This window comes from Oncorhynchus mykiss, unplaced genomic scaffold, assembly GCF_013265735.2.
Source record: "Oncorhynchus mykiss isolate Arlee unplaced genomic scaffold, USDA_OmykA_1.1 un_scaffold_390, whole genome shotgun sequence".
Lineage (NCBI taxonomy): Eukaryota > Metazoa > Chordata > Actinopteri > Salmoniformes > Salmonidae > Oncorhynchus > Oncorhynchus mykiss.
The window spans coordinates 6,283-76,835 of NW_023493837.1; the positions used below are offsets into that span (position 1 = coordinate 6,283).

Below are 70,553 nucleotides of genomic sequence, written 5' to 3' on the forward strand. Positions count from 1 at the left end.
ACTGGGACGAAGACATGATGCACCTGACCCCACCTATCAGGTGTTGTACCATTGGGTGTGGCCCAGAGGGGGTGGCAGCACCGGTCATCCTACGATCAAGGAACCTCCATGCACCCCTGGCCTGGACGGCTGAAGCATCAACAGCCATAGCACTCCTGAAAACAGATCTATCAGCGGCAGCAGCTCTGACTGCACCTGACTACAAGAACAAGTTCCATTTGGATGTTTCTGAAAGGGAAGGATTCACCTCATCCGTCCTATTCCAGAAACAAGAGGGGGAGAGAAGGGTCTTGATGTACTACTCTTCAAACTTGACCACATTGAGGTAGGACAGTCAACATGCTCCAGATACGTTGCTGCAGTAGCAAAGCTATTGAAAAAACAGCTCACCTCGTGATGTCACCCTTCAATCAGCCATCATCCCTCAACCAGCATCGGCCAAATTAGCTGAAATCATCGATTGACGCAGGTCCTCATCAGAGGAAAAGGAAAGACTGAATATCTATACAGACTCAGCCCATGCCCATGAAGCAGGCCACACTGATGGACCAGAACTTTTATGAGAAACACATGGCCCCACACACGAAGGCAAACTAAAGACCCTCCAAAAGGCCTCGCACATCTGGTGGCACCCTCACATAAAAAATATGACTGACTTATTTTATGACGATGATTTATTTTGTGACGAATGGCAATGGTTGTGACCAGACACAACCCAAAGACACCATATCAAACACCAATGGGCTCATACGTAATACCTAATGCATGTTTTCAGGATATTAGAATAGACTACACCGACATGGGCCCGAAAATGTATCTAAAGGCAAACTCTATCTCCTAGTCATAGTAGATAGGTTCTCCAAATGGGTAGAGGCAATAATAACAAAAGGGGAGGATGCTAGGTCAGTCTTTAAGTGGCTACAAACCAAACTAATACCCAGGTATGGCATCCCAAGACAAATCAAATTTGACAAATGGCTCACATTTAACAAACACCTGAGACAGGTGGAAGAAAGATTTGGCATAACCCACAGATTTGGATCTAAGTACAGGCCCCAATCCCAAAATCTGGTGGACGTCAAACCAAAAGCAAAAGCTAAGATAGCTAAAGTATGTGCCTCATGGGATAATGACTGGTAGAGTCATGCATGGTCCACCAAGGGAGGGAGGTCATATGCCCGCCCTTGATGTACAACAAATTGTAATGTCTAATTATGTGAAAAAACTGACGGTTCTCTCTGCAGCACTCTCTACCCAGGTTCACAAGGTCCAGGAGGGGGAGCTGCCGGGGGACACGCCACTACTGAAGGTAAAGGTTGGTGACGGGGTGAGGGTTACAGTCCACAAGAGAAAGTGGCTGGAACCCAGGTGGACTGGACCGTACGAAGTGAAGGAGGTTACTTCACACTCAGTCCAGGTCAAAGGTAAATCAGGCACACCTTGGCACCGCCTTACACATTGCACCCCAGCCCCAATTCCTTCTAGAACACTGACTTGAAGTCAGAGCTGATTTGAGCGGCCTAAATTCGATTCCAATGAAGACACTCCTTCCTCAGGTGATGCGGCATCAAACTCCGCCTCCCCTGAGAAGGGAACCTCGCCCAGTTAGAGGGAAATTTCTCCCTCTCTGGGTGAGGCTGGGGATATCTGGTCCCTTATTTGTGATATTCCTACTGATATTTGAGTAACCCTAGGACTTTCACATGGTTAATTGAACAACTATTTCACCCTGCCACATCACATACACCAACCCCTACACATGTCCCTAACTCCTTTCCTGATATCACTCCCTCCAATCACTCCCGTCCCAAACGTAGCACTACACCTACAGACCCACCATGCAAACCAGACAAGGTTAGGAGCACCACCTTATGTATACCCACGATTGCAACCGCCACCTTTCTGCTATAGTTTTCACGTCTAATAGACGTGAAGAGGGGGATTTGTTATATAAATATTCATACACATAGCTCATATAAACAAAGACTTCCGTCGCACCAATGGGGCCCGCTCTGGCTAGAGCAAGGCCCGCCTCCAACCCTCCGACCAGTCAAGAAGACCGAAACGACAAGACTCCACCTACTTTATTCTATGTATAAAAATGTATGTAACCATTGTATAGGCCTCTTTTTCACCTGCTCCTTGCCGAGTTATGTGAACTAGGTCCGTGCACGTAAAACTGCGGGACAAGATATCTCTGACTCATTAAAAACTGTCTTTTGTTACAACTGAAATCCACTCTGTCCAGTGTCCGTGATTTGGTCTCAACTCTCCAGTATTTGAACACTAACAATAGTAATCAAAACTAATTTCACCACGAAAGGAAGTGCAATCGAAATGAATGAAGAAGACAATGTAATTCTAGTGAGTTAATAAAATGACAAGGTGTTTGCCTGTCAGCGTTGTAGACTACTGCCTCACAAGCCCGGGCTTTAGTGGCACTGGCATACGCGCTAGCCTCTGCACTGAAGGAGCCACCGAACGCGTCCGCGTTGCAGATCTCACTTTCTCCCGCTACAGTATGTCCTACAATGACATATTTGGTGGGGATTGGCAGCCAACAATAGGATTGGATTGGGACTAAATCAAAAAATAAAACGACATTGAAATGAATATTATTAACAAATATTTCCCAGCTGATTTTGGGTTCAACCTAAGGCTGACTAGGACAGATCAATCAACTTGATCCGACACAGTAAGCCTACATGTCATACGTAAGTAAACCACAAGAGAGACAATATTGCAAAGGCAGGACCATGTTCGATGGAAGGCGTAGGGGTTGGCAATCGAAAACGTTTGACGGGGAAATTTCTGTCAATATTAGCTAGTCCTACTGAGTGGGCAAGTAACCTTTCCCGCGCTCTTCCTAAAAATACTATTTGTGATGTCATAAAGGTCTAACGTTCCATGACGTAGCATGTAGCCCTAAATTACAGTCCCTGCTTGCAATATTGTCCTCACTCTCGACCTGAACTCAACTTGAATGTAACCAACACAGACAAGGACATGCTTTTTGAGATATAAAATAGCTTGAATGGATGAAGAAAGGGTAAGCCTAAATTACTTCATGCAATATTGGGGGAAAGTAAAAAAGGGTACAGCAATATAAGCGGATATTTCTTGTAAAAAGCTATAACATATTGTAAAGCAAATGTACCATTCTTTATAAAGTCACCAGCTTAGCGCTGATATGGCTGTAGCTCTATTTATGATGTCCTCTGCACAGATCTACTCTGACATTGACATATTATTACTTATTGGAATGTCTGTCCTTCAGGTAGCACAGAGGGAGGATGGTGATCCTCAGAGGGAAGGAAAGGAAGTTGTTGAGGAAGAACCGGTGGCCACACCCAAAGAGGAGGCCAAGAAGGGAAGGAAGGTAAGATAGCAGTAGTGACAGAGCACATAATAGGCCTACTGGGTTACACTCTGTACCTGATAGCAGTCATACCATAGATATCTATATATCTCAGATAACAACATACGTAGTAGCTGTTTTCAAAACGTGTTTTAAGAGCTGCTTTGACCTGGCCCATAGCCTATTCATAAATTGTCTCAGAGTAGGAGTGCTTATCTAGGATCAGTTTTGCATTTGAGATCATAATGAATACAATTATTTGGGCAAGGTTGAGCCCACACCTTATCTGATGAACTTTATGTATACGGGCCCTGGTGTTACATGTCTGCCATCATTTGAGCTCTGGAATCTGTTCTGTTCTATCCTAGGCAAAAAGTAAGAGGAGTGGCAAGAAGTCAAGGAAGCTGGGCACTGACAATGATGCAGGTCAGAGATTTACCTCTGTAGTACTACATTGTTTCTCTATTCTGTCTGTGATGTGCAGGTTGTGCTATCCATTTTCAATGAAACTGTAGTCTACTGTAATCAGTAAGAAAGGTCACATAGATAGCTTTATTAAAATAGGCCTATTCTAAAACCCTTAAACAATGAAATCAGAGTATTAAGAGATAAAACGTCTGATTTCTCTTTAATTTTGTTTCTACTTCCTCTACGGCAATCACATCTTTAGTCTCCAGGAATAAACACCTGGATAGAGGATCTGTAATTGAGCTCCTGGAGAAGAAAGCTGTTAAGGCTGCATTCGGCCCAGGCAACAAGGATGAGATGGAATACTCCTACCCAATCCTCATCTCATTCCTGCGCAATCTTACTGATGAGTATGTTAAAGGTTTTTCTGTAATGTTCAACATTTATGAAATATTGTGCAGTGGGAACTAAACACTAACTAAAACACTTATTTTAAATTGTCTAGGCAGTGGCAAGTGATCTACAAAGGACTAAAAACCCTGTAAGTTTCCCTACCTGCCTTTGACCTTTGATGTGTCAATGATCTGTTGAATTCAGAGATTAGCCATCAAGTCATATTCTGTTATTCATGTTCTCTGTCAGACTTCATCAAACTTTGAATTCAGTCACAGACAAGAATAACAATGTTGATCAAATGCATTCTGTTCGATCTAGAATACTTTACATCACAGTTCCATTGAAAAGACTGTTTTTGTTCTGTTTGTTCAAAACAGATGACGAAGGAACAGCTTGCCAAATTGTGCAAGACAATTGTAACCTTCATCGCACAGACCACCCTGCAGATCCTGCTGCCAGCCCTGGCCCGCGTACTTGGGGTAAAGGACTTTGCTGACGACGACACTGACTCACCCAAGAGGGGTGGCAGTGCAAGATCCTTTGCTGCCTTTGATCAGGAAAGGACTGGAGCTCATCCAGGAAGTTAGATATCTGGCGAAAAAAATGTATAAGGGCGGCACAGGGGCTCAACATCTCAGGTCCCTAACACCCTCTTCTAAGAGGTATGTTCCCCTCAAGGTTTTCATGTATGGATTTCACCGAGATCATCTATCCCAGTGTTAGCTAATGCAATTTACTCTATCTGATGTAGTACAAAATGTAATGTATCAGCCTTTGAGCATATTCAAATGAATGAGCATGTAAAGCGATCAAAAGGACATGTAGATATTTAGAATACTAAAATTACAACGCTTGACCGATTTGCCAAGTTAAGACAGGAATTATCATGCTTTGCTTGTTCGTTTTAAAGTTCCCAGACCTCAGTGAAAGTCCTCCTGGGAATGACAGGACAGAATCATCAAAAGTGTCCAGGAGCAACTGTCTGATCATAATATCCTGTCCTCTTGCCCACCTGAGCTGACTGTTGGTCTTATCAAGGTGGTGGTCGAACAGCTTAAACTCTGCCCTCTCTGCGACCATCAGCAGAGCTATTTCAGGGCGGTCCTCCCCTATTTCTTCTGGTACCCAGGCCGCTGAACAAATGGTCAACATGGTCCTGAAATGTTTTGATGATCACACCACCCCAGAGGACCAGAGCTCTACTCTGTATTAGAGTCATGCATTCCACCTGCAACAGAAGAAGTGATGACTGTTATCGCAGAGATGGTGGGTGAATTGGAAAAAGAAGATCTGGAATTGGCTAAGGTTTTTCGAGAAGTGGCTGTGAAAGTTAAAAATGTTGGCATCTGGCAGTGACCTTGTAGTGGAGCACCTGGATGTTGAAGACTCTCCTGTTCCAGAGGAGCTGAACATAATATGTACATCTTGCAAAGCAATGATGCAAAATCTTGGCACTCTGTTTAGTGTGAAGTTCAAGACCAAAGCCTCAAAGGCTGTGAGTGAAATTCTTGTGAGAAGGTTAATGAGCGATATCTCTGGTATGGTTCAACCTTCTCATTCGTTAGTACCACTCCAAGCTTGATGAATGCATCTAGCCCATCTGACAGGATCCTTGATTCTGCAGCCACTGAGCTCATACAGACCAAAGTAGAATCTGAGGCATCACAAATAATTGATAACTTTGTTGAAGATGTCAAGGACATTGTGCAGTATGCTGAATTAGATCAGCCAACAAGCACCCAGAGAGATACCCAAGTGGGACACTGTACGACAAAGCGGAAACCCTTCCATGCAGCTCGTAGACTCTGCGAGAGACTTCAGGCAAAGCTGGAGACATTGTTCCTCAGAATGGGTGGAGCTCCAGTCCAAGGGGAAGAACTTATGGAAAAAGCTGACTCCAGTGCTGTGCTTCTGGAGCATACTGACTCCAGTGATCTGCCTGTTTCAATCCTGAGCTTGCCTTCCCCATGTAGGAGTGAATCCCCTATATCAGAACGTAGTTCATCTTCTTTATCTGATGGATGTGATTCAACTGACTCTGTAGGAGAGAAAACACCAAAGCAACCTGAAACCAGTAAGAGTGAGGCAATACTGCAAGTGGTCAACTCAACAGGACTTGGTTCTCTCCGTCAATGCCAAAGTGAGAACTCTCAACCATTACTGTCTCTCTGTGATTCCAACATGGTGCCCTGCACCAAAGAGGTCTTGTCCCAGATTGTGACCATGTATAGGTCAGAGGTGGCAGATTTGGAATGCACATCATCTGTTGCAGAGGGTTCCTCTTACAACTCCCTTGAAGTCTGTGGCTTTTTGGACAGTGTCATGTCTTATCTAGAAGACATGCCTGTGTCTGGTTCTTCATGGTTGGAAGGATTAAGAGATACTCCAGCCTCAGTCATTGAGAAACTCTCCAGTGAGGAGTTCCAGATGAACGCTACCAACGAAGTGCGAAAAATACTGATCAAATCAGTCAGTAGCTTTCCCAGCAAAGTCAGTTCCAGCCAGACAGATTCTCAGATGTTGCCAGCAAAATCAACAATTTCCTTAAGGCATACAGATATAACTGCTTTTGAAATCGTTGGATCAATTACAAATGACATGAAGAGCCTTTTCCCACCCACAGAGTCTTCTACTACTCTATGGCAGGCAGACTCTATGCTTCAACAGAGTGATGAGAAAACCTCAGAGTACACTGAGGCCACACCCAAAGGCTCACAGTCTGGTTTGGAAGTATCTGAGAAGAAGATCTGGACAACTGCAAAGACTATTTACCACAATGTGAAGACAAAGATGATGAATTATTTTACATGGCAAAATCAAGTCAAAGCAACAACGGCTCAAGCCAAAAAGACCCTCAGCCATATTCTGGTTTTAATTCAGAAAGAGCTGTCAAAATCTGACCAAACGGTGACTGCGCTTTCACAAATAGAGAATGTGGTTGGAATGATGCTGAAGGATGTTGAAAGGGTAAGCAGTGAATGTGGTGAGGAACTGATCTATCAAGCGCCACAGCGTTCTTCCTCCTCGTTGTCATCCTCATCTGCCAGATCAAAGAAGTCAGAGTGGGAATTTTCACTCCCTGGCACTCCCATCTCTTCTGATTTACCAGAGAGTATTACTCAGCCCATTGTGAGAAGCTCAGTCATCGACATGGGCAAATCTACTAAGCCAAAAACATTGGTGTGTGATGCCAGGGAAAGCATGTCTGCAATAGTGGATACCATCATAAAGGAGGTACATCCAGAGGAAGAAGGGGAGGTTGCATTCCACCCTGATCTAACAGCTGCAATAGCAAGACTGGAGGAGCTCATATCTCAGGGTAGGATTGGTGCTCTCTCACGTGATCTTACTCACCAAGTCAACCGCATCATTTCTGAGAGCAACTTGACCCCTCTGGTTCTGACAGTGGCGGCTGGAAAGAGTGCATCCGATACAGTCCTTACTGAGCTGAAGAGGAATGACAAGACGGTGGGGAAGCCCACAGCTTACAAGCTGGTTCAGCTTTTTGCAGAGGAGTCTGTGAAGCGCCTCTTGCTTCCTAGCCTTGTGCCCTCTACAGCTTCAATGAGTTTGGCTCAGGGAGTTAGTGTGCCGGCTAGCGTATCTGAAGATAGGATTTCATGTTCTTTTTCTACATCAGCATTTAGTGACACAGTCAGCCTGTTTACCAAAGTAATGGTAAGTCAGGTCATGGACTCTGTGGTTTCTGGTGCACAAAGCAGAGGGTCATCTCCAACCGGAACTGTAACTGATATAGGCAGTCTACTGAGTGGTAAGTCCTACCCTCTGCCATCTTTTCTCTGCCATCAGCATGACAACAAGTGGGACATCCAATGCTGCACAAGGCTTTGAGGCCAACATAGATGCTGAGGAAAGTTGTTTCGGTGTACCTCAGAGCATTGTTTGTGATCAGAATTCAACCAGCCCGGATGTTGCCTCGCTTTCAACCCCATCCACTGACAACTTAGTCGGTGATGATGACTTCACCGGCCTCATCAGCATGTTAGTGGTGAGACTTCTGTCAAAAATCCAAACCCAAACTGATCTGTACCCAACTGACGTCACACGCACGTCACAAGACCTGATTCCAAAAGTTATAGCTGCCTTCTGTGCATGGTCAGGCTGCTCTGAGACCCAAGCTTATCCCAAGAACCTGAAGAGTCACAAAGTATACAGCACCGTCTACAAACATCTGTTGAAGGAGTTTGGCTCAGAGAAAATACTCCAACTGGCCGTGTCGACTCAGGACTCCACTTTCAATAGGATTCTTGTGAAGTCATTGAGCAAGGAGCTTCTCCACAGTTGTAACGAGGCATCAAGAGCAGCCTCAAGAACATCTTTCGAAGCCACCAGGCCAGAAGCTCTTCTCATGGCTGAAGATGTGAAGGCTACCAGAGGGAAGCTGTCTTTCCTACAAAGGCTTGCCAGACTGAAATTCAACTTAAAGGTACATCACACTTATTTAAGTTAACAATTGTGTCAATGTGAGTAAACAATGTTATTTAGAGAAAATGTAAAACCATCCATTAATTCCAAAACCATTTATAAATCTTGTTGTGCTGGTGTGTAAGATGTGATCGTTATTACCGTGAGATTGTTCTGCTGTGACAGTTGTTTTGACATGTTTTTGTTTTAGCCATTCATGATGGGAAACAAGAAGAATTCCCGCCATTCTGAATCCAAAGACCAGACTACTGCTGAAGAGATCATGTGTAAGTCCATACAGCAGGACATTTACTGTTTGAGATATTGGTGTACAAAGCTGCTATTGCAAAAATATTAAACCCTATATACAGTACATTATATATTATCGATAGTAATCTCTTATGTAAAATTATTTATAGTTTCCAAATCTCAAGATTCTGGTTCTCATTTATTTGTGAAAGTAATAATGAGTTGAAACTAAGAATACAATATACCATCATTTCTAAATGAAAGTGCATGTCAACTCTCTCTCTTCTGTCGCCCAACATAGTGGCACATCCTGCCACGTTTGGACTCCCAGAGGGTCTTCCCTCCACCTCTCAACAGGAGAAGCCTCGCAAACGTCCCCTTCTAATCAGGATGTTTTCCACCATCTCCATAGGCCTATCCAAGCCATTCAAACGGTTTTCAAAGCAAGCTTAATACAACAATTTCCTTTAATACAGTAATATTTGCATTGAATTGATGGCGTTTGTCTTCTTTTGTGTTGCCCTGTTAACACATTTGATTAGAAAATATATAGTATATTTAGTTTAGTTTATTATGCAGTCATAGTCACGGTGTAGGCTAAACAAAGTAATGTTGTCCTGAATAATGTATAGAACATGCACCCTCCCACCCCACCACCCACACACACAGTGTGATTCATTCAACACACACACATAGTACTTCAGTTATGTCCCACAACCAACATTCGACCAGATATCAATGATTCAGTGTAAAATACATGTACTGTAAAATAAACCGTATTTAATTTACAACCAATAAAATAATACATGATGCAGGACACTCAGTTATAAGGGAATTAACTGGTTTAACTTCTCAAACAGAAACACACACATTTCCATTTTCTGTGGATCGCCCATGTTTACGTTTTACTGAATGCCAGTCTGACCTTTGACCTGTAGATGCCAGTAAAGGTCTACTTTTGCTGCAGATCCTCTTCTAAAGCTCAAACCTCTCTGGACAAGGAGCCAAAACATTTGACCCTAGTGAGAGAGAGTGTGTGTGTGTGTGTGTGTGTGTGTGTGTGTGTGTGTGTGGCAAGAAAAGGGAATATTGCACTACACTTTTATGATACAGATACATTTTGCATTCGGTAGCATAGCACAGCTGTAGTTTTTTCAAATGCCAAATGTACATGTAGCATGCTTCTGCCTACAGATGCTTTTCTGAGTGACTTGTGTTGTGAGAGAACCAGAATTCAAACATAAACTCCTGGATTACATTTTATAATATTGTCAGCTCTTTTTAGTAACATATGGTAGCATACATGTTTCACACGGTGGCAAGTCAAGCTAGTTAGTTACATGTAACAACATTACATTATATGGTCAATGTTTGTGTGTATCCTCTTAGCTTTTACCTTCGACATCAACAAGCGACGCACGGGCTGGTCCTGCAGACTCCCACGCCCATGGCCCAGGAGAAGGCTGGGGGCCACCTGCTCACTCACGTCCCAGCCATCTCCTTTGAGACCGACTCTACTGTGGAGTGCACCTCCAAGAGGACTCCGGAAGAGAGGGACCGGGTGACGGTTAAACTGGCCAACATGGCCTTGATGGGAAGGATCAAAAGTCTTGGCTGTGAAATGCCCATTATGTGTGATTATCGAATTGATCATTTTCCACTTTTGAAACAACAATGGGAAAGACAGGGTTTATAGCAAAGGTTGCTCAGATTGGGCTTTTGGAAAAATTGGGAGAATGAAAGTGCACTCCTGATTCAGAGAGAAAGATCCAGCTTAATCATCCATACCATTGTTTAAATTACAATAAAAAAACATTCAAACTGTTCCTGAGTTTCGAAAGACAGAGAAAGGAAAACATCATTATCTTCAGTCTGTTCACACCTGTTCACACAAGTCCTACTGTCCACAATCTCAGGGTTCTTCAATACAAACACACCTGTTTCAGAAAACCTGATCACTTTCACATTCGAACAATGTTTGTAGGATACTTTTCAATAACTCAATAAATGTAAGTGTTGAAACCATACATAGCTGGTAACTTGAGCTCGGCAGAGTAGTTTTGACCTGTGTCCAGATGCAGTCATTTATGTTGTCTAAAGGCAATTTGTCTCTTATAACAATGTTATTTTTCTGAATAATCTAATTTAATTGACTGGTAGGTAGTCACTAACTATTTGTAGCATGTGTTCCTCTGTTTATTGATATTTACATGGTGTGTATGTGTTAAGATGTTAAGTAATTAATGTTGATATTATCCAAAGGGTTTTTAACTGAAAAGTTAAATGTATTTCAAAAATGGCAGAGTCAAACAGTATTGGAATAGTGACTTGTATTTTGCATCTAGAAGTGTAAGAATTTTAGAAGAATGCTATTTCATCAGTCAAATGTTGCACTGTTTGATAAGACAGGGTAAAGAAAACCTCAATTTTAATGAGTTTAGTTGTGAGTTTGACATTTTACCACAAGAAGTCACTATAATACTATACGTTATCAAACAGGATTGTGCTGAAAATCAAATGAACCACAGCCAAATTAATTATTTGCAACTAAGAGTAAGATTAAAAAAGACATGTATAACTTACTTTCTTGATAAAATACATTCTAAAATGTCAATATATGTGATTTCTGAGTATGTAGTGCACATATCTTTTTAAGGCCCAAAGCAGACGTTTTTATATCAATATCAAATCATTTCTGGGTAACAATTAAGTACCTTACTGTAATAGATTACGATGAAAATGGTCAAAAATGTAGTTTTTGCAAAAAAAACTTTCTCAAGCAATAATTTTGCTAGGACTGTCTGGGAGTGGTCAGTGTGGAGGGGAAATTAAAACTAGCTGTTATTGGCACTCTCTTTGTCGTTGGTCTATAAACCAATTTACACATGGTGATGTCGCCATGGAAAGCCAAAACTCTCGCCCATGCAAACCTGCTGATTAGAAGGTGAGAAACTCTCTTTTCATGGCACTTCAATATCGAAGTGAATTTTTCGTAGCAGGTTAGGAAACTGAGGTTAAGGTTAGGAAAAGGGTTAGGGTTAGTGAAAATGCTCTCCAAACCTTCTACGAAAATTACTTTGCATTGAAGTGCTGTGAAAATAATGTGTCCCTGCTCAGGTGTTGCATGAATCAGCCAATGGTTGTGTGCCAAGTCATCCATTGTGTCATCGACTGACAGATTGCTATAACATATGATGTGGTTAGCTGACACACAAAATACCTATCCAGGCAGTGTAAGATCTGGCAAGTGTCAGCAAGGCCTGGGCAGAGGAACATGCTCCGTATTTTCAACCAGAACTATCAGGAAGCAACCCCGATCACATTTTTGTAAAACACATTTACAGTGTTAGTTTCATAAGCTGTTGTACAATATGAAATACAATTATTTTGACTTCACAGGGCCTTTAAATGTAGGCAAACAAGTTTTCGGCATTCAAACTAATCTACCCAGCCAGATTCAGCACCATGGACAGTGAAGATCAGAATACCTGCGATCTGACGATTAGAACAACAGTGCTATTTTAAGTGATTTTTAAGACACCCAAAGTCAATTTAAATCCACAACAAAATCTGCAGGATAAAAAGCAATATTATCAAACATTCAAATAAGTAAACAGGCTATATTAAAGTGCACTAAACATAGAGACAGATTAACCATGGAGAACACGAAACATGATGACAGATTAACCAGGGAAGTGAATTTAACAGAGGTTAAAGCTAAAACAACAGAATCTGTGTGAAGAGGTGTGGCTTTAGTGTGGATTTGAATAGTACACAAGTAGGCCTACGCTATTTTTGCACTGTAAAACTTTTTTTTAAGTGTTATGTTTTCCCAGATTCATAGTGTTATGCAGCCCAGGCCTATCTAGGAAGGCTGGGCATAAATTGTTTGCTCACAGCATCACATGATGACGTGGGCAACATAAACACTTAAACTCTGTAGATTAAAGTTAATAGTAATCTAAACTAATTTCACCACGAAAGGAAGTGCAATCGAAATGAATGAAGAAGACAATGTAATTCTAGTGAGTTAATAAAATGACAAGGTGTTGCCTGTCAGCGTTGTAGACTACTGCCTCACAAGCCCGGGCTTTAGTGGCACTGGCATACGCGCTAGCCTCTGCACTGAAGGAGCCACCGAACGCGTCCGCGTTGCAGCTCTCACTTTCTCCCGCTACAGTATGTCCTACAATGACATATTTGGTGGGGATTGGCAGCCAACAATAGGATTGGATTGGGACTAAATCAAAGAATAAAACGACATTGAAATGAATATTATTAACAAATATTTCCCAGAAGATTTTGGGTTCAACCTAAGGCTGACTAGGACAGATCAATCAACTTGATCCGACACAGTAAGCCTACATGTCATACGTAAGTAAACCCACAAGAGAGACAATATTGCAAAGGCAGGACCATGTTCGATGGAAGGCGTAGGGGTAGGCAATCGAAAACGTTTGACGGGGAAATTTCTGTCAATATTAGCTAGTCCTACTGAGTGGGCAAGTAACCTTTCCCGCGCTCTTCCTAAAAATACTATTTGTGATGTCATAAAGGTCTAACGTTCCATGACGTCGCATGTAGCCCTAAATTACAGTCCCTGCTTGCAATATTGTCCTCACTCTCGACCTGAACTCAACTTGAATGTAACCAACACAGACAAGGACATGCTTTTTGAGATATAAAATAGCTTGAATGGATGAAGAAAGGGTAAGCTAAATTACTTCATGCAATATTGGGGGAAAGTAAAAAAGGGTAAAGCAATATAAGTGGATATTTCTTGTAAAAAGCTATAACATATTGTAAAGCAAATGTACCATTCTTTATAAAGTCACCAGCTTAGCACTGATATGGCTGTAGCTCTATTTATGATGTCCTCTGCACAGATCTACTCTGACATTGACATATTATTACTTATTGGAATGTCTGTCCTTCAGGTAGCACAGAGGGAGGATGGTGATCCTCAGAGGGAAGGAAAGGAAGTTGTTGAGGAAGAACCGGTGGCCACACCCAAAGAGGAGGCCAAGAAGGGAAGGAAGGTAAGATGGCAGGAGTGACAGAGCACATAATAGGCCTACTGGGTTACACTCTGTACCTGATAGCAGTCATACCATAGATATCTATATATCTCAGATAACAACATACGTAGTAGCTGTTTTCAAAACGTGTTTTAAGAGCTGCTTTGACCTGGCCCATAGCCTATTCATAAATTGTCTCAGAGTAGGAGTGCTTATCTAGGATCAGTTTTGCATTTGAGATCATAATGAATACAATTATTTGGGCAAGGTTGAGCCCACACCTTATCTGATGAACTTTATGTATACGGGCCCTGGTGTTACATGTCTGCCATCATTTGAGATCTAGAATCTGTTCTGTTCTATCCTAGGCAAAAAGTAAGAGGAGTGGCAAGAAGTCAAGGAAGCTGGGCACTGACAACGATGCAGGTCAGAGATTTACCTCTGTAGTACTACATTGTTTCTCTATTCTGTCTGTGATGTGAGGTTGTGCTATCCATTTTCAATGAAACTGTAGTCTACTGTAATCAGTAAGAAAGGTCACATAGATAGCTTTATTCAAATAGGCCTATTCTAAAACCCTAAAACAATGAAATCAGAGTATTAAGAGATAAAACTTCTGATTTCTCTTTAATTTTGTTTCTACTTCCTCTACGGCAATCACATCTTTAGTCTCCAGGAATAAACACCTGGATAGAGGATCTGTAATTGAGCTCCTGGAGAAGAAAGCTGTTCAGGCTACATTCGGCCCAGGCAACAAGGATGAGATGGAATACTCCTACCCAATCCTCATCTCATTCCTGCGCAATCTTACTGATGAGTATGTTAAAAGTTTTTCTGTAATGTTCAACATTTATGAAATATTGTGCAGTGGGAACTAAACACTAACTAAAACACTTATTTTAAATTGTCTAGGCAGTGGCAAGTGATCTACAAAGGACTAAAAAACCCTGTAAGTTTCCCTACCTGCCTTTGACCTTTGATGTGTCAATGATCTGTTGAATTCAGAGATTAGCCATCAAGTCATATTCTGTTATTCATGTTCTCTGTCAGACTTCATCAAACTTTGAATTCAGTCACAGACAAGAATAACAATGTTGATCAAATGCATTCTGTTCGATCTAGAATACTTTACATCACAGTTCCATTGAAAAGACTGTTTTTGTTCTGTTTGTTCAAAACAGATGACGAAGGAACAGCTTGCCAAATTGTGCAAGACAATTGTAACCTTCATCGCACAGACCACCCTGCAGATCCTGCTGCCAGCCCTGGCCCGCGTACTTGGGGTAAAGGACTTTGCTGACGACGACACTGACTCACCCAAGAGGGGTGGCAGTGCAAGATCCTTTGCTGCCTTTGATCAGGAAAGACTGGAGCTCATCCGGGAAGTTAGATATCTGGCGAAGAAAATGTATAAGGGCGGCACAGGGGCTCAACATCTCAGGTCCCTAACACCCTCTTCTAAGAGGTATGTTCCCCTCAAGGTTTTCATGTATGGATTTCACCGAGATCATCTATCCCAGTGTTAGCCAATGCAATTTACTCTATCTGATGTAGTACAAAATGTAATGTATCAGCCTTTGAGCATATTCAAATGAATGAGCATGTAAAGCGATCAAAAGGACATGTAGATATTTAGAATACTAAAATTACAACGCTTGACCGATTTGCCAAGTTAAGACAGAAATGATCATGGTTTGCTTGTTCGTTTTAAAGTTCCCAGACCTCAGTGAAAGTCCTCCTGGGAATGACAGAGGACAGAATCATCAAAAGTGTCCAGGAGCAACTGTCTGATCATAATATCCTGTCCTCTTGCCCACCTGAGCTGACTGTTGGTCTTATCAAGGTGGTGGTCGAACAGCTTAACTCTGCCCTCTCTGCGACCATCAGCAGAGCCATTTCAGGGCGGTCCTCCCCTATTTCTTCTGGTACCCAGGCCGCTGAACAAATGGTCAACATGGTCCAGAAATGTTTTGATGATCACACCACCCCAGAGGACCAGAGCTCTACCTCTGTATTAGAGTCATGCATTCCACCTGCAACAGAAGAAGTGATGACTGTTATCACAGAGATGGTGGGTGAATTGGAAAAAGAAGATCCGGAATTGGCTAAGGTTTTTCGAGAAGTGGCTGTGAAAGTTAAAATGTTGGCATCTGGCAGTGACCTTGTAGTGGAGCACCTGGATGTTGAAGACTCTCCTGTTCCAGAGGAGCTGAACATAATATGTACATCTTGCAAAGCAATGATGCAAAATCTTGGCACTCTGTTTAGTGTGAAGTTCAAGACCAAAGCCTCAAAGGCTGTGAGTGAAATTCTTGTGAGAAGGTTAATGAGCGATATCTCTGGTATGGTTCAACCTTCTCATTCGTTTAGTACCACTCCAAGCTTGATGAATGCATCTAGCCCATCTGACAGGATCCTTGATTCTGCGGCCACTGAGCTCATACAGACCAAAGTAGAATCTGAGGCATCACAAATAATTGATAACTTTGTTGAAGATGTCAAGGACATTGTGCAGTATGCTGAATTAGATCAGCCAACAAGCACCCAGAGAGATACCCAAGTGGGACACTGTACGACAAAGCGGAAACCCTTCCATGCAGCTCGTAGACTCTGCGAGAGACTTCAGGCAAAGCTGGAGACATTGTTCCTCAGAATGGGTGGAGCTCCAGTCCAAGGGGAAGAACTTATGGAAAAAGCTGACTCCAGTGCTGTGCTTCTGGAGCATACTGACTCCAGTGATCTGCCTGTTTCAATCCTGAGCTTGCCTTCCCCATGTAGGAGTGAATCCCCTATATCAGAACGTAGTTCATCTTCTTTATCTGATGGATGTGATTCAACTGACTCTGTAGGAGAGAAAACACCAAAGCAACCTGAAACCAGTAAGAGTGAGGCAATACTGCAAGTGGTCAACTCAACAGGACTTGGTTCTCTCCGTAAATGCCAAAGTGAGAACTCTCAACCATTACTGTCTCTCTGTGATTCCAACATGGTGCCCTGCACCAAAGAGGTCTTGTCCCAGATTGTGACCATGTATAGGTCAGAGGTGGCAGATTTGGAATGCACATCATCTGTTGCAGAGGGTTCCTCTTACAACTCCCTTGAAGTCTGTGGCTTTTTGGACAGTGTCATGTCTTATCTAGAAGACATGCCTGTGTCTGGTTCTTCATGGTTGGAAGGATTAAGAGATACTCCAGCCTCAGTCATTGAGAAACTCTCCAGTGAGGAGTTCCAGATGAACGCTACCAACGAAGTGCGAAAAATACTGATCAAATCAGTCAGTAGCTTTCCCAGCAAAGTCAGTTCCAGCCAGACAGATTCTCAGATGTTGCCAGCAAAATCAACAATTTCCTTAAGGCATACAGATATAACTGCTTTTGAAATCGTTGGATCAATTACAAATGACATGAAGAGCCTTTTCCCACCCACAGAGTCTTCTACTACTCTATGGCAGGCAGACTCTATGCTTCAACAGAGTGATGAGAAAACCTCAGAGTACACTGAGGCCACACCCAAAGGCTCACAGTCTGGTTTGGAAGTATCTGAGAAGAAGATCTGGACAACTGCAAAGACTATTTACCACAATGTGAAGACAAAGATGATGAATTATTTTACATGGCAAAATCAAGTCAAAGCAACAACGGCTCAAGCCAAAAAGACCCTCAGCCATATTCTGGTTTTAATTCAGAAAGAGCTGGCAAAATCTGACCAAACGGTGACTGCGCTTTCACAAATAGAGAATGTGGTTGGAATGATGCTGAAGGATGTTGAAAGGGTAAGCAGTGAATGTGGTGAGGAACTGATCTATCAAGCGCCACAGCGTTCTTCCTCCTCGTTGTCATCCTCATCTGCCAGATCAAAGAAGTCAGAGTGGGAATTTTCACTCCCTGGCACTCCCATCTCTTCTGATTTACCAGAGAGTATTACTCAGCCCATTGTGAGATGCTCAGTCATCGACATGGGCAAATCTACTAAGCCAAAAACATTGGTGTGTGATGCCAGGGAAAGCATGTCTGCAATAGTGGATACCATCATAAAGGAGGTACATCCAGAGGAAGAAGGGGAGGTTGCATTCCACCCTGATCTAACAGCTGCAATAGCAAGACTGGAGGAGCTCATATCTCAGGGTAGGATTGGTGCTCTCTCACGTGATCTTACTCACCAAGTCAACCGCATCATTTCTGAGAGCAACTTGACCCCTCTGGTTCTGACAGCTGGAAAGAGTGCATCCGATACAGTCCTTACTGAGCTGAAGAGGAATGACAAGACGGTGGGGAAGCCCACAGCTTACAAGCTGGTTCAGCTTTTTGCAGAGGAGTCTGTGAAGCGCCTCTTGCTTCCTAGCCTTGTGCCCTCTACAGCTTCAATGAGTTTGGCTCAGGGAGTTAGTGTGCCGGCTAGCGTATCTGAAGATAGGATTTCATGTTCTTTTTCTACATCAGCATTTAGTGACACAGTCAGCCTGTTTACCAAAGTAATGGTAAGCCAGGTCATGGACTCTGTGGTTTCTGATGCACAAGGCAGAGGGTCATCTCCAACCGGAACTGTAACTGATATAGGCAGTCTACTGAGTGGTAAGTCCTACCATCTGCCATCTTTCTCCGCCATCAGCATGACAACAAGTGGGACCTCCAATGCTGCACAAGGCTTTGAGGCCAACATAGATGCTGAGGAAAGGGATACCATCAGTTGTTTCGGTGTACCTCAGAGCATTGTTTGTGATCAGAATTCAACCAGCCCGGATGTTGCCTCGCTTTCAACCCCATCCACTGTTAACTTAGTCGGTGATGATGACTTCACCGGCCTCATCAGCATGTTAGTGGTGAGACTTCTGTCAAAAATACAAACCCAAACTGATCTGTACCCAACTGACGTCACACGCACGTCACAAGACCTGATTCCAAAAGTTATAGCTGCCTTCTGTGCATGGTCAGGCTGCTCTGAGACCCAAGCTTATCCCAAGAACCTGAAGAGTCACAAAGTATACAGCACCGTCTACAAACATCTGTTGAAGGAGTTTGGCTCAGAGAAAATACTCCAACTGGCCGTGTCGACTCAGGACTCCACTTTCAATAGGATTCTTGTGAAGTCATTGAGCAAGGAGCTTCTCCACAGTTGTAACGAGGCATCAAGAGCAGCCTCAAGAACATCTTTCGAAGCCACCAGGCCAGAAGCTCTTCTCATGGCTGAAGATGTGAAGGCTACCAGAGGGAAGCTGTCTTTCCTACAAAGGCTTGCCAGACTGAAATTCAACTTAAAGGTACATCACACTTATTTAAGTTAACAATTGTGTCAATGTGAGTAAACAATGTTATTTAGAGAAAATGTAAAACCATCCATTAATTCCAAAACCATTTATAAATCTTGTTGTGCTGGTGTGTAAGATGTGATCGTTATTACCGTGAGATTGTTCTGCTGTGACAGTTGTTTTGACATGTTTTTGTTTTAGCCATTCATGATGGGAAACAAGAAGAATTCCCGCCATTCTGAATCCAAAGACCAGACTACTGCTGAAGAGATCATGTGTAAGTCCATACAGCAGGACATTTACTGTTTGAGATATTGGTGTACAAAGCTGCTATTGCAAAAATATTAAACCCTATATACAGTACATTATATATTATCGATAGTAATCTCTTATGTAAAATGATTTATAGTTTCCAAATCTCAAGATTCTGGTTCTCATTTATTTGTGAAAGTAATAATGAGTTGAAACTAAGAATACAATATACCATCATTTCTAAATGAAAGTGCATGTCAACTCTCTCTCTTCTGTCGCCCAACATAGTGGCACATCCTGCCACGTTTGGACTCCCAGAGGGTCTTCCCTCCACCTCTCAACAGGAGAAGCCTCGCAAACGTCCCCTTCTAATCAGGATGTTTTCCACCATCTCCATAGGCCTATCCAAGCCATTCAAACGGTTTTCAAAGCAAGCTTAATACAACAATTTCCTTTAATACAGTAATATTTGCATTGAATTGATGGCCTTTGTCTTCTTTTGTGTTGCCCTGTTAACACATTTGATTAGAAAATACATAGTATATTTAGTTTAGTTTATTATGCAGTCATAGTCACGGTGTAGGCTAAACAAAGTAATGTTGTCCTGAATAATGTATAGAACATGCACCCCCACCCACACACACACAAACAGTGTGATTCATTGAACACACACACATAGTACTTCAGTTATGTCCCACAACCAACATTCGACCAGATATCAATGATTCAGTGTAAAATACATGTACTGTAAAATAAACCGTATTTAATTTACAACCAATAAAATAATACATGATGCAGGACACTCAGTTATAAGGGAATTAACTGGTTTAACTTCTCAAACAGAAACACACACATTTCCATTTTCTGTGGATCGCCCATGTTTACATTTTACTGAATGCCAGTCTGACCTTTGACCTGTAGATGGCAGTAAAGGTCTGCTTTTGCTGCAGATCCTCTTCTAAAGCTCAAACCTCTCTGGACAAGGAGCCGAAACATTTGTCCCTAGTGAGAGAGAGTGTGTGTGTGTGTGTGTGTGTCTGTGTGTGGCAAGAAAAGGGAATATTGCACTACACTTTTATGATACAGATACATTTTGCATTCGGTAGCATAGCACAGCTGTAGTTTTTTCAAATGCCAAATGTACATGTAGCATGCTTCTGCCTACAGATGCTTTTCAGTTATGTCCCACAACCAACATTCAACCAGATATCAATGATTCAGTGTAAAATACATGTACTGTAAAATAAACCGTATTTAATTTACAACCAATAAAATAATACATGATGCAGGACACTCAGTTATAAGGGAATTAACTGGTTTAACTTCTCAAACAGAAACACACACATTTTCTGTGGATCGCCCATGTTTACATTTTACTGAATGCCAGTCTGACCTTTGACCTGTAGATGGCAGTAAAGGTCTACTTTTGCTGCAGATCCACTTCTAAAGCTCAAACCTCTCTGGACAAGTAGCCAAAACATTTGTCCCTAGTGAGAGAGAGTATGTGTGTGTGGCAAAAAAAGGGAATATTGCACTACACTTTTATGATACAGATACATTTTGCATTCGGTAGCATAGCACAGCTGTAGTTTTTTCAAATGCCAAATGTACATGTAGCATGCTTCTGCCTACAGATGCTTTTCTGAGTGACTTGTGTTGTGAGAGAACCAGAATTCAAACATAAACTTCTGGATTACATTTTATAATATTGTCAGCTCTTTTTAGTAACATATGGTAGCATACATGTTTTACACGGTGGCAAGTCAAGCTAGTTAGTTACATGCAACAACATTACATTATATGGTCAATGTTTGTGTGTATCCTCTTAGCTTTTACCTTCGACATCAACAAGCGACGCACGGGCTGGTCCTGCAGACTCTCACGCCCATGGCCCAGGAGAAGGCTGGGGGCCACCTGCTCACTCACGTCCCAGCCATCTCCTTTGAGACCGACTCTACTGTGGAGTGCACCTCCAAGAGGACTCCGGAAGAGAGGGACCGGGTGAAGGTTAAACTGGCCAACATGGCCTTGATGGGAAGGATCAAAAGTCTTGGCTGTGAAATGCCCATTATGTGTGATTATCGAATTGATCATTTTCCACTTTTGATACAACAATGGGAAAGACAGGGTTTATAGCAAAGGTTGCTCAGATTGGGTTTTTGGAAAAATTGGGAGAATGAAAGTGCACTCCTGATTCAGAGAGAAAGATCCAGCTTAATCATCCATACCATTGTTTAAATTACAATAAAAAAACATTCAAACTGTTCCTGAGTTTCGAAAGACAGAGAAAGGAAAACATCATTATCTTCAGTCTGTTCACACCTGTTCACACAAGTCCTACTGTCCACAATCTCAGGGTTCTTCAATACAAACACACCTGTTTCAGAAAACCTGATCACTTTCACATTAGAACAATGTTTGTAGGATACTTTTCAATAACTCAATAAATGTAAGTGTTGAAACCATACATAGCTGGTAACTTGAGCTCGGCAGAGTAGTTTTGACCTGTGTCCAGATGCAGTCATTTATGTTGTCTAAAGGCAATTTGTCTCTTATAACAATGTTATTTTTCTGAATAATCTAATTTAATTGACTGGTAGGTAGTCACTAACTATTTGTAGCATGTGTTCCTCTGTTTATTGATATTTACATGGTGTGTATGTGTTAAGATGTTAAGTAATTAATGTTGATATTATCCAAAGGGTTTTTAACTGAAATGTTAAATGTATTTCAAAAATGGCAGAATCAAACAGTATTGGAATAGTGACTTGTATTTTGCATCTAGAAGTGTAAGAATTTTAGAAGAATGCTATTTCATCAGTCAAATGTTGCACTGTTTGATAAGACAGGGTAAAGAAAACCTCCATTTTAATGATTTTAGTTGTGAGTTTGACATTTTACCACAAGAAGTCACTATAATACTATACGTTATCAAACAGGGTTGTGCTGAAAATCAAATGAACCACAGCCAAATTAATTATTTGCAACTAAGAGTAAGATTAAAAAAGACATGTATAACTTACTTTCTTGATAAAATACATTCTAAAATGTCAATATATGTGATTTCTGAGTATGTAGTGCACATATCTTTTTAAGGCCCAAAGCAGACGTTTTTATATCAATATCAAATCATTTCTGGGTAACAATTAAGTACCTTACTGTAATAGATTACGATGAAAATGGTCAAAAATGTATTTTTTGCAAAAAAAACTTTCTCAAGCAATAATTTTGCTAGGACTGTCTGGGAGTGGTCAGTGTGGAGGGGAAATTAAAACTAGCTGTTATTGGCACTCTCTTTGTCGTTGGTCTATAAACCAATTTACACATGGTGATGTCGCCATGGAAAGCCAAAACTCTCGCCTATGCAAACCTGCTGATTAGAACGTGAGAAACTCTCATTTCATGGCACTTCAATATCGAAGTTAATTTTTCGTAGCAGGTTAGGAAACTGAGGTTAAGGTTAGGAAAAGGGTTAGGGTTAGTGAAAATGCTCTCCAAACCTTCTACGAAAATTACTTTGCATTGAAGTGCTGTGAAAAGAATGTGTCCCTGCTCAGGTGTTGCATGCATCAACCAATGGTTGTGTGCCAAGTCATCCATTGTGTCATCGACTGACAGATTGCTATAACATATGATGTGGTTAGCTGACACACAAAATACCTATCCAGGCAGTGTAAGATCTCGCAAGTGTCAGCAAGGCCTGGGCAGAGGAACATGCTCCGTATTTTCAACCAGAACTATCAGGAAGCAACCCCGATCACATTTTTGTAAAACACATTTACAGTGTTAGTTTCATCAGCTGTTGTACAATATGAAATCAAATTATTTTGACTTCACAGGGCCTTTAAATGTAGGCAAACAAGTTTTCAGCATTCAAACTAATCTACCCAGCCAGATTCAGCACCATGGACAGTGAAGATCAGAATACCTGCGATCTGACGATTAGAACAACAGTGCTATTTTTTTTTTTTTTCAATTTAAAGTTTTATTGAAGTTCTTTTTTTTCAATCAACCAACAAAACACATTCCACATTCACAGGCTTTAAAAAAAGAAAAAGTCAAAAAATAATAATACATATGAAAAAATAAAAATACAATTAAAATGAATGATAAAGTCAAATAAAAGCATTTATTTTCCTTGGTGCACACGTACTCAAAAACGAAATTAAAATAAAAACACACAAAAAAAACATTTAACACTTGCAGCAGCACTATCAAGGTTCTTATCAGCTATTTCAAGCATTCGCTGAGATGACGGGCCAATAATTCGTTTTTAGGTTTTACAGTACCTTACACAACATGCATCTGCGCATTTCCCTAGTCACCCCGTTCACTCTGTCCAGTTTGAAATATAGTTGAATAGTGAAGACCAGAGTCTATCAAACTTGGGCTGTCTCTTGTGGAGGTCATAAGTGAGCTTTTCAAGAGGAAGAAAGTCAACAATCTGGTCAATCCACATTTTAAATGTAGGAGGGGTATTTGAGGCCCACAGTAGAAGAATACATTTCTTAGCAAAGTATGTAATAGTCATAAGCAAATTTTCTCTGTCAGGATCAAGAACAAAGTCCTGCTGGGCATTAAGAAGATAGATACACGGGGTCATATCAAACTGTACCTCTAGTATTTTCTGTGCAGCAGTATGTACAGATTGCCAGAATCTGGCAATCTCCCTACAGGTCCAAAATACATGCATATAGGTTCCACTTTCAGAGGTACATCTTTTACAGTTGGGAGACATATCGGTTTTCATTCTTTGGAGTCTCAAAGGAGTATAATAAAATTTGTACAAAAATTTGTAATTAGATTCTTTCATTTTTACAGTATACCCTGTCGCAAACCTCCACCCATAACTCATCACTGATAGTCAGACCAAGGTCCTTTTCCCAGATTATTTTCAAAGGAGTAAAGGAGGAGCTTCCTTTCTCAGAAAGGAGTCTATAGATGTAAGATATTTTGCCTTTAATGGATTGTGCTGTGACAAGAAGGGTTTCAACTTCATTCAACTGAGTTCTAAACCTCCTCTTGGAGGTAAATGAGGAAATTACATGTCTAATTTGAAGATATTTGAAAAAATGGGATCTTGGCACATCGAATTCACTGCAGAGCTCTTGAAAGGATTTCAGTGTAGTGGTTTTCTGATGAAATAGGTCTGAAAAGGTCCTGATTCCTAGAGTATGCCAAAGATTAAAGTTGGCCTCCCTCAGGGCTTTTGGCAAGTCTGGGTTGCCCACTATAGGCGAGTGAGAACATATTTGGGAGGAAATGCCCAGGTATTTCTTACAGTCCCTCCACGCTAGTAGGGTGCTGTAAATCACAAAGGTTTTGGCTATGTTGCCCACTTCACTAAAGTTATTAATGAATATAATTGAGCTTAAGGGCAATGAACCACAGGATTGGGCTTCTATCTGAATCCACGTTGACTCTTGTCTGTTTGTGATCCATGTTAGCATGTTGCGGATTTGGGCAGACCAGTAGTACAATTGAAGGGAGGGAAGGGCAAGACCACCCTTAGATTCAGGTTTCGATAGAGTGGAAAACTTGATCCTAGGTTTTTTATTGCCCCATATAAATTTGGTGATGCTTTGGTTAGTTGTTTTGAAAAAGGAACCTACTGGGAGATAGCATGGGAGCATCTGAAATAAGTAGTTCAGTCTAGGGAGGACGTTCATACGGATTACATTAATTCTTCCTACTAAGCTAATTGGGAGGGAGATCCAGGTTTGGAGATCGTTCTTGATTCGGTCCAGGAGTGGAAGATCATTTTCCTTAAAAAGGCTATTCAGATCTGGTGTTATGAAGATCCCGAGGTATTGAAACCCCTGTGTTTTCCATTGGAAAGGACAAAGTGTCTTCATAGAGCTGGTGAGTGTAATATTGAGAGGGCAGGCAGTGGATTTGTTAAAATTGATCGTATAACCTGAAAACTTGCCATACTGAGCAATTGTGTCTAAAATGAGAGGGAGGGATTTCTCAGGGTTGGATATGTAGAGCAAGACATCATCCGCGTAAAGCGAAATCTTGTGCTGCAGGCCGCCTGCAGAAACACCCATAATACTTGGATTGCTCCTTATCAGCTCTGCCAGAGGCTCCGGCCCCAACAAGTAGAGCAGCGGGGACAGCGAGCACCCTTGTCTTGTGCCCCGTTCCAGAGGGAATCTGTCAGAGTTCAGTCCATTAGTAGTCACCATGGCATTTGGATGAGAGTATAGTGATTTGATCCATTTAATAACATTTGGGCCCATATTGAACTTTTCTAAGACTGAAAACAGAAAGTTCCACTCCATCCTGTCAAACGCCTTCTCAGCATCCAGTGAAGCCAGTAGGACAGGGGTCTTCTGTGCGTTTACTTGATCAATAATATCAAAAAGACGGCGAATGTTATCAGAAGAGTATCTGTCTCTAATAAATACAGTTTGGTCCACTTTTATTATTTTGGGAAGAAGAGTGTTAAGTCTTTTGGCGAGCAATTTGGTAATTATTTTATAGTCGAAATCCAACAAGCTTATGGGCCGGAAGGACGAGCAGGATAGGGGGTCCTTGTCTTTTTTTAGCAACACTGTAATGCGAGCTGTGTGCATTGAGTCTGAGAGAACTCCGTTTTTGCAAAAATCCTCCAGCATTGGCATGAAGATAGGGCTGAGCTTTGTAGAACTCTCTGGGGAATCCATCTGGGCCTGGGGACTTATTAGGTGGCATGGAGGTAATTGCCTCCAGGATCTCCTCAGGAGTGAAGGGGGAGTTGAGATCTTCTTGGTCGGTCTCTGATAGTTTAGGTAGCGAGATTCCCTCTAGGAAAGAGTGGAGTTCTGCCTCCGTGTGTTTTCTCTCAGAGGTTTATAGTTTGCAGTAAAAATAATGAAAAGTTAAATTGATCTTTTTTGGGTCATATGTGACCTCGTCCTCTGCTGTTCGGATAGCCATGATTGTACGCTCTGACTGCTCCTTTTTTAATTGGTAAGCAAGCAATCTACTGGGCCTATTGCTATACTCATGGTATTTCTGTTTAGTAAAGAAAACTTTTTTTTTTTATCTCCCGAGTGTAGTCCAAATTCAGTTTGGCTTTGGATGCTTTAAGATGACTCCAGGAGGTGCTGTCTAGTGATTGTTTATGTATTTTTTCACAGCATTCCAGCTCCCTCTCAAGATCTAGCCTGTGTGCTTCCATTGCTTTTTTCTTAGAGGAAGCATATGCAATTAGATGACCTCTTAGTGTGGCTTTAGCAGCGTCCCACATTGTGGCCGGAGAAACAGGAGAATCTTTATTGTCTTGTGTGTAGTTGTCTATCCATGTAGTTACTAATGTATGGAACGCTTCGTTTGATAGCATGGAGGTGTTGAATTTCCAGCTCTTTGACCTCGGGATGTTTTTGCAGAGGTCAAAGCGGAAGTGGACAAAGGCGTGATCTGAATGGGTCCTGAATGGCTATGGGTCCGATTGTACAAGTGGCTGAATTTATGAAACTCTTTGGGATAAAAATGTAATCTATACGGGAGTAGGTGTTATGGACATTAGAGTAGTATGTATAGTCCATAGATGAGCTATTAGTCTCTCTCCAGATATCTATCAGTCCCATCTCTTTAGTAAGAGAGTTCAACATCTTTGCAGATCTAGGATTTGTGGTGGGGACTTGAGATGATTTGTCTAGGGTTGGGTTAAGGGTACAATTAAAAATCTCCGGCCACCACGCCAAAGGAGACACAATGCTCATTGAACAGGGTTATAATTTTTGACATGAAGGCAGGAGTATCTGTGTTAGGGGCGTATATGTTTAATATAGTAATTGGTTGACCATATAGTGACCCAGTTATCAAAATAAATCTCCCCTCCGGATCAGATATGTTTTTGTCAATTATGAATGGAACATTTTTATGGATAAGTATGGCTGTGCCTCTACTGTTTGATTTGAAAGATGAGAAATACACCTGTCCCACCCAAGCTCTGCGGAGTTTGGCATGTTCAGCATCACAGAAGTGTGTCTCTTGTAATAGCGATGTCTGCTTTTTCCTTTTTTAGAGCACATAGTATCTTTTTTCGTTTTATTGCATGCCCTAGACCATGGCAGTTCCATGTCAATAGATTCAAGGTACTAGTCATCGTCATCGAGCAGTAATCGAACTTTAGTGCAAGTCATCGCTGGGTAAAAATGGATAGTAATTACAGCTGCGTTCACATAAAAGGAAAATAAATGGTGTACATAAAATAATAATCTCTGAACACCCCAGCTGAGTTCCCAAACAACTCGACACATCCCGTTGGATCTATTACCCCCCCGCTCAGTCTCAATTCTGTGTTCCGAATAAAACAAAAACCGGGAACAGTTAGCAACGCACAATGTCTCCCTCTCCCCACCAAAGAAATGCCTCATCCTCTCCACCCCGCATTGAGTAAATAACATAGTTGCCCTCGTCCAGACCACAGTAAAAGAGGGGAGAAAAATAAAATCAATAGCCAAGCCTACATATACCTCCCCCGAGGGACATAGGGAACCCCAAGTAATAATAGCAACTTAAAAGTAGGCTGAAACATTAGTAGGCCTAGGTTAGGCTATACAGCCCATCCCTCTCAGTTAAAGGAAAATAAATATAAATTGGACGGCTATAATGACCTTTAGGGGGTGGGTCTCTGGATATCGGCTATATGTCGTGTTTAGTGTTTAGTTCTGTACGTTGGGATCTCAACTCAGAAAGGATGTCTTCGACAGAGTGCGAGGTTGGCATTCGTTGTGCCTCGTGGGGGAGCGGGTTCTCTTGCTCCTGGCTAATGGCGCTAGTTTTTTCTGAAGCTAGCTTCTTCTTGGAGGCTTTTTCCGTCGCTAATACTCGAGTCCGGGTAAAAATGTCACCTGTAGTGTCGCCGCCATGACTTTTTCTTACTAAAGCTAAATGAGTTTGAACTTGGAGTGGAGGTAAGATTAGGAATTGGAAACTACTTGTGCGGAGCTCTTAGTTCATGCGGCCAACTCGTCCAAGGGTCACGTGATCCCCAACAGTGCTATTTTAAGTGATTTTCAAGACACCCAAAGTAAATTTAAATCCACAACAAAATCTGCAGGATAAAAAGCAATATAATCAAACATTCAAATAAGAAAACAGGCTATATTAAAGTGCACTAAACAAAGAGACAGATTAACCATGGAGAACACGAAACATGATGACAGATTAACCAGGGAAGTGAATTTAACAGAGGTTAAAGCTAAAACAACAGAATCTGGGTACGTCTGTGTGAAGAGGTGTGGCTTTAGTGTGGATTTGAATAGTATACAAGTAGGCCTATGCTATTTTTGCACTGTAAAACTTTTTTTTAAGTGTTATGTTTTCCCAGATTCATAGTGTTATGCAGCCCAGGCCTATCTAGGAAGGCTGGGCATAAATTGTTTGCTCACAGCATCACATGATGACGTGGGCAACATAAACACTTAAACTCTGTAGATTAAAGTTAATAGTAATCAAAACTAATTTCACCACGAAAGGAAGTGCAATCGAAATGAATGAAGAAGACAAGGTAATTCTAGTGAGTTAATAAAATGACAAGGTGTTGCCTGTGAGCGTTGTAGACTACTGCCTCACAAGCCCGGGCTTTAGTGGCACTGGCATACGCGCTTGCCTCTGCACTGAAGGAGCCACCGAACGCGTCCGCGTTGCAGATCTCACTTTCTCCCGCTACAGTATGTCCTACAATGACATATTTGGTGGGGATTGGCAGCCAACAATAGGATTGGATTGGGACTAAATCAAAGAATAAAACGATATTGAAATGAATAGTATTAACAAATATTTCCCAGAAGATTTTGGGTTCAACCTAAGGCTGACTAGGACAGATCAATCAACTTGATCCGACACAGTAAGCCTACATGTCATACGTAAGTAAATCCACAAGAGAGACAATATTGCAAAGGCAGGACCATGTTCGATGGAAGGCGTAGGGGTAGGCAATCGAAAACGTTTGACGGGGAAATTTCTGTCAATATTAGCTAGTCCTACTGAGTGGGCAAGTAACCTTTCCCGCGCTCTTCCTAAAAATACTATTTGTGATGTCATAAAGGTCTAACGTTCCATGACGTATCATGTAGCCCTAAATTACAGTCCCTGCCTGCAATATTGTCCACACTCTCGACCTGAACTCAACTTGAATGTAACCAACACAGACAAGGACATGCTTTTTGAGATATAAAATAGCTTGAATGGATGAAGAAAGGGTAAGCTAAATTACTTCATGCAATATTGGGGGAAAGTAAAAAAGGGTAAAGCAATATAAGCAGATATTTCTTGTAAAAAGCTATAACATATTGTAAAGCAAATGTACCATTCTTTATAAAGTCACCAGCTTAGCGCTGATATGGCTGTAGCTCTATTTATGATGTCCTCTGCACAGATCTACTCTGACATTGACATATTATTACTTATTGGAATGTCTGTCCTTCAGGTAGCACAGAGGGAGGATGGTGATCCTCAGAGGGAAGGAAAGGAAGTTGTTGAGGAAGAACCTGTGGCCACACCCAAAGAGGAGGCCAAGAAGGGAAGGAAGGTAAGATGGCAGGAGTGACAGAGCACATAATAGGCCTACTGGGTTACACTCTGTACCTGATAGCAGTCATACCATAGATATCTATATATCTCAGATAACAACATACGTAGTAGCTGTTTTCAAAACGTGTTTTAAGAGCTGCTTTGACCTGGCCCATAGCCTATTCATAAATTGTCTCAGAGTAGGAGTGCTTATCTAGGATCAGTTTTGCATTTGAGATCATAATGAATACAATTATTTGGGCAAGGTTGAGCCCACACCTTTTCTGATGAACTTTATGTATACGGGCCCTTGTGCTACATGTCTGCCATCATTTGAGCTCTGGAATCTGTTCTGTTCTATCCTAGGCAAAAAGTAAGAGGAGTGGCAAGAAGTCAAGGAAGCTGGGCACTGACAACGATGCAGGTCAGAGATTTACCTCTGTAGTACTACATTGTTTCTCTATTCTGTCTGTGATGTGAGGTTGTGCTATCCATTTTCAATGAAACTGTAGTCTACTGTAATCAGTAAGAAAGGTCACATAGATAGCTTTATTAAAATAGGCCTATTCTAAAACCCTTAAACAATGAAATCAGAGTATTAAGAGATAAAACTTCTGATTTCTCTTTAATTTTGTTTCTACTTCCTCTACGGCAATCACATCTTTAGTCTCCAGGAATAAACACCTGGATAGAGGATCTGTAATTGAGCTCCTGGAGAAGAAAGCTGTTCAGGCTACATTCGGCCCAGGCAACAAGGATGAGATGGAATACTCCTACCCAATCCTCATCTCATTCCTGCGCAATCTTACTGATGAGTATGTTAAAAGTTTTTCTGTAATGTTCAACATTTATGAAATATTGTGCAGTGGGAACTAAACACTAACTAAAACACTTATTTTAAATTGTCTAGGCAGTGGCAAGTGATCTACAAAGGACTAAAAAACCCTGTAAGTTTCCCTACCTGCCTTTGACCTTTGATGTGTCAATGATCTGTTGAATTCAGAGATTAGCCATCAAGTCATATTCTGTTATTCATGTTCTCTGTCAGACTTCATCAAACTTTGAATTCAGTCACAGACAAGAATAACAATGTTGATCAAATGCATTCTGTTCGATCTAGAATACTTTACATCACAGTTCCATTGAAAAGACTGTTTTTGTTCTGTTTGTTCAAAACAGATGACGAAGGAACAGCTTGCCAAATTGTGCAAGACAATTGTAACCTTCATCGCACAGACCACCCTGAAGATCCTGCTGCCAGCCCTGGCCCGCGTACTTGGGGTAAAGGACTTTGCTGACGACGACACTGACTCACCCAAGAGGGGTGGCAGTGCAAGATCCTTTGCTGCCTTTGATCAGGAAAGACTGGAGCTCATCCAGGAAGTTAGATATCTGGCGAAGAAAATGTATAAGGGCGGCACAGGGGCTCAACATCTCAGGTCCCTAACACCCTCTTCTAAGAGGTATGTTCCCCTCAAGGTTTTCATGTATGGATTTCACCAAGATCATCTATCCCAGTGTTAGCCAATGCAATTTACTCTATCTGATGTAGTACAAAATGTAATGTATCAGCCTTTGAGCATATTCAAATGAATGAGCATGTAAAGCGATCAAAAGGACATGTAGATATTTAGAATACTAAAATTACAACGCTTGACCGATTTGCCAAGTTAAGACAGGAATTATCATGCTTTGCTTGTTCGTTTTAAAGTTCCCAGACCTCAGTGAAAGTCCTCCTGGGAATGACAGAGGACAGAATCATCAAAAGTGTCCAGGAGCAACTGTCTGATCATAATATCCTGTCCTCTTGCCCACCTGAGCTGACTGTTGGTCTTATCAAGGTGGTGGTCGAACAGCTTAACTCTGCCCTCTCTGCGACCATCAGCAGAGCCATTTCAGGGCGGTCCTCCCCTATTTCTTCTGGTACCCAGGCCGCTGAACAAATGGTCAACATGGTCCAGAAATGTTTTGATGATCACACCACCCCAGAGGACCAGAGCTCTACCTCTGTATTAGAGTCATGCATTCCACCTGCAACAGAAGAAGTGATGACTGTTATCGCAGAGATAGTGGGTGAATTGGAAAAAGAAGATCCGGAATTGGCTAAGGTTTTTCGAGAAGTGGCTGTGAAAGTTAAAATGTTGGCATCTGGCAGTGACCTTGTAGTGGAGCACCTGGATGTTGAAGACTCTCCTGTTCCAGAGGAGCTGAACATAATATGTACATCTTGCAAAGCAATGATGCAAAATCTTGGCACTCTGTTTAGTGTGAAGTTCAAGACCAAAGCCTCAAAGGCTGTGAGTGAAATTCTTGTGAGAAGGTTAATGAGCGATATCTCTGGTATGGTTCAACCTTCTCATTCGTTTAGTACCACTCCAAGCTTGATGAATGCATCTAGCCCATCTGACAGGATCCTTGATTCTGCGGCCACTGAGCTCATACAGACCAAAGTAGAATCTGAGGCATCACAAATAATTGATAACTTTGTTGAAGATGTCAAGGACATTGTGCAGTATGCTGAATTAGATCAGCCAACAAGCACCCAGAGAGATACCCAAGTGGGACACTGTACGACAAAGCGGAAACCCTTCCATGCAGCTCGTAGACTCTGCGAGAGACTTCAGGCAAAGCTGGAGACATTGTTCCTCAGAATGGGTGGAGCTCCAGTCCAAGGGGAAGAACTTATGGAAAAAGCTGACTCCAGTGCTGTGCTTCTGGAGCATACTGACTCCAGTGATCTGCCTGTTTCAATCCTGAGCTTGCCTTCCCCATGTAGGAGTGAATCCCCTATATCAGAACGTAGTTCATCTTCTTTATCTGATGGATGTGATTCAACTGACTCTGTAGGAGAGAAAACACCAAAGCAACCTGAAACCAGTAAGAGTGAGGCAATACTGCAAGTGGTCAACTCAACAGGACTTGGTTCTCTCCGTCAATGCCAAAGTGAGAACTCTCAACCATTACTGTCTCTCTGTGATTCCAACATGGTGCCCTGCACCAAAGAGGTCTTGTCCCAGATTGTGACCATGTATAGGTCAGAGGTGGCAGATTTGGAATGCACATCATCTGTTGCAGAGGGTTCCTCTTACAACTCCCTTGAAGTCTGTGGCTTTTTGGACAGTGTCATGTCTTATCTAGAAGACATGCCTGTGTCTGGTTCTTCATGGTTGGAAGGATTAAGAGATACTCCAGCCTCAGTCATTGAGAAACTCTCCAGTGAGGAGTTCCAGATGAACGCTACCAACGAAGTGCGAAAAATACTGATCAAATCAGTCAGTAGCTTTCCCAGCAAAGTCAGTTCCAGCCAGACAGATTCTCAGATGTTGCCAGCAAAATCAACAATTTCCTTAAGGCATACAGATATAACTGCTTTTGAAATCGTTGGATCAATTACAAATGACATGAAGAGCCTTTTCCCACCCACAGAGTCTTCTACTACTCTATGGCAGGCAGACTCTATGCTTCAACAGAGTGATGAGAAAACCTCAGAGTACACTGAGGCCACACCCAAAGGCTCACAGTCTGGTTTGGAAGTATCTGAGAAGAAGATCTGGACAACTGCAAATACTATTTACCACAATGTGAAGACAAAGATGAGGAATTATTTTGCATGGCAAAATCAAGTCAAAGCAACAACAGCTCAAGCCAAAAAGACCCTCAGCCATATTCTGGTTTTAATTCAGAAAGAGCTGTCAAAATCTGACCAAACGGTGACTGCGCTTTCACAAATAGAGAATGTGGTTGGAATGATGCTGAAGGATGTTGAAAGGGTAAGCAGTGAATGTGGTGAGGAACTGATCTATCAAGCGCCACAGCGTTCTTCCTCCTCGTTGTCATCCTCATCTGCCAGATCAAAGAAGTCAGAGTGGGAATTTTCACTCCCTGGCACTCCCATCTCTTCTGATTTACCAGAGAGTATTACTCAGCCCATTGTGAGATGCTCAGTCATCGACATGGGCAAATCTACTAAGCCAAAAACATTGGTGTGTGATGCCAGGGAAAGCATGTCTGCAATAGTGGATACCATCATAAAGGAGGTACATCCAGAGGAAGAAGGGGAGGTTGCGTTCCACCCTGATCTAACAGCTGCAATAGCAAGACTGGAGGAGCTCATATCTCAGGGTAGGATTGGTGCTCTCTCACGTGATCTTACTCACCAAGTCAACCGCATCATTTCTGAGAGCAACTTGACCCCTCTGGTTCTGACAGCTGGAAAGAGTGCATCCGATACAGTCCTTACTGAGCTGAAGAGGAATGACAAGACGGTGGGGAAGCCCACAGCTTACAAGCTGGTTCAGCTTTTTGCAGAGGAGTCTGTGAAGCGCCTCTTGCTTCCTAGCCTTGTGCCCTCTACAGCTTCAATGAGTTTGGCTCAGGGAGTTAGTGTGCCGGCTAGCGTATCTGAAGATAGGATTTCATGTTCTTTTTCTACATCAGCATTTAGTGACACAGTCAGCCTGTTTACCAAAGTAATGGTAAGCCAGGTCATGGACTCTGTGGTTTCTGATGCACAAGGCAGAGGGTCATCTCCAACCGGAACTGTAACTGATATAGGCAGTCTACTGAGTGGTAAGTCCTACCATCTGCCATCTTTCTCCGCCATCAGCATGACAACAAGTGGGACCTCCAATGCTGCACAAGGCTTTGAGGCCAACATAGATGCTGAGGAAAGGGATACCATCAGTTGTTTCGGTGTACCTCAGAGCATTGTTTGTGATCAGAATTCAACCAGCCCGGATGTTGCCTCGCTTTCAACCCCATCCACTGTTAACTTAGTCGGTGATGATGACTTCACCGGCCTCATCAGCATGTTAGTGGTGAGACTTCTGTCAAAAATACAAACCCAAACTGATCTGTACCCAACTGACGTCACACGCACGTCACAAGACCTGATTCCAAAAGTTATAGCTGCCTTCTGTGCATGGTCAGGCTGCTCTGAGACCCAAGCTTATCCCAAGAACCTGAAGAGTCACAAAGTATACAGCACCGTCTACAAACATCTGTTGAAGGAGTTTGGCTCAGAGAAAATACTCCAACTGGCCGTGTCGACTCAGGACTCCACTTTCAATAGGATTCTTGTGAAGTCATTGAGCAAGGAGCTTCTCCACAGTTGTAACGAGGCATCAAGAGCAGCCTCAAGAACATCTTTCGAAGCCACCAGGCCAGAAGCTCTTCTCATGGCTGAAGATGTGAAGGCTACCAGAGGGAAGCTGTCTTTCCTACAAAGGCTTGCCAGACTGAAATTCAACTTAAAGGTACATCACACTTATTTAAGTTAACAATTGTGTCAATGTGAGTAAACAATGTTATTTAGAGAAAATGTAAAACCATCCATTAATTCCAAAACCATTTATAAATCTTGTTGTGCTGGTGTGTAAGATGTGATCGTTATTACCGTGAGATTGTTCTGCTGTGACAGTTGTTTTGACATGTTTTTGTTTTAGCCATTCATGATGGGAAACAAGAAGAATTCCCGCCATTCTGAATCCAAAGACCAGACTACTGCTGAAGAGATCATGTGTAAGTCCATACAGCAGGACATTTACTGTTTGAGATATTGGTGTACAAAGCTGCTATTGCAAAAATATTAAACCCTATATACAGTACATTATATATTATCGATAGTAATCTCTTATGTAAAATGATTTATAGTTTCCAAATCTCAAGATTCTGGTTCTCATTTATTTGTGAAAGTAATAATGAGTTGAAACTAAGAATACAATATACCATCATTTCTAAATGAAAGTGCATGTCAACTCTCTCTCTTCTGTCGCCCAACATAGTGGCACATCCTGCCACGTTTGGACTCCCAGAGGGTCTTCCCTCCACCTCTCAACAGGAGAAGCCTCGCAAACGTCCCCTTCTAATCAGGATGTTTTCCACCATCTCCATAGGCCTATCCAAGCCATTCAAACGGTTTTCAAAGCAAGCTTAATACAACATTTTCCTTTAATACAGTAATATTTGCATTGAATTGATGGCCTTTGTCTTCTTTATTGTTGCCCTGTTAACACATTTGATTAGAAAATACATAGTATATTTAGTTTAGTTTATTATGCAGTCATAGTCACGGTGTAGGCTAAACAAAGTAATGTGGTCCTGAATAATGTATAGAACATGCCCCCCCCACCCCCCCACCCCACCCACACACACACACACACACACACACATTGTGATTCATTGAGCACACACACATACTACTTCAGATATTTCCCACTGTCACACCCTGACCATAGTTTGCTTTGTATGTTTCTATGTTTTGGTTGGTCAGGGTGTGATCTGAGTGGGCATTCTATGTTGGATGTCTTGTTTGTCTATTTCTATGTCTGGCCTGATATGGTTCTCAATCAGAGGCAGGTGTTAGTCATTGTCTCTGATTGGGAACCATATTTAGGTAGCCTGGGTTTCACTGTGTGTTTGTGGGTGATTGTTCCTGTCTCTGTGTTTGCACCAGATAGGACTGTTTAGGTTTTCACATTTCATTGTTTTGTAGTATATTCATGTATAGTTTTCCTTTATTAAACAAACATGAATCATCACCATGCTGCGTTTTGGTCCGCCTCTCCTTCACCGCAAGAGAACCGTTACAGAATCACCCACCACAACAGGACCAAGCGGCGTGGTAACGGGCAACAGCTACAGCAGCGAAAAGAGGAATGGACATGGGAGGAAGAATTGGAAGGTAAAGGACCCTGGGCACAGCCTAGAGAATATCGCCGCCCCAAAGAAGAGCTGGAGGCGGCGAAGGCGGAGAGGCGCTGGTATGAGGAGGCAGCACGGCGGCGTGGATGGAAGCCCGAGAGTCAGCCCCAAAAATGTATTGGGGGGGGGGGGCACACAGGAAGTGTGGCGAAGCCAGGTAGGAGACCTGCGCCAACTTCCTGTGTTTACCGGTTGGGCTGGAGAGACCGGGCAGGCACCGTGTTACGCTGTGAAGCGAACGGTGTCCCCAGTGCGGGTGCATAGCCCGGTGCGGTACATTCCAGCTCCGCGTATCGGCCGGGCTAGAGTGGGCATCGAGCCAAGTGCCATGAAGCCGGCTCTACGCATCTGGTCTCCAGTGCGTCTCCTTGGGCCGGCTTACATGGCACCAGCCTTGCGCACGGTGTCCCCGGTTCGCCTGCATAGCCCAGTGCGGGCTATTCCACCTCGCCGCACTGGCAGGGCGACCGGGACCATTCAACCGGGTAAGGTTGGGCAGGCTCGGTGCTCAAGAGCTCCAGTGCGCCTGCACGGTCCGGTCTATCTGTCACCACCTCCACGCACCAGCCCTCCGGTGGCAGCCCCCTGCACCAGGCTGTCTCTCCGGCTCATCCTTACAGGGACTCCCGCCTGTCCAGCGCTGCCGGAGCCTTCCTCCTCTCCAGCGCTGTCGGAGTCTCCCGCCTCTCCAGCGCTGCCAGAGCCTTCCTCCTCTCCAACGCAGCCGGAGTCTCCCGCCTGTTCGGCGCTATGAGAGCTACTCAGTCCAGCGTTGCCGGAGCCACCCGTCTGCCCAGCGCCGCCTGAGCCACCCTTCTGCCCAGCGCCGCCTGAGCCACCCGTCTGCCCAGCGCCGCCTGAGCCACCCGTCTGCCCAGCGCCGCCTGAGCCACCCGTCTGCCCAGCGCCGCCAGTGCCGCCAGTCTGCCAGGGGCCGCCAGTGCCGCCAGTCTGCCAGGGGCCGCCAGTGCCGCCAGTCTGCCAGGGGCCGCCAGTCTGCCAGGGGCCGCCAGTGCCGCCAGTCAGCCAGGGGCCGCCATTCAGCCAGGGGCCGTCAGTCAGCCAGGGGCCGCCAGTCAGCCACGGGCCGCCAGTCAGCCAGGGGCCGCCAGTGCCGCCAGGGGCCGCCAGTGCCCGCCAGTGCCGCCAGTCTGCCGGGGGCCGCCAGTGCGGCCAGTCTGCCAGGGGCCGCCAGTCTGCCAGGGGCCGCCAGTGCCGCCAGTCTGCCAGGGGCCGCCATTCAGCCAGGGGCCGCCATTCAGCCAGGGGCCGCCAGTCAGCCAGGGGCCGCCAGTAAGCCAGGGGCCGCCAGGGGCCGCCAGTGCCGCCAGTGCCGCCAGGGGCCGCCAGGGCCGCCAGTCTGCCAGGGGCCGCCAGTGCCGCCAGTCTGCCAGGGGCCGCCAGTGCCGCCAGTCTGCCAGGGGCCGCCAGTGCCGCCAGTCAGCCAGGGGCCGCCAGTGCCGCCAGTCAGCCAGGGGACGTCAGTGCCGTCAGGGGCCGCCAGGGGCCGCCAGTGCCGTCAGGGGCCGCCAGTGCCGCCAGGGGCCGCCAGTGCCGCCAGTCTGCCAGGGGCCGACAGTGCCGCCAGGTGCCGCCAGTCTGCCAGGGGCCGCCAGTGCCGCCAGTCTGCCAGGGGCCGCCAGTGCCGCCAGTCTGCCAGGGGCCGCCAGTGCCGCCAGTCAGCCAGGGGCCGCCATTCAGCCAGGGGCCGCCATTCAGCCAGGGGCCGCCATTCAGCCAGGGGCCGCCAGTAAGCCAGGTGCCGCCAGGGGCCGCCAGTGCCGCCAGTGCCGCCAGGGGCCGCCAGTGCCGCCAGGGGCCGCCAGTGCCGCCAGTCTGCCAGGGGCCGACAGTGCCGCAGGTCTGCCAGGGGCCGCCAGTGCCGCCAGTCTGCCAGGGGCCGCCAGTCTGCCAGGGGCCGCCAGTGCCGCCAGTCTGCCAGGGGCCGCCAGTGCCGCCAGTCTGCCAGGGGCCGCCAGGGGCTGCCAGTCTGCCAGGGGCCGCCAGTCTGCCAGGGGCCGGCAGTGCCGCCAGTCTGCCAGGGGCCGCCAGGGGCCGCCAGTCAGCCAGGGGCCGCCAGTCAGCCAGGGGCCGCCAGTCAGCCAGGGGCCGCCAGTGCCGCCAGTCAGCCAGGGGCCGCCAGAGCCCCTCAGCCCAGAGGCGCCAGAGCCCCTCAGCCCAGAGGCGTCAGTGCCGCCAGTCTGCCAGGGGCCGCCAGTGCCGCCAGTCTGCCAGGGGCCGCCAGTGCCGCCAGTCTGCCAGGGGCCGCCAGTGCCGCCAGTCTGCCAGGGGACGCCAGTCAGCCAGGGGACGCCAGTCAGCCAGGGGCCGCCAGTCAGCCAGGGGCCGCCAGTCAGCCAGGGGCCTCCAGTCAGCCAGGGGCCGCCAGTGCCACCAGTCAGCCAGGGGCCGCCAGTCTGCCAGGGGCCGCCAGTGCCGCCAGTGCCGCCAGGGGCCGCCAGTGCCGCCAGTCTGCCAGGGGCCGCCAGTGTCGCCAGTCTGCCAGGGGCCGCCAGGGGCCGCCAGTCTGCCAGGGGCCGCCAGGGGCCGCCAGTCAGCCAGGGGCCGCCAGTGCCGCCAGTCAGCCAGGGGCCGCCAGAGCCCCTCAGCCCAGAGGCGCCAGAGCCCCTCAGCCCAGAGGCGCCAGTTACACCGTTACACCCACAACCAACATTCAACCATATATCAATGATTCAGTGTAAAATACATGTACTGTAAAATAAACCGTATTTAATTTACAACCAATAAAATAATACATGATGCAAGACACTCAGTTATAAGGGAATTAACTGGTTTAACTTCTCAAACAGAAACACACACATTTCCATTTTCTGTGGATCGCCCATGTTTACATTTTACTGAATGCCAGTCTGACCTTTGACCTGTAGATGGCAGTAAAGGTCTACTTTTACTGCAGATCCTCTTCTAAAGCTCAAACCTCTCTGGACAAGGAGCCGAAACATTTGTCCCTAGTGAGAGTGTGTGTGTGTGTGTGTGTGTGTGTGTGTGTGTGTGTGTGGCAAGAAAAGGGAATATTGCACTACAGTTTTATGATACAGATACATTTTGCATTCGGTAGCATAGCACAGCTGTAGTTTATTCAAATGCCAAATGTACATGTAGCATGCTTCTGCCTACAGATGCTTTTCTGAGTGACTTGTGTTGTGAGAGAACCAGAATTCAAACAAAAGCTCCTGGATTACATTTTATAATATTGTCAGCTCTTTTTAGTAACATATGGTAGCATACATGTTTCACACAGTGGCAAGTCAAGCTAGTTAGTTACATGTAACAACATTACATTATATGGTCAATGTTTGTGTGTATCCTCTTAGCTTTTACCTTCGACATCAACAAGCGACGCACGGGCTGGTCCTGCAGACTCCCACGCCCATGTCCCAGGAGAAGGCTGGGGGCCACCTGCTCACTCACGTCCCAGCCATCTCTTTTGAGACCGACTCTACTGTGGAGTGCACCTCCAAGAGGACTCCGGAAGAGAGGGAACGGGTGAAGGTTAAACTGGCCAACATGGCCTTGATGGGAAGGATCAAAAGTCTTGGCTGTGAAATGCCCATTATGTGTGATTATCGAATTGATAATTTTCCACTTTTGAAACAACAATGGGAAAGACAGGGTTTATAGCAAAGGTTGCTCAGATTGGGCTTTTGGGAAAATTGGGAGAATGAAAGTGCACTCCTGATTCAGAGAGAAAGATCCAGCTTAATCATCCATACCATTGTTTAAATTACAATAAAAAAACATTCAAACTGTTCCTGAGTTTCGAAAGACAGAGAAAGGAAAACATCATTATCTTCAGTCTGTTCACACCTGTTCACACAAGTCCTACTGTCCACAATCTCAGGGTTCTTCAATACAAACACACCTGTTTCAGAAAACCTGATCACTTTCACATTCGAACAATGTTTGTAGGATACTTTTCAATAACTCAATAAATGTAAGTGTTGAAACCATACATAGCTGGTAACTTGAGCTCGGCAGAGTAGTTTTGACCTGTGTCCAGATGCAGTCATTTATGTTGTCTAAAGGCAATTTGTCTCTTATAACAATGTTATTTTTCTGAATAATCTAATTTAATTGACTGGTAGGTAGTCACTAACTATTTGTAGCATGTGTTCCTCTGTTTATTGATATTTACATGGTGTGTATGTGTTAAGATGTTAAGTAATTAATGTTGATTTGTTTGATAAGACAGGGTAAAGAAAACCTCCATTTTAATGATTTTAGTTGTGAGTTTGACATTTTACCACAAGAAGTCACTATAATACTATACGTTATCAAACAGGGTTGTGCTGAAAATCAAATGAACCACAGCCAAATTAATTATTTGCAACTAAGAGTAAGATTAAAAAAGACATGTATAACTTACTTTCTTGATAAAATACATTCTAAAATGTCAATATATGTGATTTCTGAGTATGTAGTGCACATATCTTTTTAAGGCCCAAAGCAGACGTTTTTATATCAATATCAAATCATTTCTGGGTAACAATTAAGTACCTTACTGTAATAGATTACGATGAAAATGGTCAAAAATGTATTTTTTGCAAAAAAAACTTTCTCAAGCAATAATTTTGCTAGGACTGTCTGGGAGTGGTCAGTGTGGAGGGGAAATTAAAACTAGCTGTTATTGGCACTCTCTTTGTCGTTGGTCTATAAACCAATTTACACATGGTGATGTCGCCATGGAAAGCCAAAACTCTCGCCCATGCAAACCTGCTGATTAGAACGTGAGAAACTCTCATTTCATGGCACTTCAATATCGAAGTTAATTTTTCGTAGCAGGTTAGGAAACTGAGGTTAAGGTTAGGAAAAGGGTTAGGGTTAGTGAAAATGCTCTCCAAACCTTCTACGAAAATTACTTTGCATTGAAGTGCTGTGAAAAGAATGTGTCCCTGCTCAGGTGTTGCATGCATCAACCAATGGTTGTGTGCCAAGTCATCCATTGTGTCATCGACTGACAGATTGCTATAACATATGATGTGGTTAGCTGACACACAAAATACCTATCCAGGCAGTGTAAGATCTCGCAAGTGTCAGCAAGGCCTGGGCAGAGGAACATGCTCCGTATTTTCAACCAGAACTATCAGGAAGCAACCCCGATCACATTTTTGTAAAACACATTTACAGTGTTAGTTTCATCAGCTGTTGTACAATATGAAATCAAATTATTTTGACTTCACAGGGCCTTTAAATGTAGGCAAACAAGTTTTCAGCATTCAAACTAATCTACCCAGCCAGATTCAGCACCATGGACAGTGAAGATCAGAATACCTGCGATCTGACGATTAGAACAACAGTGCTATTTTTTTTTTTTTTTCAATTTAAAGTTTTATTGAAGTTCTTTTTTTTCAATCAACCAACAAAACACATTCCACATTCACAGGCTTTAAAAAAAGAAAAAGTCAAAAAATAATAATACATATGAAAAAATAAAAATACAATTAAAATGAATGATAAAGTCAAATAAAAGCATTTATTTTCCTTGGTGCACACGTACTCAAAAACGAAATTAAAATAAAAACACACAAAAAAAACATTTAACACTTGCAGCAGCACTATCAAGGTTCTTATCAGCTATTTCAAGCATTCGCTGAGACGACGGGCCAATAATTCGTTTTTAGGTTTTACAGTACCTTACACAACATGCATCTGCGCATTTCCCTAGTCACCCCGTTCACTCTGTCCAGTTTGAAATATAGTTGAATAGTGAAGACCAGAGTCTATCAAACTTGGGCTGTCTCTTGTGGAGGTCATAAGTGAGCTTTTCAAGAGGAAGAAAGTCAACAATCTGGTCAATCCACATTTTAAATGTAGGAGGGGTATTTGAGGCCCACAGTAGAAGAATACATTTCTTAGCAAAGTATGTAATAGTCATAAGCAAATTTTCTCTGTCAGGATCAAGAACAAAGTCCTGCTGGGCATTAAGAAGATAGATACACAGGGTCATATCAAACTGTACCTCTAGTATTTTCTGTGCAGCAGTATGTACAGATTGCCAGAATCTGGCAATCTCCCTACAGGTCCAAAATACATGCATATAGGTTCCACTTTCAGAGGTACATCTTTTACAGTTGGGAGACATATCGGTTTTCATTCTATGGAGTCTCAAAGGAGTATAATAAAATTTGTACAAAAATTTGTAATTAGATTCTTTCATTTTTACAGTATACCCTGTCGCAAACCTCCACCCATAACTCATCACTGATAGTCAGACCAAGGTCCTTTTCCCAGATTATTTTCAAAGGAGTAAAGGAGGAGCTTCCTTTCTCAGAAAGGAGTCTATAGATGTAAGATATTTTGCCTTTAATGGATTGTGCTGTGACAAGAAGGGTTTCAACTTCATTCAACTGAGTTCTAAACCTCCTCTTGGAGGTAAATGAGGAAATTACATGTCTAATTTGAAGATATTTGAAAAAATGGGATCTTGGCACATCGAATTCACTGCAGAGCTCTTGAAAGGATTTCAGTGTAGTGGTTTTCTGATGAAATAGGTCTGAAAAGGTCCTGATTCCTAGAGTATGCCAAAGATTAAAGTTGGCCTCCCTCAGGGCTTTTGGCAAGTCTGGGTTGCCCACTATAGGCGAGTGAGAACATATTTGGGAGGAAATGCCCAGGTATTTCTTACAGTCCCTCCACGCTAGTAGGGTGCTGTAAATCACAAAGGTTTTGGCTATGTTGCCCACTTCACTAAAGTTATTAATGAATATAATTGAGCTTAAGGGCAATGAACCACAGGATTGGGCTTCTATCTGAATCCACGTTGACTCTTGTCTGTTTGTGATCCATGTTAGCATGTTGCGGATTTGGGCAGACCAGTAGTACAATTGAAGGGAGGGAAGGGCAAGACCACCCTTAGATTCAGGTTTCGATAGAGTGGAAAACTTGATCCTAGGTTTTTTATTGCCCCATATAAATTTGGTGATGCTTTGGTTAGTTGTTTTGAAAAAGGAACCTACTGGGAGATAGCATGGGAGCATCTGAAATAAGTAGTTCAGCCTAGGGAGGACGTTCATACGGATTACATTAATTCTTCCTACTAAGCTAATTGGGAGGGAGATCCAGGTTTGGAGATCGTTCTTGATTCGGTCCAGGAGTGGAAGATAATTTTCCTTAAAAAGGCTATTCAGATCTGGTGTTATGAAGATCCCGAGGTATTGAAACCCCTGTGTTTTCCATTGGAAAGGACAAAGTGTCTTCATAGAGCTGGTGAGTGTAATATTGAGAGGGCAGGCAGTGGATTTGTTAAAATTGATCGTATAACCTGAAAACTTGCCATACTGAGCAATTGTGTCTAAAATGAGAGGGAGGGATTTCTCAGGGTTGGATATGTAGAGCAAGACATCATCCGCGTAAAGCGAAATCTTGTGCTGCAGGCCGCCTGCAGAAACACCCATAATACTTGGATTGCTCCTTATCAGCTCTGCCAGAGGCTCCGGCCCCAACAAGTAGAGCAGCGGGGACAGCGAGCACCCTTGTCTTGTGCCCCGTTCCAGAGGGAATCTGTCAGAGTTCAGTCCATTAGTAGTCACCATGGCATTTGGATGAGAGTATAGTGATTTGATCCATTTAATAACATTTGGGCCCATATTGAACTTTTCTAAGACTGAAAACAGAAAGTTCCACTCCATCCTGTCAAACGCCTTCTCAGCATCCAGTGAAGCCAGTAGGACAGGGGTCTTCTGTGCGTTTACTTGATCAATAATATCAAAAAGACGGCGAATGTTATCAGAAGAGTATCTGTCTCTAATAAATACAGTTTGGTCCACTTTTATTATTTTGGGAAGAAGAGTGTTAAGTCTTTTGGCGAGCAATTTGGTAATTATTTTATAGTCGAAATCCAACAAGCTTATGGGCCGGAAGGACGAGCAGGATAGGGGGTCCTTGTCTTTTTTTAGCAACACTGTAATGCGAGCTGTGTGCATTGAGTCTGAGAGAACTCCGTTTTTGCAAAAATCCTCCAGCATTGGCATGAAGATAGGGCTGAGCTTTGTAGAACTCTCTGGGGAATCCATCTGGGCCTGGGGACTTATTAGGTGGCATGGAGGTAATTGCCTCCAGGATCTCCTCAGGAGTGAAGGGGGAGTTGAGATCTTCTTGGTCGGTCTCTGATAGTTTAGGTAGCGAGATTCCCTCTAGGAAAGAGTGGAGTTCTGCCTCCGTGTGTTTTCTCTCAGAGGTTTATAGTTTGCAGTAAAAATAATGAAAAGTTAAATTGATCTTTTTTGGGTCATATGTGACCTCGTCCTCTGCTGTTCGGATAGCCATGATTGTACGCTCTGACTGCTCCTTTTTTAATTGGTAAGCAAGCAATCTACTGGGCCTATTGCTATACTCATGGTATTTCTGTTTAGTAAAGAAAACTTTTTTTTTTATCTCCCGAGTGTAGTCCAAATTCAGTTTGGCTTTGGATGCTTTAAGATGACTCCAGGAGGTGCTGTCTAGGGATTGTTTATGTATTTTTTCACAGCATTCCAGCTCCCTCTCAAGATCTAGCCTGTGTGCTTCCATTGCTTTTTTCTTAGAGGAAGCATATGCAATTAGATGACCTCTTAGTGTGGCTTTAGCAGCGTCCCACATTGTGGCCGGAGAAACAGGAGAATCTTTATTGTCTTGTGTGTAGTTGTCTATCCATGTAGTTACTAATGTATGGAACGCTTCGTTTGATAGCATGGAGGTGTTGAATTTCCAGCTCTTTGACCTCGGGATGTTTTTGCAGAGGTCAAAGCGGAGGTGGACAAAGGCGTGATCTGAAAGTGCTATGGGTCCGATTGTACAAGTGGCTGAATTTATGAAACTCTTTGGGATAAAAATGTAATCTATACGGGAGTAGGTGTTATGGACATTAGAGTAGTATGTATAGTCCATAGATGAGCTATTAGTCTCTCTCCAGATATCTATCAGTCCCATCTCTTTAGTAAGAGAGTTCAACATCTTTGCAGATCTAGGATTTGTGGTGGGGACTTGAGATGATTTGTCTAGGGTTGGGTTAAGGGTACAATTAAAATCTCCGGCCACCACGCCAAAGGAGACACAATGCTCATTGAACAGGGTTATAATTTTTGACATGAAGGCAGGAGTATCTGTGTTAGGGGCGTATATGTTTAATATAGTAATTGGTTGACCATATAGTGACCCAGTTATCAAAATAAATCTCCCCTCCGGATCAGATATGTTTTTGTCAATTATGAATGGAACATTTTTATGGATAAGTATGGCTGTGCCTCTACTGTTTGATTTGAAAGATGAGAAATACACCTGTCCCACCCAAGCTCTGCGGAGTTTGGCATGTTCAGCATCACAGAAGTGTGTCTCTTGTAATAGCGATGTCTGCTTTTTCCTTTTTTAGAGCACATAGTATCTTTTTTCGTTTTATTGCATGCCCTAGACCATGGCAGTTCCATGTCAATAGATTCAAGGTACTAGTCATCGTCATCGAGCAGTAATCGAACTTTAGTGCAAGTCATCGCTGGGTAAAAATGGATAGTAATTACAGCTGCGTTCACATAAAAGGAAAATAAATGGTGTACATAAAATAATAATCTCTGAACACCCCAGCTGAGTTCCCAAACAACTCGACACATCCCGTTGGATCTGTTACCCCCCCGCTCAGTCTCAATTCTGTGTTCCGAATAAAACAAAAACCGGGAACAGTTAGCAACGCACAACGTCTCCCCACCAAAGAAATGCCTCATCCTCTCCACCCCGCATTGAGTAAATAACATAGTTGCCCTCGTCCAGACCACAGTAAAAGAGGGGAGAAAAATAAAATCAATAGCCAAGCCTACATATACCTCCCCCGAGGGACATAGGGAACCCCAAGTAATAATAGCAACTTAAAAGTAGGCTGAAACATTAGTAGGCCTAGGTTAGGCTATACAGCCCATCCCTCTCAGTTAAAGGAAAATAAATATAAATTGGACGGCTATAATGACCTTTAGGGGGTGGGTCTCTGGATATCGGCTATATGTCGTGTTTAGTGTTTAGTTCTGTACGTTGGGATCTCAACTCAGAATGGATGTCTTCGACAGAGTGCGAGGTTGGCATTCGTTGTGCCTCGTGGGGGAGCGGGTTCTCTTGCTCCTGGCTAATGGCGCTAGTTTTTTCTGAAGCTAGCTTCTTCTTGGAGGCTTTTTCCGTCGCTAATACTTGAGTCCGGGTAAAAATGTCACCTGTAGTGTCGCCGCCATGACTTTTTCTTACTAAAGCTAAATGAGTTTGAACTTGGAGTGGAGGTAAGATTAGGAATTGGAAACTACTTGTGCGGAGCTCTTAGTTCATGCGGCCAACTCGTCCAAGGGTCACGTGATCCCCAACAGTGCTATTTTAAGTGATTTTTAAGACACCCAAAGTCAATTTAAATCCACAACAAAATCTGCAGGATAAAAAGCAATATAATCAAACATTCAAATAAGTAAACAGGCTATATTAAAGTGCACTAAACAAAGAGACAGATTAACCATGGAGAACACGAAACATGATGACAGATTAACCAGGGAAGTGAATTTAACAGAGGTTAAAGCTAAAACAACAGAATCTGGGTACGTCTGTGTGAAGAGGTGTGGCTTTAGTGTGGATTTGAATAGTATACAAGTAGGCCTATGCTATTTTTGCACTGTAAAACTTTTTTTTAAGTGTTATGTTTTCCCAGATTCATAGTGTTATGCAGCCCAGGCCTATCTAGGAAGGCTGGGCATAAATTGTTTGCTCACAGCATCACATGATGACGTGGGCAACATAAACACTTAAACTCTGTAGATTAAAGTTAATAGTAATCAAAACTAATTTCACCACGAAAGGAAGTGCAATCGAAATGAATGAAGAAGACAAGGTAATTCTAGTGAGTTAATAAAATGACAAGGTGTTGCCTGTCAGCGTTGTAGACTACTGCCTCACAAGCCCGGGCTTTAGTGGCACTGGCATACGCGCTTGCCTCTGCACTGAAGGAGCCACCGAACGCGTCCGCGTTGCAGATCTCACTTTCTCCCGCTACAGTATGTCCTACAATGACATATTTGGTGGGGATTGGCAGCCAACAATAGGATTGGATTGGGACTAAATCAAAGAATAAAACGATATTGAAATGAATAGTATTAACAAATATTTCCCAGAAGATTTTGGGTTCAACCTAAGGCTGACTAGGACAGATCAATCAACTTGATCCGACACAGTAAGCCTACATGTCATACGTAAGTAAATCCACAAGAGAGACAATATTGCAAAGGCAGGACCATGTTCGATGGAAGGCGTAGGGGTAGGCAATCGAAAACGTTTGACGGGGAAATTTCTGTCAATATTAGCTAGTCCTACTGAGTGGGCAAGTAACCTTTCCCGCGCTCTTCCTAAAAATACTATTTGTGATGTCATAAAGGTCTAACGTTCCATGACGTATCATGTAGCCCTAAATTACAGTCCCTGCCTGCAATATTGTCCACACTCTCGACCTGAACTCAAGCTTGAATGTAACCAACACAGACAAGGACATGCTTTTTGAGATATAAAATAGCTTGAATGGATGAAGAAAGGGTAAGCTAAATTACTTCATGCAATATTGGGGGAAAGTAAAAAAGGGTAAAGCAATATAAGCAGATATTTCTTGTAAAAAGCTATAACATATTGTAAAGCAAATGTACCATTCTTTATAAAGTCACCAGCTTAGCGCTGATATGGCTGTAGCTCTATTTATGATGTCCTCTGCACAGATCTACTCTGACATTGACATATTATTACTTATTGGAATGTCTGTCCTTCAGGTAGCACAGAGGGAGGATGGTGATCCTCAGAGGGAAGGAAAGGAAGTTGTTGAGGAAGAACCTGTGGCCACACCCAAAGAGGAGGCCAAGAAGGGAAGGAAGGTAAGATGGCAGGAGTGACAGAGCACATAATAGGCCTACTGGGTTACACTCTGTACCTGATAGCAGTCATACCATAGATATCTATATATCTCAGATAACAACATACGTAGTAGCTGTTTTCAAAACGTGTTTTAAGAGCTGCTTTGACCTGGCCCATAGCCTATTTATAAATTGTCTCAGAGTAGGAGTGCTTATCTAGGATCAGTTTTGCATTTGAGATCATAATGAATACAATTATTTGGGCAAGGTTGAGCCCACACCTTTTCTGATGAACTTTATGTATACGGGCCCTGGTGTTACATGTCTGCCATCATTTGAGCTCTGGAATCTGTTCTGTTCTATCCTAGGCAAAAAGTAAGAGGAGTGGCAAGAAGTCAAGGAAGCTGGGCACTGACAACGATGCAGGTCAGAGATTTACCTCTGTAGTACTACATTGTTTCTCTATTCTGTCTGTGATGTGAGGTTGTGCTATCCATTTTCAATGAAACTGTAGTCTACTGTAATCAGTAAGAAAGGTCACATAGATAGCTTTATTAAAATAGGCCTATTCTAAAACCCTTAAACAATGAAATCAGAGTATTAAGAGATAAAACGTCTGATTTCTCTTTAATTTTGTTTCTACTTCCTCTACGGCAATCACATCTTTAGTCTCCAGGAATAAACACCTGGATAGAGGATCTGTAATTGAGCTCCTGGAGAAGAAAGCTGTTCAGGCTACATTCGGCCCAGGCAACAAGGATGAGATGGAATACTCCTACCCAATCCTCATCTCATTCCTGCGCAATCTTACTGATGAGTATGTTAAAAGTTTTTCTGTAATGTTCAACATTTATGAAATATTGTGCAGTGGGAACTAAACACTAACTAAAACACTTATTTTAAATTGTCTAGGCAGTGGCAAGTGATCTACAAAGGACTAAAAAACCCTGTAAGTTTCCCTACCTGCCTTTGACCTTTGATGTGTCAATGATCTGTTGAATTCAGAGATTAGCCATCAAGTCATATTCTGTTATTCATGTTCTCTGTCAGACTTCATCAAACTTTGAATTCAGTCACAGACAAGAATAACAATGTTGATCAAATGCATTCTGTTCGATCTAGAATACTTTACATCACAGTTCCATTGAAAAGACTGTTTTTGTTCTGTTTGTTCAAAACAGATGACGAAGGAACAGCTTGCCAAATTGTGCAAGACAATTGTAACCTTCATCGCACAGACCACCCTGAAGATCCTGCTGCCAGCCCTGGCCCGCGTACTTGGGGTAAAGGACTTTGCTGACGACGACACTGACTCACCCAAGAGGGGTGGCAGTGCAAGATCCTTTGCTGCCTTTGATCAGGAAAGACTGGAGCTCATCCAGGAAGTTAGATATCTGGCGAAGAAAATGTATAAGGGCGGCACAGGGGCTCAACATCTCAGGTCCCTAACACCCTCTTCTAAGAGGTATGTTCCCCTCAAGGTTTTCATGTATGGATTTCACCAAGATCATCTATCCCAGTGTTAGCTAATGCAATTTACTCTATCTGATGTAGTACAAAATGTAATGTATCAGCCTTTGAGCATATTCAAATGAATGAGCATGTAAAGCGATCAAAAGGACATGTAGATATTTAGAATACTAAAATTACAACGCTTGACCGATTTGCCAAGTTAAGACAGGAATTATCATGCTTTGCTTGTTCGTTTTAAAGTTCCCAGACCTCAGTGAAAGTCCTCCTGGGAATGACAGAGGACAGAATCATCAAAAGTGTCCAGGAGCAACTGTCTGATCATAATATCCTGTCCTCCTGCCCACCTGAGCTGACTGTTGGTCTTATCAAGGTGGTGGTCGAACAGCTTAACTCTGCCCTCTCTGCGACCATCAGCAGAGCCATTTCAGGGCGGTCCTCCCCTATTTCTTCTGGTACCCAGGCCGCTGAACAAATGGTCAACATGGTCCAGAAATGTTTTGATGATCACACCACCCCAGAGGACCAGAGCTCTACCTCTGTATTAGAGTCATGCATTCCACCTGCAACAGAAGAAGTGATGACTGTTATCACAGAGATGGTGGGTGAATTGGAAAAAGAAGATCCGGAATTGGCTAAGGTTTTTCGAGAAGTGGCTGTGAAAGTTAAAATGTTGGCATCTGGCAGTGACCTTGTAGTAGAGCACCTGGATGTTGAAGACTCTCCTGTTCCAGAGGAGCTGAACATAATATGTACATCTTGCAAAGCAATGATGCAAAATCTTGGCACTCTGTTTAGTGTGAAGTTCAAGACCAAAGCCTCAAAGGCTGTGAGTGAAATTCTTGTGAGAAGGTTAATGAGCGATATCTCTGGTATGGTTCAACCTTCTCATTCGTTTAGTACCACTCCAAGCTTGATGAATGCATCTAGCCCATCTGACAGGATCCTTGATTCTGCGGCCACTGAGCTCATACTGACCAAAGTAGAATCTGAGGCATCACAAATAATTGATAACTTTGTTGAAGATGTCAAGGACATTGTGCAGTATGCTGAATTAGATCAGCCAACAAGCACCCAGAGAGATACCCAAGTGGGACACTGTACGACAAAGCGGAAACCCTTCCATGCAGCTCGTAGACTCTGCGAGAGACTTCAGGCAAAGCTGGAGACATTGTTCCTCAGAATGGGTGGAGCTCCAGTCCAAGGGGAAGAACTTATGGAAAAAGCTGACTCCAGTGCTGTGCTTCTGGAGCATACTGACTCCAGTGATCTGCCTGTTTCAATCCTGAGCTTGCCTTCCCCATGTAGGAGTGAATCCCCTATATCAGAACGTAGTTCATCTTCTTTATCTGATGGATGTGATTCAACTGACTCTGTAGGAGAGAAAACACCAGAGCAACCTGAAACCAGTAAGAGTGAGGCAATACTGCAAGTGGTCAACTCAACAGGACTTGGTTCTCTCCGTAAATGCCAAAGTGAGAACTCTCAACCATTACTGTCTCTCTGTGATTCCAACATGGTGCCCTGCACCAAAGAGGTCTTGTCCCAGATTGTGACCATGTATAGGTCAGAGGTGGCAGATTTGGAATGCACATCATCTGTTGCAGAGGGTTCCTCTTACAACTCCCTTGAAGTCTGTGGCTTTTTGGACAGTGTCATGTCTTATCTAGAAGACATGCCTGTGTCTGGTTCTTCATGGTTGGAAGGATTAAGAGATACTCCAGCCTCAGTCATTGAGAAACTCTCCAGTGAGGAGTTCCAGATGAACGCTACCAACGAAGTGCGAAAAATACTGATCAAATCAGTCAGTAGCTTTCCCAGCAAAGTCAGTTCCAGCCAGACAGATTCTCAGATGTTGCCAGCAAAATCAACAATTTCCTTAAGGCATACAGATATAACTGCTTTTGAAATCGTTGGATCAATTACAAATGACATGAAGAGCCTTTTCCCACCCACAGAGTCTTCTACTACTCTATGGCAGGCAGACTCTATGCTTCAACAGAGTGATGAGAAAACCTCAGAGTACACTGAGGCCACACCCAAAGGCTCACAGTCTGGTTTGGAAGTATCTGAGAAGAAGATCTGGACAACTGCAAAGACTATTTACCACAATGTGAAGACAAAGATGATGAATTATTTTACATGGCAAAATCAAGTCAAAGCAACAACGGCTCAAGCCAAAAAGACCCTCAGCCATATTCTGGTTTTAATTCAGAAAGAGCTGGCAAAATCTGACCAAACGGTGACTGCGCTTTCACAAATAGAGAATGTGGTTGGAATGATGCTGAAGGATGTTGAAAGGGTAAGCAGTGAATGTGGTGAGGAACTGATCTATCAAGCGCCACAGCGTTCTTCCTCCTCGTTGTCATCCTCATCTGCCAGATCAAAGAAGTCAGAGTGGGAATTTTCACTCCCTGGCACTCCCATCTCTTCTGATTTACCAGAGAGTATTACTCAGCCCATTGTGAGATGCTCAGTCATCGACATGGGCAAATCTACTAAGCCAAAAACATTGGTGTGTGATGCCAGGGAAAGCATGTCTGCAATAGTGGATACCATCATAAAGGAGGTACATCCAGAGGAAGAAGGGGAGGTTGCATTCCACCCTGATCTAACAGCTGCAATAGCAAGACTGGAGGAGCTCATATCTCAGGGTAGGATTGGTGCTCTCTCACGTGATCTTACTCACCAAGTCAACCGCATCATTTCTGAGAGCAACTTGACCCCTCTGGTTCTGACAGTGGCGGCTGAAAAGAGTGCATCCGATACAGTCCTTACTGAGCTGAAGAGGAATGACAAGACGGTGGGGAAGCCCACAGCTTACAAGCTGGTTCAGCTTTTTGCAGAGGAGTCTGTGAAACGCCTCTTGCTTCCTAGCCTTGTGCCCTCTACAGCTTCAATGAGTTTGGCTCAGGGAGTTAGTGTGCCGGCTAGCGTATCTGAAGATAGGATTTCATGGTCTTTTTCTACATCAGCATTTAGTGACACAGTCAGCCTGTTTACCAAAGTAATGGTAAGTCAGGTCATGGACTCTGTGGTTTCTGATGCACAAAGCAGAGGGTCATCTCCAACCGGAACTGTAACTGATATAGGCAGTCTACTGAGTGGTAAGTCCTACCCTCTGCCATCTTTCTCCGCCATCAGCATGACAACAAGTGGGACCTCCAATGCTGCACAAGGCTTTGAGGCCAACATAGATGCTGAGGAAAGGGATACCATCAGTTGTTTCGGTGTACCTCAGAGCATTGTTTGTGATCAGAATTCAACCAGCCCGGATGTTGCCTCGCTTTCAACCCCATCCACTGACAACTTAGTCGGTGATGATGACTTCACCGGCCTCATCAGCATGTTAGTGGTGAGACTTCTGTCAAAAATCCAAACCCAAACTGATCTGTACCCAACTGACGTCACACGCACGTCACAAGACCTGATTCCAAAAGTTATAGCTGCCTTCTGTGCATGGTCAGGCTGCTCTGAGACCCAAGCTTATCCCAAGAACCTGAAGAGTCACAAAGTATACAGCACCGTCTACAAACATCTGTTGAAGGAGTTTGGCTCAGAGAAAATACTCCAACTGGCCGTGTCGACTCAGGACTCCACTTTCAATAGGATTCTTGTGAAGTCATTGAGCAAGGAGCTTCTCCACAGTTGTAACGAGGCATCAAGAGCAGCCTCAAGAACATCTTTCGAAGCCACCAGGCCAGAAGCTCTTCTCATGGCTGAAGATGTGAAGGCTACCAGAGGGAAGCTGTCTTTCCTACAAAGGCTTGCCAGACTGAAATTCAACTTAAAGGTACATCACACTTATTTAAGTTAACAATTGTGTCAATGTGAGTAAACAATGTTATTTAGAGAAAATGTAAAACCATCCATTAATTCCAAAACCATTTATAAATCTTGTTGTGCTGGTGTGTAAGATGTGATCGTTATTACCGTGAGATTGTTCTGCTGTGACAGTTGTTTTGACATGTTTTTGTTTTAGCCATTCATGATGGGAAACAAGAAGAATTCCCGCCATTCTGAATCCAAAGACCAGACTACTGCTGAAGAGATCATGTGTAAGTCCATACAGCAGGACATTTACTGTTTGAGATATTGGTGTACAAAGCTGCTATTGCAAAAATATTAAACCCTATATACAGTACATTATATATTATCGATAGTAATCTCTTATGTAAAATGATTTATAGTTTCCAAATCTCAAGATTCTGGTTCTCATTTATTTGTGAAAGTAATAATGAGTTGAAACTAAGAATACAATATACCATCATTTCTAAATGAAAGTGCATGTCAACTCTCTCTCTTCTGTCGCCCAACATAGTGGCACATCCTGCCACGTTTGGACTCCCAGAGGGTCTTCCCTCCACCTCTCAACAGGAGAAGCCTCGCAAACGTCCCCTTCTAATCAGGATGTTTTCCACCATCTCCATAGGCCTATCCAAGCCATTCAAACGGTTTTCAAAGCAAGCTTAATACAACAATTTCCTTTAATACAGTAATATTTGCATTGAATTGATGGCCTTTGTCTTCTTTTGTGTTGCCCTGTTAACACATTTGATTAGAAAATACATAGTATATTTAGTTTAGTTTATTATGCAGTCATAGTCACGGTGTAGGCTAAACAAACTAATGTTGTCCTGAATAATGTATAGAACATGCACCCCCCCCCCCCCCCCCCCCCACCCACACACACACACACACACACACACACACACACACACACACACACACACAGTGTGATTCATTGAGCACACACACATACTACTTCAGATATGTCCCACTGTCACACCCTGACCATAGTTTGCTTTGTATGTTTCTATGTTTTGGTTGGTCAGGGTGTGATCTGAGTGGGCATTCTATGTTGGATGTCTTGTTTGTCTATTTCTATGTCTGGCCTGATATGGTTCTCAATCAGAGGCAGGTGTTAGTCATTGTCTCTGATTGGGAACCATATTTAGGTAGCCTGGGTTTCACTGTGTGTTTGTGGGTGATTGTTCCTGTCTCTGTGTTTGCACCAGATAGGACTGTTTAGGTTTTCACATTTCATTGTTTTGTAGTTTATTCATGTATAGTTTTCCTTTATTAAACAAACATGAATCATCACCATGCTGCGTTTTGGTCCGCCTCTCCTTCACCGCAAGAGAACCGTTACAGAATCACCCACCACAACAGGACCAAGCGGCGTGGTAACGGGCAACAGCTACAGCAGCGAAAAGAGGAATGGACATGGGAGGAAGAATTGGAAGGTAAAGGACCCTGGGCACAGCCTAGAGAATATCGCCGCCCCAAAGAAGAGCTGGAGGCGGCGAAGGCGGAGAGGCGCTGGTATGAGGAGGCAGCACGGCGGCGTGGATGGAAGCCCGAGAGTCAGCCCCAAAAATGTCTTGGGGGGGGGGGGGGGGGCACACAGGAAGTGTGGCGAAGCCAGGTAGGAGACCTGCGCCAACTTCCTGTGTTTACCGGTTGGGCTGGAGAGACCGGGCAGGCACCGTGTTATGCTGTGAAGCGCACGGTGTCCCCAGTGCGGGTGCATAGCCCGGTGCGGTACATTCCAGCTCCGCGTATCGGCCGGGCTAGAGTGGGCATCGAGCCAAGTGCCATGAAGCCGGCTCTACGCATCTGGTCTCCAGTGCGTCTCCTTGGGCCGGCTTACATGGCACCAGCCTTGCGCACGGTGTCCCCGGTTCGCCTGCATAGCCCAGTGCGGGCTATTCCACCTCGCCGCACTGGCAGGGCGACCGGGACCATTCAAGCGGGTAAGGTTGGGCAGGCTCGGTGCTCAAGAGCTCCAGTGCGCCTGCACGGTCCGGTCTATCTGTCACCACCTCCACGCACCAGCCCTCCGGTGGCAGCCCCCTGCACCAGGCTGTCTCTCCGGCTCATCCTTACAGGGGCTCCCGCCTGTCCAGCGCTGCCGGAGCCTTCCTCCTCTCCAGCGCTGTCGGAGTCTCCCTCCTCTCCAGCGCTGCCAGAGCCTTCCTCCTCTCCAGCGCAGCCGGAGTCTCCCGCCTGTTCGGCGCTACAAGAGCTACTCAGTCCAGCGTTGCCGGAGCCACCCGTCTGCCCAGCGCCGCCTGAGCCACCTGTCTGCCCAGCGCCGCCAGTGCCGCCAGTCTGCAAGGAGCCGCCAGTGCCGCCAGTCTGCAAGGGGCAGCCAGTGCCGCCAGTCTGCAAGGGGCAGCCAGTGCCGCCAGTCTGCCAGGGGCCGCCAGTGCCGCCAGTCTGCCAGGGGCCGCCAGTCTGCCAGGGGCCGCCAGTCTGCCAGGGGCCGCCAGTGCCGCCAGTCTGCCAGGGGCCGCCAGTGCCGCCAGTCTGCCAGGGGCCGCCAGTGCCGCCAGTCTGCCAGGGGCCGCCAGTGCCGCCAGTCTGCCAGGGGCCGCCAGTCTGCCAGGTGCCGCCAGTCAGCCAGGTGCCGCCAGTCTGCCAGGGGCCGCCAGTCTGCCAGGGGCCGCCAGTCTGCCAGAGGCCGCCAGGGGCCGCCAGAGCCCCTCAGCCCAGAGGCGCCAGAGCCCCTCAGCCCAGAGGCGCCAGTTACACCGTTACAACCACAACCAACATTCAACCAGATATCAATGATTCAGTGTAAAATACATGTACTGTAAAATAAACCGTATTTAATTTACAACCAATAAAATAATACATGATGCAGGACACTCAGTTATAAGGGAATTAACTGGTTTAACTTCTCAAACAGAAACACACACATTTTCTGTGGATCGCCCATGTTTACATTTTACTGAATGCCAGTCTGACCTTTGACCTGTAGATGACAAAGGTCTACTTTTGCTGCAGATCCACTTCTAAAGCTCAAACCTCTCTGGACAAGTAGCCAAAACATTTGTCCCTAGTGAGAGAGAGTATGTGTGTGTGGCAAACAAGGGAATATTGCACTACACTTTTATGATACAGATACATTTTGCATTCGGTAGCATAGCACAGCTGTAGTTTTTTCAAATGCCAAATGTACATGTAGCATGCTTCTGCCTACAGATGCTTTTCTGAGTGACTTGTGTTGTGAGAGAACCAGAATTCAAACATAAACTCCTGGATTACATTTTATAATATTGTCAGCTCTTTTTAGTAACATATGGTAGCATACATGTTTCACACGGTGGCAAGTCAAGCTAGTTAGTTACATGCAACAACATTACATTATATGGTCAATGTTTGTGTGTATCCTCTTAGCTTTTACCTTTGACATCAGCAAGCGACGCACGGGCTGGTCCTGCAGACTCCCACGCCCATGGCCCAGGAGAAGGCTGGGGGCCACCTGCTCACTCACGTCCCAGCCATCTCCTTTGAGACCGACTCTACTGTGGAGTGCACCTCCAAGAGGACTCCGGAAGAGAGGGAACGGGTGAAGGTTAAACTGGCCAACATGGCCTTGATGGGAAGGATCAAAAGTCTTGGCTGTGAAATGCCCATTATGTGTGATTGTCGAATTGATCATTTTCCACTTTTGAAACAACAATGGGAAAGACAGGGTTTATAGCAAAGGTTGCTCAGATTGGGCTTTTGGAAAAATTGGGAGAATGAAAGTGCACTCCTGATTCAGAGAGAAAGATCCAGCTTAATCATCCATACCATTGTTTAAATTACAATAAAAAAACATTCAAACTGTTCCTGAGTTTCGAAAGACAGAGAAAGGAAAACATCATTATCTTCAGTCTGTTCACACCTGTTCACACAAGTCCTACTGTCCACAATCTCAGGGTTCTTCAATACAAACACACCTGTTTCAGAAAACCTGATCACTTTCACATTCGAACAATGTTTGTAGGATACTTTTCAATAACTCAATAAATGTAAGTGTTGAAACCATACATAGCTGGTAACTTGAGCTCGGCAGAGTAGTTTTGACCTGTGTCCAGATACAGTCATTTATGTTGTCTAAAGGCAATTGTCTCTTATAACAATGTTATTTTTCTGAATAATCTAATTTAATTGACTGGTAGGTAGTCACTAACTATTTGTAGCATGTGTTCCTCTGTTTATTGATATTTACATGGTGTGTATGTGTTAAGATGTTAAGTAATTAATGTTGATATTATCCAAAGGGTTTTTAACTGAAATGTTAAATGTTGGTGTCTCGATCTCAGACATTTACGCTCATATTTGTAAATAGTATTTCAAAAATGGCAGAATCAAACAGTATTGGAATAGTGACTTGTATTTTGCATCTAGAAGTGTAAGAATTTTAGAAGAATGCTATTTCATCAGTCAAATGTTGCACTGTTTGATAAGACAGGGTAAAGAAAACCTCTATTTTAATGAGTTTAGTTGTGAGTTTGACATTTTACCACCACTATAATACTATACGTTATCAAACAGGGTTGTGCTGAAAATCAAATGAACCACAGCCAAATTAATTATTTGCAACTAAGAGTAAGATTAAAAAAGACATGTATAACTTACTTTCTTGATAAAATACATTCTAAAATGTCAATATATGTGATTTCTGAGTATGTAGTGCACATATCTTTTTAAGGCCCAAAGCAGACGTTTTTATATCAATATCAAATCATTTCTGGGTAACAATTAAGTACCTTACTGTAATAGATTACGATGAAAATGGTCAAAAATGTATTTTTTGCAAAAAAAAACTTTCTCAAGCAATAATTTTGCTAGGACTGTCTGGGAGTGGTCAGTGTGGAGGGGAAATTAAAACTAGCTGTTATTGGCACTCTCTTTGTCGTTGGTCTATAAACCAATTTACACATGGTGATGTCGCCATGGAAAGCCAAAACTCTCGCCCATGCAAACCTGCTGATTAGAACGTGAGAAACTCTCATTTCATGGCACTTCAATATCGAAGTTAATTTTTCGTAGCAGGTTAGGAAACTGAGGTTAAGGTTAGGAAAAGGGTTAGGGTTAGTGAAAATGCTCTCCAAACCTTCTACGAAAATTACTTTGCATTGAAGTGCTTTGAAAAGAATGTGTCCCTGCTCAGGTGTTGCGTGCATCAACCAATGGTTGTGTGCCAAGTCATCCATTGTGTCATCGACTGACAGATTGCTATAACATATGATGTGGTTAGCTGACACACAAAATACCTATCCAGGCAGTGTAAGATCTGGCAAGTGTCAGCAAGGCCTGGGCAGAGGAACATGCTCCGTATTTTCAACCAGAACTATCAGGAAGCAACCCCGATCACATTTTTGTAAAACACATTTACAGTGTTAGTTTCATCAGCTGTTGTACAATATGAAATCAAATTATTTTGACTTCACAGGGCCTTTAAATGTAGGCAAACAAGTTTTCAGCATTCAAACTAATCTACCCAGACAGATTCAGCACCATGGACAGTGAAGATCAGAATACCTGCGATCTGACGATTAGAACAACAGTGCTATTTTTTTATTTTTTTTCAATTTAAAGTTTTATTAAAGTTCTTGTTTTTCAATCAACCAACAAAACACATTCCACATTCACAGGCTTTAAAAAAAGAAAAAGTCAAAAAATAATATTACATATGAAAAAATAAAAATACAATTAAAATGAATGATAAAGTCAAATAAAAGCATTTATTTTCCTTGGTGCACACGTACTCAAAAACGAAATTAAAATAAAAACACACAAAAAAACATTTAACACTTGCAGCAGCACTATCAAGGTTCTTATCAGCTATTTCAAGCATTCGCTGAGACGACGGGCCAATAATTCGTTTTTAGGTTTTACAGTACCTTACACAACATGTATCTGCGCATTTCCCTAGTCACCCCGTTCACTCTGTCCAGTTTGAAATATAGTTGAATAGTGAAGACCAGAGTCTATCAAACTTGGGCTGTCTCTTGTGGAGGTCATAAGTGAGCTTTTCAAGAGGAAGAAAGTCAACAATCTGGTCAATCCACATTTTAAATGTAGGAGGGGTATTAGAGGCCCACAATAGAAGAATACATTTCTTAGCAAAGTATGTAATAGTCATAAGCAAATTTTCTCTGTCAGGATCAAGAACAAAGTCCTGCTGGGCATTAAGAAGATAGATACACGGGGTCATATCAAACTGTACCTCTAGTATTTTCTGTGCAGCAGTATGTAGATTGCCAGAATCTGGCAATCTCCCTACAGCTCCAAAATACATGCATATAGGTTCCACTTTCAGAGGTACATCTTTTACAGTTAGGAGACATATCTGTTTTCATTCTATGGAGTCTCAAAGGAGTATAATAAAATTTGTACAAAAATTTGTAATTAGATTCTTTCATTTTTACACTGGTAGAGGAGCAGTATACCCTGTCGCAAACCTCCGCCCATAACTCATCACTGATAGTCAGACCAAGGTCCTTTTCGCAGATTATTTTCAAAGGAGTAAAGGAGGAGCTTCCTTTCTCAGAAAGGAGTCTATAGATGTAAGATATTTTGCCTTTAATGGATTGTGCTGTGACAAGAAGGGTTTCAACTTCATTCAACTGAGTTCTAAACCTCCTCTTGGAGGTAAATGAGGAAATGACATGATTAATTTGGAAGATATTTGAAAAAATGGGATCTTGGCACATCGAATTCACTGCAGAGCTCTTGAAAGGATTTCAGTGTAGTGGTTTTCTGATGAAATAGGTCTGAAAAGGTCCTGATTCCTAGAGTATGCCAAAGATTAAAGTTGGCCTCCCTCAGGGCTTTTGGCAAGTCTGGGTTGCCCACTATAGGCGAGTGAGAACATATTTGGGAGGAAATGCCCAGGTATTTCTTACAGTCCCTCCACGCTAGTAGGGTGCTGTAAATCACAAAGGTTTTGGCTATGTTGCCCACTTCACTAAAGTTATTAATGAATATAGTTGAGCTTAAGGGCAATGAACCACAGGATTGGGCTTCTATCTGAATCCACGTTGACTCTTGTCTGTTTGTGATCCATGTTAGCATGTTGCGGATTTGGGCAGACCAGTAGTACAATTGAAGGGAGGGAAGGGCAAGACCACCCTTAGATTCAGGTTTCGATAGAGTGGAAAACTTGATCCTAGGTTTTTTATTGCCCCATATAAATTTGGTGATGCTTTGGTTAGTTGTTTTGAAAAAGGAAACTGGGAGATAGCATGGGAGCATCTGAAATAAGTAGTTCAGCCTAGGGAGGACGTTCATACGGATTACATTAATTCTTCCTACTAAGCTAATTGGGAGGGAGATCCAGGTTTGGAGATCGTTCTTGATTCGGTCCAGGAGTGGAAGATAATTTTCCTTAAAAAGGCTATTCAGATCTGGTGTTATGAAGATCCCGAGGTATTGAAACCCCTGTGTTTTCCATTGGAAAGGACAAAGTGTCTTCATAGAGCTGGTGAGTGTAATATTGAGAGGGCAGGCAGTGGATTTGTTAAAATTGATCGTATAACCTGAAAACTTGCCATACTGAGCAATTGTGTCTAAAATGAGAGGGAGGGATTTCTCAGGGTTGGATATGTAGAGCAAGACATCATCCGCGTAAAGCGAAATCTTGTGCTGCAGGCCGCCTGCAGAAACACCCATAATACTTGGATTGCTCCTTATCAGCTCTGCCAGAGGCTCCGCCCCCAACAAGTAGAGCAGCGGGGACAGCGAGCACCCTTGTCTTGTGCCCCGTTCCAGAGGGAATCTGTCAGAGTTCAGTCCATTAGTAGTCACCATGGCATTTGGATGAGAGTATAGTGATTTGATCCATTTAATACAATTTGGGCCCATATTGAACTTTTCTAAGAATGAAAACAGAAAGTTCCACTCCATCCTGTCAAACGCCTTCTCAGCATCCAGTGAAGCCAGTAGGACAGGGGTCTTCTGTGCGTTTACTTGATCAATAATTTCAAAAAGACGGCGAATCTTATCAGAAGAGTATCTGTCTCTAATAAATCCAGTTTGGTCCGCTTTTATTATTTTGAGAAGAAGAGTGTTAAGTCTTTTGGCGAGCAATTTGGTAATTATTTTATAGTCGAAATCCAACAAGCTTATGGGCCGGAAAGACGAGCAGGATAGGGGGTCCTTGTCTTTTTTTAGCAACACTGTAATGCGAGCTGTGTGCATCGAGTCTGGAAGAACTCAGTTTTTGCAAAACTCCTCCAGCATTGGCATGAAGATAGGGCTGAGCTGGGGCCAAAAAGCTTTGTAGAACTCTCTGGGGAATCCATCTGGGCCTGGGGACTTATTAGGTGGCATGGAGGTAATTGCCTCCAGGATCTCCTCAGGAGTGAAGGGGGAGTTGAGATCTTCTTGGTTGGTCTCTGATAGTTTAGGTAGCGAGATTCCCTCTAGGAAAGAGTGGAGTTCTGCCTCCGTGTGTTTTCTCTCAGAGGTATATAGTTTGCAGTAAAAATCATGAAAAGTTAAATGGATATTTTTTGGGTCATATGTGACCTCGTCCTCTGCTGTTCGGATAGCCATGATTGTACGCTCTGACTGCTCCTTTTTTAATTGGTAAGCAAGCAATCTACTGGGCCTATTGCTATACTCATGGTATTTCTGTTTAGTAAAGATTTAAAAAAAAGTTATCTCCCGAGTGTAGTCCAAATTCAGTTTGGCTTTGGATGCTTTAAGATGACTCCAGGAGGTGCTGTCTAGGGATTGTTTATGTATTTTTTCACAGCATTCCAGCTCCCTCTCAAGATCTAGCCTGTGTGCTTCCATTGCTTTTTTCTTAGAGGAAGCATATGCAATTAGATGACCTCTTAGTGTGGCTTTAGCAGCGTCCCACATTGTGGCCGGAGAAACAGGAGAATCTTTATTGTCTTGTGTGTAGTTGTCTATCCATGTAGTTACCAATGTATGTTTGATAGCATGGAGGTGTTGAATTTCCAGCTCTTTGACCTCTGGATGTTTTTGCAGAGGTCAAAGCGGAGGTGGACAAAGGCGTGATCTGATGCTATGGGTCCGATTGTACAAGTGGCTGAATTTATGAAACTCTTTGGGATAAAAATGTAATCTATACGGGAGTAGGTGTTATGGACATTAGAGTAGTATGTATAGTCCATAGATGAGCTATTAGTCTCTCTCCAGATATCTATCAGTCCCATCTCTTTAGTAAGAGAGTTCAACATCTTTGCAGATCTAGGATTTGTGGTGGGGACTTGAGATGATTTGTCTAGGGTTGGGTTAAGGGTACAATTAAAATCTCCGGCCACCACGCCAAAGGAGACACAATGCTCATTGAACAGGGTTATAATTTTTGACATGAAGGCAGGAGTATCTGTGTTAGGGGCGTATATGTTTAATATAGTAATTGGTTGACCATATAGTGACCCAGTTATCAAAATAAATCTCCCCTCCGGATCAGATATGTTTTTGTCAATTATGAATGGAGCATTTTTATGGATAAGTATGGCTGTGCCTCTACTGTTTGATTTGAAAGATGAGAAATACACCTGTCCCACCCAAGCTCTGCGGAGTTTGGCATGTTCAGCATCACAGAAGTGTGTCTCTTGTAATAGCGATGTCTGCTTTTTCCTTTTTTAGACCACATAGTATCTTTTTTCGTTTTATTGCATGCCCTAGACCATGGCAGTTCCATGTCAATAGATTCAAGGTACTAGTCATCGTCATCGAGCAGTAATCGAACTTTAGTGCAAGTCATCGCTGGGTAAAAATGGATAGTAATTACAGCTGCGTTCACATAAAAGGAAAATAAATGGTGTACATAAAATAATAATCTCTGAACACCCCAGCTGAGTTCCCAAACAACTCGACACATCCCGTTGGATCTGTTACCCCCCCGCTCAGTCTCAATTCTATGTTCCGAATGAACAGTTAGCAACGCACAACGTCTCCCTCTCCCCACCAAAGAAATGCCTCATCCTCTCCACCCCGCATTGAGCAAATAACATAGTTGCCCTCGTCCAGACCACAGTAAAAGAGGGGAGAAAAATAAAAATCAATAGCCAAGCCTACATATACCTCCCCCGAGGGACATAGGGAACCCCAAGTAATAATAGCAACTTAAAAGTAGGCCGAAACATTAGTAGGCCTAGGTTAGGCTATAAAGCCCATCACTCTCAGTTAAAGGAAAATAAATATAAATTGGACGGCTATAATGACCTTTAGGGGGTGGGTCTCTGGATATCGGCTATATGTCGTCTTACCTCCTTTAGTAATGGCATTAATCGCATTTAGTCATTGGTCTGTTTCTCATTGGCCAGGATTGTCTTTCAAAAAAGTTTTGCCTCTTCGGGAGTTTTGAAGTGTCGCAAGGCTCCTTGGTGAAGAATCCTGAGCTCGTTTGGGTTTTTGAATCCCCTGAAGATGCCTCGGTCAATGGAGTATTTCTTCACTTCGTCAAATTCTTGGCGCTTTCGGCGTATTCCAGCTGACAGGTCCTGGTGTAAAGCGAGTTTGGCGTTTCCCACTGTGATGGTGTTGTTTTTCGCCGCCTGTAGGACTCGTTCCTTGTCGGTGAATCTCAGGAAACGTATGGTGATTGGGCGCGGTGGTTGTTTACCTCTTCTTTTTCGCCCAGGTTGAATAGAACACAATTATTCCTTCGCCCCCTGTTTTCCAGGTCCTCTGTTTTCTCTTCCAGATGCTCGATTTTCTTTTTATCATATGCTATTGTTTCCATGGCATCTGTCAATAAGTTTTCCATGGATAGGATTCGCCCTTCTGCCTCGTCCAGGCGCCCCGCGTTTATGGTTATCTTGTTGTTGATGTCAGGCAAAGCGTTTTCCAGGATTGTCACCTTGCCCCCTATCGCACTGAGCTGAGAGTTAATGGCATCTAATTTAGTGTTTAGTTCTGTACGTTGGGATCTCAACTCAGAATGGATGTCTTCGACAGAGTGCGAGGTTGGCATTCGTTGTGCCTCGTGGGGGAGCGGGTTCTCTTGCTCCTGGCTAATGGCGCTAGTTTTTTCTGAAGCTAGCTTCTTCTTGGAGGCTTTTTCCGTCGCTAATACTTGAGTCCGGGTAAAAATGTCACCTGTAGTGTCGCCGCCATGACTTTTTCTTACTAAAGCTAAATGAGTTTGAACTTGGAGTGGAGGTAAGATTAGGAATTGGAAACTACTTGTGCAGAGCTCTTAGTTCATGCGACCATCTCGTCCAAGGGTCACGTGATCCCCAACAGTGCTATTTTAAGTGATTTTCAAGACACCCAAAGTCAATTTAAATCCACAACAAAATCTGCAGGATAAAAATAAATATAATCAAACATTCAAATAAGTAAACAGGCTATATTAAAGTGCACTAAACATAGAGACAGATTAACCATGGAGAACACGAAACATGATGACAGATTAACCAGGGAAGTGAATTTAACAGAGGTTAAAGCTAAAACAACAGAATCTGGGTACGTCTGTGTGAAGAGGTGTGGCTTTAGTGTGGATTTGAATAGTACACAAGTAGGCCTACGCTATTTTTGCACTGTAAAACTTTTTTTTAAGTGTTATGTTTTCCCAGATTCATAGTGTTATGCAGCCCAGGCCTATCTAGGAAGGCTGGGTGTAACGGATGTGAAACGGCTAGCTTAGTTAGCGTGGGCGCTAAATAGCGTTTCAATCAGTGACGTCACTTGCTCTGAGACCTTGAAGTAGTAGTTCCCCTTGTTCTGCAAGGACGCGGATTTTGTGGAGCGATGGGTAACGACGCTTCGTAGGTGTCAGTTGTTTGATGTGTGCAGAAGGTCCCTGGTTCGCGCCCGGGTATGGGCGAGGGGACGGTTTAAACTTATACTGTTACATGGGCATAAATTGTTTGCTCACAGCATCACATGATGACGTGGGCAACATAAACACTTAAACTCTGTAGATTAAAGTTAATAGTGTTATATAAATATTCATACACATAGCTCATATAAACAAAGACATTCCGTCGTAAGAACACATACACCCAGCTATAAGACTGACCCCCTCTTCCTTATATAAACACACATCTCATCTCCCTCTAACTGGCCGGTCCCAAGAGCAAAGAACTTTTGCTGTGCACCAATGGGGCCCGCTCTGGCTAGAGCAAGGCCCGCCTCCAACCCTCCGACCAGTCAAGAAGACCGAAACGACAAGACTCCACCTACTTTATTCTATGTATAAGAATGTATGTAACCATTGTATAGGCCTCTTTTTCACCTGGCTCCTTGCCGAGTTATGTGAACTAGGTCCGTGCACGTAAAACTGCGGGACAAGATATCTCTGACTCATTAAAACTGTCTTTTGTTACAACTGAAATCCACTCTGTCCAGCGTCCGTGATTTGGTCTCAACTCTCCAGTATTTGAACACTAACAAAATTGGTAGCAGAGGATGGTTGTTCTTGAATTCGATCTATTATAAGTTAGTGTGAGAGGACGAGACTGATCACGGCTAAAAAATCAGACGGAAGAGTGACTTCCCCAGCCATTCATCTTGCCTCAGGAAATCTGATCGGAGCGCTCTATATAAAGGTGAGCAGAGCCCGTTATATCGAAATCTGCATATTGTATTATAGCCTAAACCAAATTTTGATCAGAAAGTACTGGGCGTGAGTATGAATCGGTGCCCAAATTTTTTACATAAGAACCTAAGACATTGATTAAAGATATCTTGTTTTGTAAAAATATATATATATTCTTATTAATGGGCCTATACTCAGTTATTTTAATAGGAATGTGTGAATTGTGATTGACCAATGTGTTAAATTCCTCCAGGGACCCTATTTGTTCTGAAATCTGCATAGAAAACTGTCCTAATTATATATGTATTGGGTTGTGTATAGAGGTGACGTTAAATAGTGGCTGTGTTTTAACACGTAAAGGACACAATTATGGATGTTGGAAATTCAATGAGAATTTCATACGAATGAATGAATGATAGATGAACCGAATCTGCAAGTAAAAATGTTCTATACTATCGAATAAGGTCTTGTGGAGGTGTGGTTATAGATGAACCGAATCTGCAAGTAAAAATGTCCTATTTTTGATACGTTCTGTACTATCGAATAAGGTCTTGTGGAGGTGTGGTTATAGTTGGTTATAGATGAACCGAATCTGCAAGTAAAAATGTCCTATTTTTGATACGTTCTATACTATCGAATAAGGTCTTGTGGAGGTGTGGTTATAGTTGAATTATGGATGAACCAGATCTGCAAGTAAAATCTCCTGTTGATACATATAACATCGAATAGGTCTTGTGGAGGTGTGGTTGGATTGAATGAATCTGCATGAAAAATGCCCTATTAAAAAAGCTGTGTATTATTTAATAGGTTTTGTAAGAGGTGTAGTCGAGTAGATACAGGATATGTAAGTTTGGCGTTCCACAAGACAGAGATCGGGAATGAGGTGGCTATTGCACATCAAACAATAAACATAATATGAACCAGAGTTGACATTCCATGATTTGGAGATGGGGGAAATTAAATTGAAAGAAACGTTTGTCGCGGAGTAGGTTGGGATACGTAACTGGGCTATTAGGCACACGTCCTGGTAGACAAAGCCACCTTAGTATCGAATGGCCGTGCAATTTTGATTGACAGCAGCCGGGCTGGAATACTGATTTTCGTTTTTTTCATTCCTGTTGATATTGCCTAAAGTTTAAAATTATTCTGACAATTGCTATAGAATCGCTGGAATTTACTGATATAAGTTCATAAAGGAACTTACTGAATTGTTTCTAGAAATTATTTAAATAAGCCGCCGAGCTTAGTACAGACTTTGTTTGACAGACGCTAAAAGCTACACACTGATTTTTGGGTTTTTCTATTCTATCCATATTTCCTAAAGATATAGAATTATTCTGACAATTGCTATAGAATCGTTCGAATTTACTGATATAAGTTCATAAAGGAATTTACCGAATTGTTTACAGAAAGTATTTAAATAATTCACTGAACAACTCTTAGTTGTCTAGAAATTCTATCTATATTTCCTAAAGAGCTAGAATTACTCTGAAAATTGTTATAGAACCGCATATATTCACTGATATATTGTTCCAAAAGGAAATCGCCGAATCATTTTTAGAAAATACCTAAACAAATTCAAATAAAATACCAGAGAAACAGACACGTGGCGGGCGTCACATACTGATAACCCCCTTTGTATGCGAGGGTGGGGGTAGAAGAGATAAGCCATTGCCAGTACAGCAGTATATCTAAGCATACAACGATAGAAATAAACACCACATAGTAAGGATTGAATATACCTAAATAACGCATTATACACATTATCAGACGAACTAGATAAAATGTCTGCAGCTACCACGCCCAAACTAAAATTCAATGAATATTTAGATCAGAGTATGATTGATAGAGCGTGAGGTAAAGAACAGATTGGGAAAGTGGAGAAAGTGTGGATAGGATTACGGATAAGATGGACACAAGCAGGTTATTTTAGTGGAGGACCACCTACAGGGGGGAAACTCCAAGATATGCAGACAGAATTAGAGGACGCAGTAGAGCATGCAAAAGCGAGTGAGGCGGAGAGAAACAAGATACACAGGTTCAAAAAAGTAGGTACAAGAGAGAGAGAGAGAGCGGAGGGGGAGCTCAAGATAGGTACATGGGCCATACAGGAGAGTAGGAGGGTGCTACCCAAAAACACACCAGACATGATTTGCGTGGCTATTGTGGCGTCGGGGGATGTTAAAGCTCCGCCTGAGAACTTGCCCACGGCTCCCCCTGTGGCCGTTTCTCCCTCACTATATCCACAATTGACAATGGAGGCAGTTCAGCCCCAGCCATACTCAAAGGGACAAAATCACCGGAGCCCGTCACACAACCCATTCCTGCCCAGGGCACCTCCCACAATACAGGCTCCAGTTCTGAGAATAGACCAAGGGGAGTTAAAAGGGGAAATTACCCTGGGGATAACGGCTGGCCATATGGTATGTGAACAGTTCGAAACTGGGATTCCAGGAGCAGGAGACCTCCCCCAGGAACGGAGGCCGCAATGCTCCTCTGTGAACTCTCTCACCTCTGAAACCAGAGGACACCTACAAACAAGATTAGATTCAAACCACTTCTATCAGACGGATAGGGAGGACTGTCATCAGAACATGGATATCGAAAACGAAGAAGAAATTGACATGGTGCTCACCCCAGCTCCGATGGGAGCTCCAAACGTGACTAAGATGCAGGAGCTGCTGAAATCATCAATAGCTCGAGCTAAGGAACTCAGGGAGCTAATAGCTAACCAAGATAACAACAGAGAGGGAGCCTACCGTGTGGAAGGCATAATGAGAGGAACAGTAACCAAAGTTACCGAATCAATGGGGTCCGAAACACTCCGTCGGTCCTCCAGAATTGCTGATAGAAGAGAGCGAGAGCAGGAGATGGCAGGACAGTACCCCCTGCGACCGACACCAGGTGATGCACACACTGTGGAGTACCAGCCCTGGAAAATGACTGATTTAACAACACTGATGGGACAGATGCCTAGCCTACATGGAGGAGCTTCAGCGTGGCTACTTCAACTGCAGACACTTACGTCAGGCCTGCAACTCTGCCTAGGAGACATGAAAGCACTTCTAGCAAGAGCCACCGACCACGGAACCATGGAGGCCCTCATGACAGCAGCTGACCTTGGATGGCGGGCCCCAACACTGCCCATAGACCACTTCCATACCAGATTATGGGAAGTTCTACGGAGAGCATACCCTACAGAAAGAAACCATGCCACCTTATCCTCCTTCACAATCAACCCAGGTGAGCAACCTGCAGCATACCTGGACAGGGCTAAGACCACATGGAGATCGGTCCACGAAGAACCATTCGATCACACTGATACCACACTCAGCATGTGGAAGGAAATGGTGGTCAACGGGTGTCCTGGAGATGTTAAAACCAAACTCAGAGGAACGGTAGGGTTGATTGCACTTCCTCTGACCCAATTCAATACGCATGTGCACCACCATGTGACCCAGCACAACAAGGAAAGAGGGGGTGCTGAGAGCCAGGTGCAGTCCCTCCAGGTACAACTCCTGAAACTCCAATTGAAGGAAGCACAACAAGGAGAAAAACCTAAGAAACAGATGGTGGCGGAAGAAACGAAGGAGCCGGGAACCAAAACAGACATCTCCCAAATAGTGGCCCAGACTGTCGCTCAGATGATCCAACAGCAGGCAGCCTCACTCACGGCCACTAGGGGGGCCCAACCACCCCAATACCCTCCCCCACAGCAGTATATCCTGCAACAACAACACCCAGTATGGGCTCGACGGGGTCCCTACACTGGACAACACAGAGGGGGAAACTACCAGTGTTTTAACTGCGGAATTACCGGTCATTTTGCCAGAGATTGCATGAAACCACTCTCCCCGCAGCAACAGCAATGGAGAGCAAGAGGAAGTGGGGGAAACCCACCTCTGCAACATCAGCAACCAGGACCCACACCCATGCATCAGCAACAGCCAGCATACAACCACCCAGAATCTAGCCACATGCAGCAGGAGCAGCAAGATTACAACCAACCCTCCCACTTCAACACCTGATCACCCAGTAAGAATGATGAGGATGCCACTCCTGCCGATGACCACACTGTCTGAAGCCCAAGAAGTGTACTGGCTAAAATGCCTACCCACAGGGCCTGCCACCCCTCACATCCAGTTTAAGTTCAACCAACTGAAAGCTCAAATCTACACTCTGCACCCATATAAGACTCCCCAAGCTGAGATCCATTGCACACTCAATGCAACAGAAACTGATGACTGCCTCTACACTGCAGACTGGGACGAAGACATGATGCACCTGACCCCACCTATCAGGTGTTGTACCATTGGGTGTGGCCCAGAGGGGGTGGCAGCACCGGTCATCCTACGATCAAGGAACC

General features: G+C 43.5%; 5 protein-coding genes across 7 annotated transcripts; all 5 read left to right on the forward strand.

Moving 5' to 3' along the window:
- The first annotated feature begins 2,462 nt into the window (after positions 1–2,462).
- LOC118954551 lies at positions 2,463–19,828 on the forward strand. 3 transcript variants are annotated; one of them, XM_036974032.1, is made up of 9 exons: positions 2,463–2,714; positions 3,278–3,379; positions 3,727–3,784; positions 14,524–14,671; positions 14,767–14,803; positions 15,036–15,319; positions 15,568–19,111; positions 19,301–19,376; positions 19,640–19,828. In XM_036974032.1, exons 1-9 carry the CDS (start codon positions 2,706–2,708, stop codon positions 19,789–19,791), a joined length of 4,410 nt encoding a protein of 1,469 aa, XP_036829927.1. In that variant the 5' UTR covers positions 2,463–2,705; the 3' UTR covers positions 19,792–19,828. The 3 variants fall into 3 exon arrangements, with proteins under 3 accessions (XP_036829927.1, XP_036829926.1, XP_036829928.1); XM_036974031.1 differs by lacking the exon at positions 2,463–2,714 and having other exon boundaries at positions 3,115–3,379; XM_036974033.1 differs by lacking the exons at positions 2,463–2,714; positions 15,568–19,111; positions 19,301–19,376; positions 19,640–19,828 and having other exon boundaries at positions 3,115–3,379; positions 15,036–15,553.
- On the forward strand, positions 8,025–9,355 carry LOC118954552. Its single transcript, XM_036974034.1, has 3 exons — positions 8,025–8,609; positions 8,799–8,874; positions 9,138–9,355. Exons 1-3 carry the CDS (start codon positions 8,163–8,165, stop codon positions 9,287–9,289), a joined length of 675 nt encoding a protein of 224 aa, XP_036829929.1. The 5' UTR covers positions 8,025–8,162; the 3' UTR covers positions 9,290–9,355.
- Positions 19,829–21,238: 1,410 nt separating the features above from the next.
- LOC118954550 lies at positions 21,239–32,068 on the forward strand. The gene is made up of 8 exons (XM_036974029.1): positions 21,239–21,358; positions 29,805–29,876; positions 30,224–30,281; positions 30,525–30,672; positions 30,768–30,804; positions 31,037–31,320; positions 31,569–31,926; positions 32,060–32,068. The coding sequence occupies exons 1-8, from the start codon at positions 21,239–21,241 to the stop codon at positions 32,066–32,068; spliced, it is 1,086 nt and encodes a 361-aa protein (XP_036829924.1).
- Positions 32,069–34,104: 2,036 nt separating this feature from the next.
- LOC118954557 lies at positions 34,105–35,792 on the forward strand. Its single transcript, XM_036974042.1, has 3 exons — positions 34,105–35,112; positions 35,302–35,377; positions 35,641–35,792. The coding sequence occupies exons 1-3, from the start codon at positions 34,219–34,221 to the stop codon at positions 35,790–35,792; spliced, it is 1,122 nt and encodes a 373-aa protein (XP_036829937.1). The 5' UTR covers positions 34,105–34,218.
- Positions 35,793–39,952: 4,160 nt separating this feature from the next.
- Positions 39,953–50,236, forward strand: LOC118954555. The gene is made up of 6 exons (XM_036974040.1): positions 39,953–40,066; positions 48,361–48,432; positions 48,780–48,837; positions 49,081–49,228; positions 49,324–49,360; positions 49,593–50,236. Exons 1-6 carry the CDS (start codon positions 39,953–39,955, stop codon positions 49,935–49,937), a joined length of 774 nt encoding a protein of 257 aa, XP_036829935.1. The 3' UTR covers positions 49,938–50,236.
- Positions 50,237–70,553: the final 20,317 nt, after the last annotated feature.

Coding starts and splice junctions, on each gene's coding strand:
- LOC118954551 (XM_036974031.1), top strand. CDS start 3,191: ATGGCTGTAGCTCTATTTATGATGTCCTCTGCACAGATCTACTCTGAC. Junction 3,785..14,523: donor GGGCACTGACAATGATGCAG/GTCAGAGATTTA, acceptor TCACATCTTTAG/TCTCCAGGAATAAACACCTG. Junction 15,320..15,567: donor CTAACACCCTCTTCTAAGAG/GTATGTTCCCCT, acceptor TTCGTTTTAAAG/TTCCCAGACCTCAGTGAAAG.
- LOC118954552 (XM_036974034.1), top strand. CDS start 8,163: ATGTTAGTGGTGAGACTTCTGTCAAAAATCCAAACCCAAACTGATCTG. Junction 8,610..8,798: donor GACTGAAATTCAACTTAAAG/GTACATCACACT, acceptor TTTTTGTTTTAG/CCATTCATGATGGGAAACAA. Junction 8,875..9,137: donor TACTGCTGAAGAGATCATGT/GTAAGTCCATAC, acceptor CGCCCAACATAG/TGGCACATCCTGCCACGTTT.
- LOC118954550 (XM_036974029.1), top strand. CDS start 21,239: ATGGCCCAGGAGAAGGCTGGGGGCCACCTGCTCACTCACGTCCCAGCC. Junction 21,359..29,804: donor AAGAGAGGGACCGGGTGAAG/GTTAAACTGGCC, acceptor GGTGATCCTCAG/AGGGAAGGAAAGGAAGTTGT. Junction 29,877..30,223: donor AGGCCAAGAAGGGAAGGAAG/GTAAGATGGCAG, acceptor GTTCTATCCTAG/GCAAAAAGTAAGAGGAGTGG.
- LOC118954557 (XM_036974042.1), top strand. CDS start 34,219: ATGAGTTTGGCTCAGGGAGTTAGTGTGCCGGCTAGCGTATCTGAAGAT. Junction 35,113..35,301: donor GACTGAAATTCAACTTAAAG/GTACATCACACT, acceptor TTTTTGTTTTAG/CCATTCATGATGGGAAACAA. Junction 35,378..35,640: donor TACTGCTGAAGAGATCATGT/GTAAGTCCATAC, acceptor CGCCCAACATAG/TGGCACATCCTGCCACGTTT.
- LOC118954555 (XM_036974040.1), top strand. CDS start 39,953: ATGTCCCAGGAGAAGGCTGGGGGCCACCTGCTCACTCACGTCCCAGCC. Junction 40,067..48,360: donor CTCCGGAAGAGAGGGAACGG/GTGAAGGTTAAA, acceptor GGTGATCCTCAG/AGGGAAGGAAAGGAAGTTGT. Junction 48,433..48,779: donor AGGCCAAGAAGGGAAGGAAG/GTAAGATGGCAG, acceptor GTTCTATCCTAG/GCAAAAAGTAAGAGGAGTGG.